Consider the following 72,089-nt stretch of genomic DNA (forward strand, 5'->3'; position numbering starts at 1 on the left):
TTATTTCTAAAAGTTTTGTGGTGGAGTCTTTAGGTTCTATGCATAGTACTGTGTCATCTGCAAATAGTGATAGTTTAACCTCTTCCTTACCCATTTGAATGCCTTTTCTTTTTCTTGTCTGGTTGCTGTGGCTAGGACTTCTAATACAATGTTGAATAAAAGTGGTGAGAGTGGACATCCTTATCCTATTCCTGTTCTTAGGAAAAAAGCTGTTTTTCACCAGAGTATGATCTTCACTGTTTTCCATATATGGCCTTAATTATGTTTAGGTATGTTCCCTCCATACCCACTTTGTTGAGATTTATCATGAATGGATGTTGAATTTTGTCAAATACTTTTTCTGTAACTATGGAGATTATATTTTTATCCTTCATTTTGATAATGTGGTGTATCCCATTGATTGATTTGTGAATACTGAATTTTCCTTACATCGGCCATAAACTCAATTGTGAATACTCTTAATGCATTTTAAATCAAGTTTGCTAATATTTTGTTGAGAATTTCTGCATCTATGTTCATCAGAGATGTTGGCGTGTAGCTTTCTTTTTGTAATGTCTTTGGTTTTGGTATCAGGATAATGATGACCTTGGAGAATTATTCTGGAATCTTTCCTTCCTCTTCTACTCTTTGGAATGGTTTGAGAATAGACGTTAACTGCTCTTTAAATGCTTGGTAGAATTCATTTTGGAACCCTGGACTTTTTTGGAAGCTTTCTGGTTACAAATTCAATTTGTAACTAGTAATTAGGTTTCAGGTTTTCTATTTCTTCCTGATTCAATTTTGGAAAATTGGTTCTAGGAATTCATTTTTTCTAGATTGTCTGATTTATTGGCATATAACTTTTCACAGTAGTCTCTTATAATCCTTTGTATTTTTGTGGTGTTGGTGGTTATGTCTTTTTTGTTTCTGATTTTGTGTCCTCTTTTTTTCTTGAGGAGTCTGGTTAAAGGTTTATCACTTTTATATTCTGAATCAGCTCTTGGTTTCATTGGTATTTTCTATTTTGTTGTATTTCATGTATTTCTGCTTTGATCATTATTTCCTGTTTTCTACTACACTTTGTTTTTCTACTTCCTTTAGGTATAAGGATAGATTGAGATTTTTTTTTTTGAGGTAGGTCTGTATTGCTGTAAATTTCCCTTCGAACTTTCACTGTGTCCCAAGGATTTTGGACAGTTGTTTTCATTTTCACTTGCCTCCCTTGTACTTCCTGATTTCCTCATTAATCCATTGGTTATTTAGAAACGTGTTTAGCTTCCATGTTTGTTTTTTATTTTTATTTTTTGGCAGGGGGAGGATTTTTAGTTTACCATTGTGGTTGGAAAAGGTGTGTTATAGGACTCCAATCTTAAATTGATTAAAGTGTTGTTTTGTGGCCTAACATGTGAACTATCCTGGAGAATGTTCTTTTTTTTTTTTTTTTTTTTTTTTTTTTTTTTAATGTTTGTTTATTTTTGAGACAGAGAGAGACAGAGCATGAACGGGGGAGGGGCAGAGAGAGAGGGAGACACAGAATCGGAAGCAGGCTCCAGGCTCCGAGCCGTCAGCCCAGAGCCCGACGCGGGGCTCGAACTCACGGACCGCGAGATCATGACCTGAGCTGAAGTCGGACGCTTAACCGACTGAGCCACCCAGGCGCCCCTGGAGAATGTTCTAAGTGCACTTGAAAATAATATGTTCTGGGGTGCCTGGGTGGCTCAGTCAGTTAAGCGTCCAACTTCCACTCAGGTCACGATCTCGCAGTCTGTGAGTTCAAGCCCCGTGTCAGGCTCTGTGCTGACTGCTCAGAGCCTGGAGCTTGTTTCAGAGTCTGTGTCTCCCTCTCTCTCTGACCCTCCCCCATTCATGTTCTGTCTCTGTCTCAAAACTAAACGTTAAAAAAAAAAAATAAAAAATGTTCTGATGTTTTTGGATGGTATGTTCTGTATGTATCTGTTATATCCATTTGGTCTAACATGTTCAAAGACACCATTTCCTTACTTTCTGCCTGGATGAACTATCCATTGATGTAACTGGGGTGTTAATATTCCCTACTCTTTTATTGCTGTCAATTTCTCCATTTATGTCTGTTATTTGCTTTATGTATTTAGTTGCTCCAGCGTTGGGTGCATATTTACAAGTGTTGTATCTTTTGTTGGATTGATCCTTTTATCATCAGGTAATGTCCTTGTCTCTTGTCATAGTCTTTGTTTTAAAGTCTACTTTGTCCGATATAAATATTGCTACCCCAGTTTTATTTTTTTATTTCCATTTGCATGAAGTATTTTTCTACCTATTCACTTTTGGTCTGTGTATATCCTTAGGTTTGATAGAAGTCTCTTGCAGGTAACACTTAAATATGTCCCCCCACCCCAACCCTGTATTTGGATTGACAAATTTAGACCATTGAAAGTAATTAATAGGTATGTACTTATTGTCGTTGTTTTCTGGTTTTCTTAGTACTTCTTTGTTCCTTTCTTCTCCTGCTTGTTTCCTTGTGATTGATGATTTTTAGTGTTATAGTTGGCGTTCTACTTTTTTGTGTCTATTACAGGTTTTGGGTTTGTGGTTACTATGAGGTTCATCTATAACATCCTAAATATATATCAGTCTACATTAAGTTGATAATCACTTAAGTTCGAACACATTCTAGAAGAACATTTTTACTCCCTCCATGTTTTATGTATATTTTATATCTTTATTCCTGATTTTCCTATTTCTAATTATGTTCTTTTTCACTTAAAGGAGTCCCTTTAACATTTAAAAAAATACTCATTTTGAGAGAGTGCATGTGTGAGCAGGAGAGGGGCAGAGAGAATCCCAAGCAGACTCCATGCTCAGAGCAGAGCCTGACCTTATGACTGTGAGATCATGACCTGAACCAAAATCAAGAGTCACTTAACTGAGCTATGCAGGCACCCCTTAACATTTAAGGCCTGTTTAGTGGTGATGAATTCCTTGAACTTTTACTAGAATTTTGTTTTTCACACCTCTCCTATTTTGAATAGCCTCCCTAGGTAGAGTATACTTGGTTATAGGTTTTTTTTTCCCTTTCAGCACTTTAATTATGGCATGCCACTCCCTTCTGAGCTGCAGTTTCTGAAAAATCAGCTTTTATCCTTATGGGGTTTCCCTTGTACTTAACTATTTGCTTCTCTCTCACTGCTTTTAAAATTCTGTTTTAATCTTTCACATTTTAATTATGTGTCTTGGTATGGACCTCTTTGGATTCATTTTATTTGGAACTCTTTGTGCTTCCTGAACCAGACTTCTTCAGGTTTGGGAGTTTTCAGCTATTGTTTCTTCAAATAAGTTTTCTCTTTCTCTTTTCTTCTGGGGCCCCCAAGAATGTGAATGTTTTTGGTTTGATGTTGTCCAACATGTTCCTTAACCTATCCTCATTTTGTAATTTTTTTTTTCCTGTTTAGCTTGAGTGCTTTCCATTAGCCTGTCTTCCAGATGGCTGATCCGTTCTTCTGCATTTGCTAATCTGTTAATTCCATCTATTTTTCATTTTAGTCAATGCATTCAAATCGAACTGGTTTTCTGGATTTTCTCTTTGTTGAAGTTCTGAGTTCTTCCACTCTTCTCTCCAGTCTGGTGAGCATCTTTATGATCATTACTTCAAATTCTATCAGATTATTGCCTATCACTATTTCACTTCTCTGAGGTTTCATCTTGTTCTTTCATTTGGATCATATTCCACTGTCTCATTTTGCTTCATGTTGTGTTTGTTTCTATGAATTAAGTGGATCAGCTACTTCTAAACTTGAAGCAATGGTCCTGTGTATGGTCATCTTTTGTGTAAACTGTGAATGCCTGTTGACTTTGGCATGGGCTGGGGATGCCCTGGTGGGATGGCTGGGCCTGGAGTGTTCCAAGTACTTTGTACCTGTGTCACCTTGGCAAGATGCCTGCAGCTACAGGCGTACTGACCAGGGGTATTCAGTGTCACACTGGGGCCACCTTGGTGGGATAACTGGAGGTGATGGGGGCTATGGATCTGGGACTCATTAAAGTGCTAAGCTGGTTAGGGTGCTCTGACCTTGCTCCCATCCATGCTATCAATATGGAGGGAGAATATAAACCATGACACTCACCAAGCCCTCACTTGGAGTGAGGGCAGCAGCTCTCCTACTGGTTGACAGAGTTCTAGGGCTGAACACTTTCTATTCTAGTTGCTCTTTTAAACCATGGCTTTTTTCCTGTGCTCCAGGGCAGACAAAACTGTTTGCATGCAATTCCTCAGTACTATTCCTCTGCTGCAGTTTGCAGTGTGGGGAGTAGATGTTCTCTCCATTACTGTGTCTCTGTCTCTTTGGCTGTTGTGTATGTGGTTTATCTTTTGTTGTGCAGAAGCTGTTCAGTTAGTCCTCAGGAATTGCACCAGAAATATGTATAGATTTGGTGTGTCTGTGGAGAAGTGGAGTTCTGGGTCATCCTATGTCATGGTCTTGGACTGGAGAGCTGTGTATTTGACTGTTTTTGTGTTAATTTTTTAATGTCAATTTAATAGGGATAGACTGGGAAAACTCCAAATGCTAAATGGTTAGAAAGTAGCCACTTCAGTACTTTAATATAAAACAGAGACTTGCATTCTCCTCTATTAGCAGTGGGACTTTTGGTTAAAAAGTAGTTGTTCTTAGGGTACCTGGGTGGCTCAGTTGGCTAAGCGTCTGACTTCAGGTCATGATTTCACGGTTTGTGAATTTGAGCCCCATGTCGGGCTCTGTGCTGATAGCTCAGAGCCTGGGGCCTGCTTTGGATTCTGTGTTTTCCTCTCTCTCTGCCCCTCTCGCAAGAATAAACAAACACTAAAAAAAAAAAACAAAACAGAAAAAAGGTAGTTGTTCTTTGACTCAGTACACATAGCCAAAACACTGACAAAGTAATATCAGCTCTTCTTATTTTCCAAGGCTTTCCTAAAAATTGTGAGTAGATAAGCTTTTAGTCAAAAGGCTCAGAGCCAAATGATTTGAATTTAGAATTTTTCAGATTGTAGGCAGCCCATATTATTTAATACCCTTAGTGGGGTCTGTGGAACACCACATAATCAAATAATTGCTCCACATTTCTCTATGAGAAATAAATACACCAAAAGGTATGAAGCAGGACTACAGAAACATCACATCTGTTCAGGTCCTATTTGGTTATCAAATGAGTTTAGATGTTAAATTTAACAATAGTATCATCAACAAAATCTTTTGATTTTCGACTATTTATATCTCCAAATTGCAAATAAGGGGACATATGCTATAATCACCTGTGAGAAAACTAGCTTTTTTTAAGGCTGATGTTACTCAAAATAAAAAGGAGATGGTGTCTATGTGAATGCACCCAGGAACATTAAGAATGATGCAAAGACAGCTTTGAATTACCAGTTATTTAAAAAGTAAATCCTGTTCATATTTAATATTTTAAGAAGAGAAATAACATTAGATGTTTTTGGAGTATCAATGTACAATAAAAAAACACAAAGTGCAAGAACCTTCCCCCACCTCCAAGGCTCAAAGGACAGTTATCCAGCTGTAGTCTACTTTCCTGAATTTTCTTAGTTCTTTTTCTTCAGATTTTGACAACTGATGTAGAAGGTCTTCTCCCAAGTCTGTGTTATTTGTATCCTGGATCTTTTCAGTAAAATCATTTTCTTCATCTGAATCATCACTTTCTTTTCCTTCTTCCATATCTACGTCTTCAGGAATTTCTTCACCACTTTCATTACAACAGAATAAAACAAACAATTTAAACAAACATTTTTCTAACTAAACAATAAGTTTCTAATTTAAGACACCTATGTAGAAATATAACCATACAGGGAAAGTAAATGAAAAACCTTATTAAGTGCACTTTAAAAATGATGGGTTAGGGCGCCTGGGTGGCTCAGTTAGTTAAGCATCTGACTTTTGGGCTTAGGTCATGATCTCACGGTTCATGAGACTGAGCACCAAGTTGGGTTCTACACTGACAGCACATAGCCTGCTCGGGGTTCTCTCCCTCTATGCCTCCCCTGCTCTCTTTCAAACAAACATGAAATTTTTTTTTAATAAATTATGGGTTATTATAAAAAACAGGTGTGTAATTTTTAATCATAGATCAAATCCTTAAACGGTACACACATGAGGTCTTCCTGAAAGTTATTTTCAATGTATTTTATTTACTTGGCTTAATCGTCATATATCCTTTAACTACATGTTAAAGCTTAAATAAAGAGAAATACAGTTGACCCTTGGACAACATGGGTTTGGACTGCAGATCCATTTACACATGGATTTTTGTTTTTTATGCAGTACAATACTGCAAATGTATTCTCTCTTATGATTTTCCTAATTTCTTTTCTCTGGCTTATCTTACTGTAAGAATACAGTGTACAACACATAAAATGTGTGTTAATTGACTGTTATTGGTAAGACTTCCAAGCACCAGTAGGCATTAGTAGTTAAGTTTTATAGGAGTCAAAAGTTACACACAGATTTTTGACTGTGCAGGTCAGTGTCCTAACCCACACATGTTGAAGCCTCAAAGTGAAAGAACATTCTAATAAAGGCTAACATAACCATTTTGTTTCCCAAAACAATATCTAAACATATTTTAAAAACTGCTTTACCTCTTGGTCTCCTTAGACAGCAGCAATGAGCTTACAAACTTGGAGCACAGGAAGGAAGCAGATGGCAATACATGGGCTGGAGTATGAAGAAGCTAGAGTAAAAAAAAACAAGAAAAATAGAGTTTCATTTAAAATGATTTAATGCCACCAGCTGAATGTAACAGGTTTCTCCACAGAAAAACCAAACCAAAAAAAAAATTTATTCCCGCCTTCCTATACTTAAGCGAACAATAATCTCTCCCCTCCTGTCAGGTCAGACCACAATAATCTGGAATTGCAAATTTATGTTATTTGGTTTAGGTATTAAAACTGCACAGTATACAAATATTCAAAAATTATAAACTGTATAAAAACTATAAGGTGCTTTAATGTATTTAATCTGTTTCATGTTGTGAATCACTTACCTCACTAATCGCAGGTATATTTTCTGTTAAGGGTAGTTGTACCAGTTCACTCTCGAAAGCTTCATTTATTTTTTCATCCTGCTGTTCCCTGTGCTTTCCCAATATGAAATAAAATGGGGTTGTTGGAAGACTTTCTTCTGCTAGTAGCTATAAAGATTTAAGACAAAGGGAAATTTCTTCAATAAAAAGAATTGCCTTTGACTCCAGAAAAAAAGTACTACAGAGTCGTAAAATGTCAAGGATGGAAAGAACTTTAAAAACTATCTAGCATGATTCTTACACTTTATAGGTAAAGCAACTGAGGTCTGGCAGCCCACTTACTATGGGAAAAGCTAACAGTGGACACTTGACAGAACAAAATACATAACACTGCTTCTCCCCTAATGACAAATGACAGCAAATGGATTTTCAAAAGGACATAAACCCACAGGAGAAAGAAAATGGGTAAATAACATGTTGGAAGGTGGAAAGCAGGTTCAAGAGTGATAAGTAATTTAGTAGACCCGAGAAAGAATCCTAAGCTGGCTGGGAAGCATTCTGATTTATATTGTGGAATCCTGCAAAGGCCCAGGAATTGGTGCTAACAAATAACCAGGGAGCCAGGCTGAATGTCTGCTTAGAGAGGACTCAGATTCCTAGATCTTCTTTTGAGCCCCAGCAGAGGGCTGGAAGTACATTCTTGGGAGAGTGGAACAAAAGTGTGACTTTAAACTGAACTGCCTGGTGGGGGCTGGTGGCAGTGTCGTCACAGCTGCAGGCAGTTGTACTTCACAGAACGTGCTTCCAGGTTGATATCCTCTAGGCAAGAACTTAGAAGAATTTTATCTGGGCAATCATAAAAAGACCTAAAAATAATGACTTTGGAGACTTTCTCAAAAATAGCCAGATGGCGGAGGCCAGCAGAGAAGTTCTACTTAGGCAAAGACCTTCCAAATGACTTTTTTGATCACTTTTAAATAAAAACAGCCAAGAAATCATCAGACTCTGATGAAAACCTCTGAAATGAAAGACACCAAAACAGATGGAAAACACACATATGAAGGATGTGGGAGTATGCGAAAGAGAAAAAAGCAGATAAGATGATAAAGATGAAGCAATCTCCCTGAAAGTAGAAAGAAAACAGGTAAAAAAATAAGAATATTAAAGCACCATTTGAGAAGGTCCAGCACTAAGTAACAAATAGACAAATTGAAGGCAAAGAAGGAATTCTTTCTTAGTCATTTCTTGGATTAAAACTCTTGAAGGGGCGCGGAACCTGAGTGGCTCTGTTGGTTAAGAATCTGACTTTGCTCAGGTCATGATCTCAAGGTTCAGGAGTTTGAGTTCTGCATCAAACTGTGCAAACAGTGCAGATCCAGCTTTGGATCTCTTGTCCCCCTCTCTCTCCAAGGTTCTCTCTCTCTCAAAAATAAAAAAAAACATTAAAAAAAAAAGAACTCTCCACAGGGTTCCACATTTTACTTGGAGGAAAAGCCAAAGTCTCTTATTCATCAAGCCCTACTTTGCCCTACATAAAATGGCAAGCTGCACCCCACACCCATTTCCTCTTTTCCTCCATCCATAATTACCGCTTTTTTTTTTTTTTAATTTTTTTTTTTTTTTCAATGTTTATTTATTTTTGGGACAGAGAGAGACAGAGCATGAACAGGGGAGGGGCAGAGAGAGAGGGAGACACAGAATCGGAAACAGGCTCCAGGCTCTGAGCCATCAATCAGCCCAGAGCCTGACGCGGGGCTCGAACTCACGGACCGCGAGATCGTGACCTGGCTGAAGTCGGACGCTTAACCGACTGCGCCACCCAGGCGCCCCAATTACCGCTTTTTTTAATGGCGGGGGGGGAGAGGCAGAGAGAGAGAAAGAGACTCTTAAGTAGGCTCCATGTTCAGAGGAGAGCCTGATGTGGGGCTCGATCCCACGACCCTGGGACCATAAGCTGAGCTGGAATCAAGAGTTGGACACCAAACTGACTGAGCCACCCCGGCACCCTCTTACCACTTCTTAAAGTACTACATATTTTACTTATTTCATGCTTGTTGTATCTTGCTGCTAGAGTGTAAACACCATTAAGTTTAGATACTTGAGTGTTTTGCTAACTGGTGTACTCCAATCATCTAGAACAGTTCCTGGCCTATAGATATTCAACAATAAATTGTTGAACAAATTCAAGGAGTTTTCAGAGGAAAACAAAGCTAGTTTACAGACAAAGGAATAGGAATAAGAATGGTATTAGACTTCCAGTAACACCCAAAGCTATAAAATAGGACAATACCGCCAAAGCTCTAAGAGAAAATGATTTTCAACCTATTACTTTATAACTCAACCAACCACTCAGGTGGGAGAGAACAGAAACATTCCCAAACATCCAAGATCTTAAATTTGCCTCCCACGCACTAACAGAATGTGCTTCATCAAAGCAAAGGGGTGACCAAAGAAAGGGGAAAGCTATAAGATCTACTAGAGTAGAGGTAAAATGATTCCCCAAATGATGGTGAATGTAGATCCTATGACAACTACTGTGTAGCAAGTTTATAAGTTTATAGAGCAATCAGTCCAGACTGAAGCAAATCACAGGCTCCTGGGAAATACTCAAGATTTGAAAGAATACTTAATATATCTGAAAATTCTGAGAGAATATTTATACAACTTTAGCAAACAGAAAACTATACAAATAAGAAGATAATCATTAACCCTAGAGAAAACAAAGTTGCAAATAAAAGAAAAATAATCTGTTGGTTGCTACATGACTCAGCTGTGAATTGCTATTGGTTATAATGAATACTGACCTGATTTGTCTATACTGAGAAAACTGGGGAACAGGAAAGGTGTGTATGTTATGTACATGAGGGAAGTGGTGGTGTGAAAAAGAGTAACAACTTGATCAGTTAAGAGATAATAACTTAATCTGAAAAATAAAGAATTAGTAACATAGACATGTTTCTTAGAGATAGAGAGGCAAATAAAAACTCCAGCTAGAAGAGTTGAAAGTGATGATCTTTGTGGGTGATGGCAGTGATGTTAACAAGTTTTCCTGAGAGTCTTGTATAGCTATTTGACTCTTTAAATCACAAGCATATATTTTTGATATTTCTAAAACGTAGTTTTAATTTGTAAAGTAAATATAATCTCAAAAGAGGCCAAGTAGCTTACAAGTATATGTTTAATTCCACATTAGGGCAGGTGGAACATTCTTCTCATAGCTGAATTCAAACAGATAAGGTTATCTGTGTAGGGAGGCAATGTAGTCTGCACCATTAGTGGCTAAAACATACCTGTTTGCTTGTTGGTGTGAGTTTCTCTTCTGGAGACTTTGTGCTGAATGTCAATAAACTCTGAAAAGAGATTAATGATGCAAAAGCTAAATAAAAATCTGTTGTAGAGTTAAAAAAGGAGGTCAATATTTCACATTGATGTTTATCTGCACAAATAGAAAACTTCAAACATATTTAGTGACAAACTGCTGTGACAGTTAAGATTGTTCTGAGAAATCTTATTTAAGAACTGACTAGTAATGAAATAGAATTCAACTGATGGATCAACCAGAAGCCACACTTGTATTTAAAAAATATATATATATCAACCACACTAATAGCTACCATTCAAAGGATTTTAGTTGTCTTCTGCCTTTCCACAGTCATGGAGATAATACAGACACTACTTAGAAGAATCTCAAAGGTACGGGGTAAAGTGGTGCTAATATACTTACACTAATAAGACTGCTGTGTGAAGAAGCATAATGGATTCCTTCTTTTGGGAGGTAATCTTTTAATGAAACTGTTCCACCAGTTATGGGCTATTACTCTCAAATATCAAATCAGATGAAAATTATATATATAAAGTGGTTCCCTTTTTGAGGTGGGATGGTTACCTGTGATTTTGTTAGGAAGTAAAACTGGGATCTGTTCAGCCATTGGTAAGCTTCTGAGGTGAATGATTCAGGGACATCTCGTGGAACAAACACTCCCCACTGGACTTCCTCTCTGGAGATATTCTTTTGAATATACAATGGCCTTGGCTCACTAGGTTTAAATACAAACACTAGACGGAAAAAACAAACAGACAATAACATTTTGCCGGCAAAGGTCAGTTCCAGCCTCAGGTTGGCAGATCACACTAATCCTGGGACTTACCCCATTGAGTAAATGGCCCAGGTCATGATTATTTTAGGCTCTGATTCAACAAATATCTACTGGGTGCCTGCTACATGCCAAGAAGGTTAGGAATGAGGATATGAAGATAAAAAAAGAGGAAGAAGAATCCCCGTTCCAGAGACCAGGTCCTACTGCAGAAGGCAGACACCAAGATCTTATTGCACTATTTTGTTGTAGGTACTAGAATAGGGATCTGTAGAAGTGTTTCAAGAGGATAGAGGAAGAATGATTAAAGCTTCCTGAAATGCTTCAGAGGGGCAAAATCAAGAAACTTTAACTCAAGAAACTTTAACTCAAGAAAGGGCAATAGCACACCTCAGGCCAAATGGCCTAAAACAAACAATGGATTTAAAGGCAAGTCTAACTCAAATTATATTAAAGACGTTAAAAAGAAAATTTTGGTAAGAGATTTACTCGTGTTATCAAAGTATGGTGTGTACTTACAGTCTGAACCCACTGAAGACCGAGAGATTGCAGCAATATTCTCTGAATTAGGATCAGGTTCCATAACTCTAACATTTAATTTTGCACTCCATTCCACTGGGGAAGGGGTGGAGCAGAAAAAGAGCAATTTACTTCTGAGATTTACCAAAAGCTTTTTTAAGTCTGTTATTTAAAGTACATACTCAATTTTTACTGGGACAATCAATTCTATTATTCTTAAGAAGAGGGATTTTATATTTCCAAATAACACATGGAAACAAACTGAAAATGTCTGTGGAAGGCTGCACTAAAGCTAGGGGCAGGAAGTGGAAAAACAAAGTACTCCTTCCACATACTATGACATGGTTATTATTTCAGTGCTTTACCATAGCTGCTAAACGTGGGCAAAATGTTAACCAGAATCACTGTAGAGAATATAAAAAGAGACTATCACATATGCTCATTACTAAGCAACCACCATGCCTTCCAAACATACTCAACTGAGTAAAATACCAATGAATGAAATGAGTAAAAATAAGTAAGTCCACACTTACTAGGAGGCTTGTGAAAGGGTACAAATTAAAGCTGTCAGGGATACTGTCAGGGATAATGCACATTACAAATTAGCAGAAACATTCCTCAAATTGTTATGAGGACAGATATCATGGAAGGCAACAGAAAATTATACATAGTAGAGAAAGGCCAGGATAATGGAAATCAATTTATGGCCAACTAGGCAGTTTATAAATAATGTATGTCTATTATAGGCCTAGCCCTCCAAAATTTGGTGATATCACATGACATGTGACAAATTATATACTCTCTGGATAGAGACACGAAGATACGACCCAGAAGTCCTAAAACGCCGAAGTTTGATGGCCACTTATTATATGCTTTGCCAAATCACTTTATAGTAAAACAAGATCTTACATGCACAACTGAGCAGATTCCAACAGCAAAGAATGCCATTTTCAGTAGCACCAAGAAGATACTTTGAACAAGTCAATCTCCCAAAGCAAAGGTGCCTATATTAAAACCACAAGGAAGTTATCTGTCAGTTCCAGCACACCGAGTTTGGGATTGCAGACTTCTAGTATAATTTTACACAATGCAGATTTTTAGATAGACACATATTTTTGTTTACAACTATCCTGCAGAAAAAAAGGGGCTAAAGAGAGCAAAAGGAAAGGTTTACTTAGCTCTTTTGTTTCTTTACAAACAGGTTTATGATCAATTTTTTTCTCTAACATGCTGCACAGTATAATTGACACATACTATAGACAACATGTGAAATGTACAAAGGTATTTAACAAAACCCTTTTTTATGCTTGTTTAATGTAGAGGAAGAAACAATATGAATTCTGAAGGACGTTTTACAAAGCAAAATATGTTGGGAATTAAAAACTATTTTGTTAGCCATCTGCAAGTCTGTCCTCAAATGCCAGTTGCCTGAAGTAAAATCGCAGATAACTGATGCTTTTTCTTCTGCCCTTCTTAGATGCAACAAAGTTTCAGTACGACATTGTTTTTATGGGAAAACAGAAGATAAGCATTGTTTGGATCCACTGAGGGTTATCAGCTTCCATTATGTAGCACAACCATGAAAAGTATTTATTATAAAGAAAAAATTTCTGTAGGTCAAGAGTTAAATGTTAATCTGGATTTCAGAAAGGGGTAAAATCACAGCAAATGGTTCACATACCCAGAATTTTTAGCTTCCCACCACTCTGGTTTGCTGCTGACTCTCACTGACCCACAGACTACCTTTAGCAGAAGCATAAATTACCAATAATGTTTATGTGGAAAGACCCATTTAAGTTAAAGAAAAAAGAAATGATATACTCCCCAAATTATTTACCTTATTTTCCCAGCTCGTTGACAAAATGTACATTTAAGTTCCCATGTCTCTGAATCCCATATTGTAACTATTTCCTCAAAACTGACTGCTAGTAAAGAGCCATCTTCAGAGAAACAACAGTTAGTTGCTTGGTATTTGTGATAACTACCCACAAAGTCACAAGTCCAGCCAACGGCTTTTTCTGTGAAAACATAGATCATATAATTCAGAAATGGTATAAATGCTAGATAATACTTTAAGGTAGTTATAAGCAATAAGGATTACAAAAGAAGCACAACAAAAAAACCACCTCCCTGAAACTTTAGAAATGCTACAAAGCATTGATTGGTTTGAAATTTATGCCCATTCCTGGAGATCCTGACCTCCCTCTAGTGGAACAGTGAAGGAACTGCCTTTTTTTTTTTTTTTAAACTGTACCCTAACAAAAACAATCAGCACTTAATTAATCAAGACCCACAGCATTAAATAAGGTAGAAAATGTTCTTCCAGAATGGATACAATTCATGAAAGAGAAATATTTTAAAACATTTTTTAAATTATGCATTGATATACCTTATTTAATTAACTTACTGTATATATCAGAATCATCTGTTAATATCCATACTTTGAAGTGACCATCTTTACTAGATGTAACCAAGGTGGGGTTTTCAAATTTTTCTGCATTACAGAAACAGAGAGCTGTGATGTGGTCTTCATGTGGCATGTTAACCTTTGTATTAAGAACAAACCTAACAGAAAGGAAATCAATTTATTTTTACATAAGAACAATATGATATATACTGTCATGTAAGAATTTCTTATGGTACATCTTATAAGAGCATCTTTAGGAACGGGCAACTGACAATTATCATCTAGACAGACAACTGAGTGTTCTATCTCTAATGGCCACAAGATATAAAGATTTCTAACACATTATCTTTGTCTTCATGTAACTTACACAATATAGAGATGATTATGTATACAGTCAACTTATGGTGAAAGCCTACTGTATTAACTCTGCAAGAAAACTGTACAGAACTCAGATGCCTTACTATCTACCTTTGAGAGAATAAGCAAAAAATGGAATGGCTATGAAAGCCCCTACTTGTGGCAAGAAAATACAGAAAGAGAACTACCTATTCAAACTTCCCTGGTCAGTATTCAATATTTACAGTCATAGAAAATACTTTTTCAAAGCCTGTTTCCAGCTTGCCAGGGTGCTGCTATGAATGAAAGATAATCTGTGCTAGCACAGTGTACTTAAAAGAACATCAGGAGAAAACTGTCTTGTGATTTTTTAAAAGTCCATGTTATAAGAAGCATGACTAGTGACAATCTATTAATCCCTCCGGGCCTGTTTCCTCACCTGTAAAATGTAGAAAATAAGTTTATTTTAGAGTATTTCTGTGAAGATCGGTAGGACAAAAGCACTAAGCCTAATTCTTGGCACACACCAAGGACTTGATAAATGGCTACTATAATCAACGTATGAAACTAGTGAACCCATCTAATCAAAACACGCACGTTATACTACAATACACTTCTGCTGCCTACCACTGCCATTATTTCCGAAGAAGGTAGCATAATGTTAATGAAAGAGCAAAGGAACTAAGAAATTTGGGTTCTAATTTTGGATCTGCTTGAAATTAGGTACTATGTCCTTGCAGTGTCACCTTTTCATGTTTCTTCATTTATGCATTGAGATGACATTAAAACTTGGAGGACACCAATACTTTCTCAAAGCAGAAAGCTTAAAGGCTTTATTTGGAGAATAACATCTCTCTCATTTCTCTAAATCTAAAATTTATCAAAATGAAACATTTTAAAGACAAATGAAACCATAAAATAAAAAGTCAAATATCTTCCATTCTGAAATAGCCACATAGGTAGTATTACCCTTGTGTTTTCTTATTATACATCCACAGTTTCATTTGCAATTCAAGTTCTGTTTCCTTTTCCTGACGTTGTTCCACTGTTGCAAGCCAGTTACCATAGCAGCCAAATGCAGCCTTTGTTAGCTCGATTTGGATCAGACCATAATCATTGATATATTCTTGCTGTATAATATCTAACTGAAGGGTTAAAAAAAGAATCCAAAATGTTTATTAATGTAAACACATACATGTTCAAGTTTTCAAGGAATTACAGATAATTTCCAGAATCCTTATTAGTTATGGATACCAAAACTGCCATTATTAAGGACATTATATAGCACCAGTTCAATAGCATTATTATTATTCTCCAATGACCTTAAACTTTAGTGATGACTGACCCATTCACATGGTACAACAGAACCTTTAGTTGATAATGCTTGTCTCTTGTTTCTATAAACAAAGAGCTTTACATAAAATCCCAAGGTTAAATTCTGTATCATTAAAAATGAGAAGAGCAAAAATAAAACCTACAATTTTTAGGAAGTGAAGAAAGACAGCGACGTTATAAGTAGACAGAATTTTATGTATGGTTGTTTCTTTTATCCCATTCCCTTGTCTATTTACTAAATATGGATCAAGTAACTATTACTTCCAGGCACTGTACTGGAAATGTACAAAGAAATAAATTTCCTTTCTTTCTTTTTTTTTTTTTTATTTATTTTTTTTTTTAATTTTTTTTTTCAACGTTTTTAATTTATTTTTGGGACAGAGAGAGACAGAGCATGAACGGGGGAGGGGCAGAGAGAGAGGGAGACACAGAATCGGAAACAGGCTCCAGTCTCCGAGCCATCAGCCCAGAGCCTGACGCGGGGCTCGAACTCACGGACCGCGAGATCGTGACCTGGCTGAAGTCGGACGCTTAACCGACTGCGCCACCCAGGCGCCCCTAAATTTCCTTTCTTTAAAGGGTTTAAAGGCAGGGGAGTGATACAGATCAAGTGTATAGCCATTATGTTAAATCTATAAAGGGTACCGTGGGGCACAAAGAAGTAGGGAGTCTGGACTGTGTTTATCAGGATTAATAAGCATCCCTTTTTACACCAAAAATTTTATGACACTTTACCACAGAGACATATTTATATTTACAACCCTCATATTCTTATTTCTGTATTCTTGTGACTCAAAGGCACAGATGTGTGTGACAGTTAGAATGCAGTCTGAAACAAAAATACAGAGCCAGCATAAGAGCTGACTTACATGTAGATTTAATTTGCAACCATGGCCTCATTAGAATCATGCTGTAAACAATTCAACTAAGTAACCACAGATAGTACTGATAATGTTCAAGTAAACAAAGGCACAGAGTCTTTTTTTAGAAGCTACTAAATAAATTACTTGACCCTAGTGATGCTGTTGGAAACTTTCATTAGATTTAAGGCTAATTAATGGATCAAAATCTTACATTGTACAACTGCTTATCATGCTGGAGAGAATAAAACTGCAAATGGCCAGGTTTTCCATTTAAAACCAAAGCTTTAGTTCTGGGATCAACCATCAAACCGGTGAAGATATTACTGTCTGCAAAAGAAGTGACAAATAACAGTTAAACTCATACAAATATTCACACTTCTAAAATGTGCAGACCCATTGGGTTTTGCAATACCTTTCACTAGGCCTTGAATTACTGCGGAAGCCTCAAGGTTTCTGTGAATGACTATTATTTCTGTGGATAAATAAAATAAATAAATAAATAAAAAATCATAGATTGGTCAGAACTTCAAGGAAAAAAAAAATCAATTGAATTTATGTCATTCTAAAATACACCAGAATACAAAACAACTGGTAAGTTCAATTTACTCAGAGTATTATTAGAAAGTCAAGAATTTATTTTGTGATTTAGCTAAAATACTAGAGTTGGGGAGAAGGAGTTTTTCTGGAGGCTTTAAGTTTTATCAGTTGTGCATATGAATATATCAAGTGTTAATTCAGAAACTTACCCTAAAAGACACAATTTACCTTGAAACGAGTCACGGCACTAATAGATTGTTCACAGTTATGTTTTTTGAAGGGAAAGGAGGCAGTGAGCTCTGAGATCTACATTTAGGCTCCGTAGTAAGAGAATGCGCAAAAAGTTTTGGAGGCGTATGAGACTGCGCCACCCCCGTCAGAACGCACAGGACTCTTAACGCAGAGTGGCCACATGAGCATTTTTTGAAAATGTCATTACATCTGTGAAAGCACAGATGCTCACTTTCTACGCCCACATCATCTCACATGTAAAGATTTCGAAATAGAAGCGGTACAACAAGAACCAAATACACCTAGCTCTACATTTTCATAAAAATGATCCTGAAAATGTTGGATTCTGGTGGCAGAGTCAAAAAGGGGATAGAGAAAACAGGAAGAATGGAAGAAAAAATCCTCGTTAAATCCTATGCTACTCTTAATTAGATCTCTTATTTTCCATCCCTAGAGTTATAATTTAGGCATTATACAACCCCATCTCCTCACAACAAATTCAGACTTACTATTATCAGAGTGAGAAGTACAGAACAAATCCCCTGCTGGTGAGACTGAAATGTGTTCAATAGTAGCTCCTAAACGGGGGAGGAACTCCTTATTCTTCTCTGTTGCATCGCGCCACTCTACAAGGACAGATTCACGACCACCACTCAGCAGACTGGTGCCTTCTCATCCACCCACAGAAATGAAAAGCAAAGTGTTTGGGGGGAAAAAATCGAAAGAAAAATATAATCAACGTTTAAAATTTCCTTACCATGTTAGAGAAATACACTATTTTTAAAGATATGCAAACAAGTGTCTTCCTAGCTTTTAATAAACTTAAGATAACACACTTAATAATCACTGATCCTAGGATTTTCCTTTCCAACAATATCTGACTCGTTTGTTGCTGACCAGTTCTTCTGCCAATGAGAAAAAATAAATGAAACATCATCTAGGGCCAGATAGCTTCAATGACAAAATTTTCCAAACATTTAGGAAATAAACCAATTTTATGTTCTTCCAGGTAATAAAAAAGAGAACATTTCTCAACTTGTTTACAAGAACAGCATAACCCTTTACTAAAACTAATAAATTTTAAGAAAATTATAAGCCAATTTCATGACCGATGAAAATTCCCCAACAAAAATATCAGCAAGCTGAATCCAAGGATATGTTAAGAGGATAATATATTGCAAAGTTGAGTTTGTTGTAAAAATGTGAGATTATTTTAACACTTGAGAAATAAATGTAATCAATTCCTACTATGGGATAAAGAGAATAATCATGAGTATCTTAATAGATGTAGAAAAAGTAAATAAACTTCTACACCCATGATAAAATTTCTCAGCAACTTCAGTGCTCACACACAGCGTGACTGGGTGCAAAGCACCAGCCCAGTTTATACTGTTCATATTTGCCTGAACTTATAACCTGTTCTCAAAGCAACTAGAAGTTGTAGCTCATTTACACAGGCAACTAATTTTCTTTTTCTATTAATTCTTTTATACATATACAGGATCAATGCTGATATTTTACTGACAACCATATACCATTTTAACTATTCTTAGAAATAGTCACATGGCTTATAATATAAAAACAAGAATTCAACTCTCTAATAAGCCTAGGTTAGCTGCCTACATCAAAGCCTTGGTGCAGGGTAGGGTGCCCTGTATTTTCTTCCCTTTGAGTGCCAACTAGCCGAACTACTCCTTCTTCCCCAAGACCCGTCTGAAAAGGCTAATCCTAAATGTTCTAAGGCTTAAGTAAAGCCACCACAGATAGCTGTGACTGCTAACTGCTGTGAGAGGTGGCAGACAAGATGGACAAGGTAACAAAATAAAAGTCGGTGACAATAAGTATCAACCGGTCTTGGCCCAGATTAGGGTAGAGGCCACAGCAAAGAAAATAGAAGTGAGGATGAAGGGCAGAAGAAATGACACTGCCTGGAACATGACATACATATGCACACACACATTCCACCCTAGTAGATCACCTCATTCACATTCACAATTTTAAATAATTCAGACCTTGTGTTCCATTTTAGCTACATGAGAGTTTGTGTAAATGAGCTACAACTCATCCAATATTTGAAAACATAAATTTTTGAATGAGACATAGGTCCAAATCCCACTTACCAGCCGTGTGACCTTAGGCAAGTTAGTTCTCAACTACAAATCTCACTTCCTTTCCGTGCAAAAGGAGAAAGATGATGCCTATGTCATGGCTTTAAGAATTAAATGAGGTAGTGCATGTAAAGCACTAGCATAATCATTAGCTCTGATAAACTACAGCTATTCTTATGAACAAGCACTTAACCTTGCAGACATGCATTTTAAACAACTATTATGATTTAAATAGGTTCTTTAGTTAACAACAAGGACTTTATCATAGGTATACACTTTGATACTCTGATGGGCTCTGAAACCTCAAATAAATGGTATTGTGCTGAAAAAAGCTCAAACCACAGGGGTGAGAGAAAAGTGTTTACGATTCCTCTGGTGCAGGCAATTCTACACCTTTCAAACTATAAATGCAGTGAATACTGATCCACATACTTCAAAAGATTATTTTAATTATTAAATTTGCACTTACCTGTCACTGAAAAAGCCAAATCCATAACCATATCATGGTGCCAATGTAAACATGTGTATGTGTATTTCTTATCATCATCAAAATTCCTCCTATTGGAGAAAACCAAAATTGTTATTTTCACCAAAGGCATTAAGTCAGGAAAATAATGGCATGCCAAATATAATTCACATAATATATGCCAAAAATAATAAATTATATTATTAAGCTTGTAGGTCTCAATGTGTAAAAATTATATTTTCTCTAACCAGAGTCACTTCTACAAACAATAGATCATCATGGTGTCCTATTAGGTATATGCTCTTGTTAGTCTTTCCTTTTCACTCAAAGCTTGATAAAAAAGTTCTCCTCAATAAAGCAATCAGAGACAAAATGGAATTAACTCCTCCTACAAGCTCAAGGTTACAAATTTTAAAATAGTAAGTCTATGCAATGAAGAGCACAGTAATACAAGAAACAGGGTACCAGCAAAGCCTAATCTCTGTCACCAGTAATGGCTTTTCGGTACTATCCTTTTTCCTGAACCCAGGGATAGCTCTGTTGTGCAGGACTAATATAATATATACATTCACCATACTCTTCACGAGTCAACTGACCAAAGACGAATTTTGCCATCCTTGTGACCAGTTGCTATGCAATCTTCCTTTGGGTGACATGCTACACATGTGAAATTGTTCTTAGCATGTTTCTTATTTCTTGATGATGATAAAGTAAACCTAGAAGAAAAAAAAGTGTCCCTTATTAAAGTTTCTTGGTAAGTGGTGATGTAGTTAAAAAAAAAAGGGGGGGGGGGTGGGGGGAGTTTGTCCCTTATCAACCAAACTGGAGAATTCTCAAAACTCACTGAATACAAATACAGGATTAAAAAAAATATATACTGTGTCTAAGAACCACGAATTTGCAAACACTTACGCAGTATAAACTTCACATGACTAATATTCTACCATGATAACTTGGCTACAGAGGCCACTGACTTTGAAATAAAGCCAAGACAGTCTTCTCAGTGGTTTTTGCTCGAGCCAAGTTTGTTCAAATTTCTTGTCAATTGAAGCTAAGTTTTAACATTAGGTATGAACAAGCCTAATAAATTGTATCTGTGACAACTGGTTAATGTATCCAAAGGTATCAGGATCCTTATTATACTGCAAAGAAAAACAAATGTTAATCCTGACAGGGTAAAAGAGGGGAGTGTCACTTGAGGAGTCACCATGCGTGCTTTGCACTAGTCTCCTTAAATATGTTATTTTATTCATCTTTACAACTCTGTTAGATAGGTATTATGCCTATTTTAAATATATGCTAATTTGAGGTACAGTGAGATTGTAGAAACTAAATTTGACTCATTTTAAACCCAGGTATCTCAAAGCCTATATTTACTCCAAAGCCCCAAAACTGGCCAATAAGCATCACCACCTGGGGTAGCCTTTTCCAACTACATCCAATTTTGACATCGTGTATGAACACCAGAATCTAAGGGGACAAGGAGTTTTGGCTGGACAAAGCTCCCTAGGTGTTTGTGACTAATGATTGATTCTCTCAACCACATGCATTGTTGTGTTAAAAACTCTACCTCTAAATCTAGTGGTTTCACAATCACTTGCAACAGGAAACTAGACACAACTCTGGATCACAGGTATGAAGATGAAATAAAATTGCAACAAATTTGAGTAAATAAAATGATCAAAAAGGAATTCTTACCTTGATGTTGTTTTCTTTTTGAAAAAATAAACAGACAAGTAAAAGTCCCGTACTGCAGCAACATATTCCCCCTGGTATTTCAAAGAGAAGATAACATTCACAAAAATAGGCAACACTCTTTAAGAAGAAACGTTCTCATCACAAAAGTTAACACAATTAACAAATTTTTTTTTTTTCAGATTGAGTATATCAATATAAAATGATATAGGTAGCTATGGAAAGGATACTCCTGTTAGAATAATCATAGAAAATTAAAAGACAAACTTAGGTACTATATCTGAAAACTAAACTCTCTAGCTTTAAGAATAATAACTTGAAATTTTCCCATTAAGGCATAATTTACACACAATACAATGTAATGTCTGACATGTATATATCCATGTAACCACCACCACCACAATCAAGAAATCAAGATTTAGAACGTTTTCTTCACCTCAAAAATGCTTCCTTGCTCCTCTTTTTAGTCATTTTGCAATGGTCCTGCCCCTGCCAGCAACCAGTGATTTCTATCACCACAGTTTACCTCTCTGTCTGTTCCAGAACATCATATAAACAGAATGGTGCAGTATATACTTTTGTGTCTGAACTCTAGTTCAAAATCACCCTTTTGAGATTCATTCATGCTCTTTTCTGTGTCATTTGTTTCTATTATTATGAAGCAGAATTCCAATAAATTAATACATATCACAAATTATTTATTCTCTTGATGAACATTAGGGTTTCCACTTTGGAGCTACTATGAATACTAATCATTCCTGTACAGGTCATTTTATGGTCATGTTCTCATTTCTCTACCAAGGAGTGTAACTTCTGGCTCATGGTAAGGACAGATGTTTATCTTTGTTCCATATATTCCCAATGCTCAGTACCGTCAGTCTTTAACGTTACGGCGTCTTCTCTACCATAAGAAATTAAACCTTTTCAGAACAATGCCAAAATAATGCTATAAACTTAGATTATAGAAACATGCCACCACAATGTCATCTAGGGGCTTTTGGTGGTACTTGATTTTAAAATAAAAAAGTGGTTAGTAATAGGGAAAGGCGAAATAAATCATGGTATAAACATAACAGAGTTATTATTTCTGATTAACATTTAAGTATACATTCATGCTGCAATGTCAGGTGAAAAAAAGGTAAAGAGTCTTCAGATCCTAACTCAGTTTGAGAAAAATTATTTTATGAATGTTTAGGAAAAAGTCTAGAAAGACATTCCCCAAATATCACTGGTAAGATTTAATTTCTCCACTTTATTTTTAACTTGCAAATTTTCTATACTGGGCACACTGATTATGGACAGGAAGACATAATTTTCTAAAGACACAGTCCAAAATGAAAGGATTTGAGTAGCTTTTACATGAGGCAGGCTAAGAAAGAATACAAATGCCAAAATATTGGTATTTTTTGAACAATTAGAGGATTTACAAGAGCAACAGGTATACACATTAAGGATCCTAAAAACTCTATAACAAAAATACATGCTAAAGCAACGGAACAAACTTCTTCGCTAACAAAAATACTATAACTCAAGGCAACATTCAATCACTGGAATATAAAATGCTCAGAGCAAACATTGCTGAAAAGAGATTTTATGTACAAAATAGGAAACTAAAATTTTACCTCATTTCCAAAGGCAATGCACTTGGGTGACTGGTTTATATAATCCAAAACAAAGGAGAGCTCCTTTGCTTCTATCTCCTGGCTTGATGATTTTGGCAGTTTCACTGAAACCAGCTGAAATACATCTAGCCAAAGGAAGCTATATTAATATAAAGCTTCTCTAGAGAAAATTAACATGTGCACTTATTCACAGGAAACTGTTAATTAGTATTCTACATACATTTGATGCCAAGATAATAATTCTAGGCCATCTTGAACAAAATGTACCTTCACCCTGGACTGTTCATTTGAATATACAAGTTCTGAATGGCAGTCTAATTTCACAACTCGTATACATACATGCTCTCTCTAAACAGAAATACAAAACAATTTAGCTTACTGGTGCATTCTGTCTTCCAAAGTATTAGGCTGACCTTTACAATGGATACAGTAGATCACTGAACCGAGCAGCCAAAGGCAACAAACCAGCCGAGAGCTTTCAGAAATGCGATGTGCTTGCCACATATTTATAGGATAAATCTCTTCTAGATTTTAAAAAACTCACAAGGGAAAATAGCTATGTTTTACTATGTATGCTATTTCCTTATCCTCTCAGACATTATAATGAATATGAAATTCTGTAACACATCGATTTACCATTTTCCCATTTTCCAGCCTGTTTAGTATTTGCTTTGAACTCTTGATTCTTCTAGCCTTCTCAGTCATCGCAAACTTCACATCCCCAGACCCTGTACATTTGATTTTTTTTTTTTTTTAACTTAGTTTTCCCCTCTGCCGACTGCAGGAAGTGGCACCACCATTTACCAAGTTGCTTAGACTAAATCCTTGAGTTATCTTTGAATTCTCTCTCTATCCCCTATTCAAACCATTAGTAAATCTTGTTGGCTGTCTCTTCCAAAGATACCCAGAACTCAATCATTTCTTATCATCTAAATGGTAAGACGTACCTCTTAACTGTACCCTGTACTTCTATCCTTGCCCCCCTTTAGTCTATTCTCAATAAGCCAGTGAATCTACTACAATTAACATTTCACTTTTCTGCTCAAAACTCTTCAATGGCTTTTTATCTACTCAGAATAAAAACCAAAGTCCTTTCAATGGCATACAAGGATGTATATTATCTATTCTTCCTTGGATTACTCCAATCCAACCTCCCTCCTAGTCCTCAAACATGTCAGAAATGCTGTAGAATATGCTTCTCCAATATGACCATGCGTCTTATTCTTCTCAGAACCTTCCCTGACCACTTATTTAACTAGGTATTTCTCCAATGTTGCCTATTCCCCTCCCCTGCTATATTTTTCTCTAAAACATCTTTCACCTTCTTATATCTTATGACTGATTTGTCTGCTAGATCAGACTAGCAGATGCCTTTTGGAGTAAACCAAATGCTATAATCTAATTGGAATTCTGTTTATGGTGGGATTAATGTTACTCTCCAGTACTTGGCCCATATCATGAGGACTCAGAATATGAAAATCTAGTTAGCTGTTAGATAAAATTGTGAACCGGGCTTGAACTAGCATTTCATAGAATAGATTTAAATTAATATTCTTCATTTGTTTCATCTTTGTTCCACAATGCAAAACCAGTCTCTGTTAGGAAATTGTATAAATCATATTGAAGTGTGCTTCTGGTTTAAAAATAAATTATTTACATGTCATCTTTTACAGTATCATTTTTTAACTATATGTAATTTATTCATTTAATGTCTAACTGAAAACCTACTATGTGCCACATTCTATTCTGTTGGAGAGAATAAAACGGACCATCTCAACAGAATGCCAAGGTCTTTACTTTAGATCAGTATTCTACCCTGGTTTGCACACTGGACTTAAACTAGGGAATTTTCAAGTAAATAAGCCCCACCACAGAGAATCTTAAAATTTTAAATTCTTTGCAGTGATTCTAATGTACAGCCAGTGTTAAGAACTGCTGACTTCACTGATACGGATAACAAGTTTTGCTACAACTATTAGCAACTACTCTTGCAATTGAGAATCACAGTGTTAACATACAGAGTGGTTACCAACTGTGAGTGATGAGTATAAACACCCGGGGAAATATAAAAATGTAGATTCCTAGACTAAATCTCACAACTAGTGAATCAATGGTCAGTTAGGGAGATTAGGAACCTACATTTTTAGTAAGGATGTGAATACACCTTAAGAATCCACACACTTTTCTATAAAACAGAGCTTAAATACTGAAGAGTTTTATCTAAAATAGTCAACTAGGAGACTTAATTATTTTAAGAAATGTTGCCATTTCCAGAACATTTTTTGGAATACTTTAGAGGTTGTTTATGGGCTAACATAACTAAACTTACTGCTTTTATTCTTTCCCATTTTTGACAGATAAATATTAATCATTAACAGACTTCATTCACTAAATGATTTTTAGCTTAAAAACAGATTTAACTTTCACAGTTTTAATAAAAGTCCATGATAGAAAACAATCTGCCAATTTCTCCCAGCCAAAACAACACACAAAACCAATTCTCCCCTCAAAAAACCCTCCAAAAACAACAAAAATACACCGTGGAAAGGATTCACTTAGCTAATGAGCCATGAGCCTGTGTAGCAGACTGCTCAGTAATTACCTAAAAGCTGCTTTCATCTTTGAATTCTGTATACAGCTATACTTTAGAGAGAACACCAGAGGTGCAGCAACCTTCTTGAATTCTGATATTAGAAAAATTCTTTGGATATATCCCTCATGTCAATGTTCTGATGTATCAAATTCTCTGCTATAGGGTAATTATTTGTGACCACTAAAGATATTCCAGAAATTCATAAAATGCTCTGAAACATGGCAATTTCAATGAAATAATGTTCCAATGATAATAAAAATGTAATTAATAATTTAATCACACTATTAGCTCTTAATATCAAACTGTTTTCTATACCATTTCTGAACAGATTCAGGGTCAAAGGGGTGTTCAATAATGGGTAAAATTATAGAGATACTTAAGAATGACAGATTAAGTTCAGTAGAAAGATAAACTCTAGTCCACCTCTGCAACACAGCTTTGAACTCTGAGCTCTGCAGTCTATTATTACAACTATATATTCAGTAATCATTCCCTCACTATGTATTTCAGAACTGGTATGAGGCTTCCCCAAAATAAATGCAATAACAACAGAAGGAACTGAAATGCCAGCTCCAAAAACTGTTAACTTCAGACTAAAACCAAGATGTTAACTTTTGAAAAACTATGGAAACAGTAAACCCATGCTATATAAAACAAAATAAGTTAATTATACTATACCTGGTTTTTCTTTATTTATTATAACAAAGACAGAATCCTCAGCACTGGGTAGAGTAAAGAGGGCATGAAGTTTAAGCCCTACTATGAAAGTCTGAAAGATAAAAAGCACCATATTATTTATCACCTGTCCTCCCCACCCCCCAAACTTAGGTTCCATAAAAGGGCAGGGATTTTTTTTTTTTTAACCCATTTTGCTCACTGCTGTATCCCAACGTCAGAAGAGTATGTGGTGTATAGAATATACTCAATATGTATTTGTTGAATACATTTTCAGTTAATACATATAGATCCACATGTGTCTTTTAAATGGTACTATGGTATTCTAATGAATGAATATAAAATTTTAACTGACCTTAAGATCATATTCAATTTCTTTCTTCTGTAAACAATGCTGTAATAACTACACATACATGTCGTTATTTCAACAAGAAATTCCTAACAAGTGAGATTGCTGGAGTAAAGTTATTTTTTCATTATCAGTTGTACTCTGATTATGTACAAAAGTATCTGTTTCTCTGCACTTTACCTATTACTAGTGTGTTTTTTTTTTTTTTTTTTTTTTGCAGTCTCCAATTTGGAACTGATAGGGAAAAATGCTGTGTCGTTTTTTTATGAGATTAAACACCTCTTCACATTTACTGGCTATTTGTTATTTTTTTTCCTGGGAGTTACATAGTCTTACCCTATGCCAATTTTTTTCCCACTGAGTTATTAGTTTTTCCTTATTGATTTTGGGAATTTTCTGTATTTTAGGGATAATATCTCTTGTAAATATTTTCTTCCAATTTTATTACTCATCTTTTCATTGAAAGTTTAAAATTTTCAAACAGTCAAATTTCTTTTATGGTGTGACTTTTACAACTTGTTTAAAAGGCTCTTAGGCCTTCTAAAAAAAACAATGTGTCTGTCATTACATTATGTTGCCATTCCTTTCCAAAGGATAAAAATGGAAGATCAATCCACGTACCTTTATTAAAATGCCATCTACATAGTCCCACAGTTTAACTGTGCCATCAAAGGAACAAGAATACAACTAAAAGGGTAAAAATAAAAATAGTACAGAATTTATTACAAAATACAACTTCATTAAGATATTAAACAAATAATTAAGCAATACAGATGGCATTTTCTGTTCATTAAATCCTTAGCTTTAAAGAGGTAGAGTCACTTACTATTTTTTTTTTTAAATAGAAAACCTAATCAGAGCTCTGTGAGGGAATTTCAAGTTTTAATTAAAATGAGGGGGAAAAAGTCAATCCTCTATCTTCAAGAAGATGGTAAGTTCTTGAGCTACGAAAATACTTAAGAGCTTATCTAGAGCCCAGTCCTCTCTTATTGGCAAAACCACTTTCATCTTACATACATTAAAGGAGTGCTTCTCAAATGATCTGAGAATGTCCTCTTTAAAAAAAAAAAAAAAAAATCCAACACACTAAAGACCAATACTTTTGTAAAATACAATTAAGTTATCATGCACTCGAATGCTGTGGCAATGTCACAGTGCTCTACCGTTCTGGGTCATTCAATTTCCACACTTATCTCATTGCAGAATGTTAACCAACCATTTGTGGCACTGGTTTGTACACCACACTTTGGTAGCACCAGAAGGCCTTAATAGCATGTATTTGTCCCAGTGGACTTAATTTTACTAAGGCCACACTGGATTACTTGTTGCCATTACGGTGAAAATACATCACTTAGAACATTTATAAAGAATTTTAAGTTTTCTGAAAGCGGCAATTTTAAGATTTCTGCCAATGAGGACATGGAATCAGAGAACAGAAAATGGTATCATCTATTCAAGTAAAAGAATTATGTCATGTAGAAAATATACATCAAAATTACTACATATAAAGAAAGGATCATGAAAAAGGATTAGTAAAACATAACCAACCATACAATCACTGTCAAAACACAATGGTTAACACACAAATTCTATGACTCTGAAGTCCAGAGAATCTGCACTCCCCATCACCTCAACCAAACCTTTCAATAAAAGCATTCTCTAACTTTATTAACTTTCACTCACGTGAATATATTTTTATGCAATGATACATGGTTTTTGTTTGCCTACAAAAGGTAGTCATACTGACTTCACAAATTCCAGTTTTAATGAAAGGATACTGCTATGAAAAACATTCAAGTGCTACACATAACAATGAACTGTTCTGTTAAACCCCCAGAGGACAGCAAGTAAACTGTGCTTGCACTCTGCAGAAAAGCTACTTAACTTTGACTTTCATGTAGTAGCTCATTTAATTTTGGAAAAAAAAGATCCCTGTTACATTAGGCCCGACTTCTTTGTGATAACAACACAGTGAATGGCGATACAAATAAACCCATTCTTGTATTAAGCAATAACTTCCATGTTGGCAGTAAGTAATCTAGAAAAATGGAACTTGATCAAAAACTAGAGCAAGAGAGAGGGGTGCCTGGGTAGCTCAGTCAGTTAAGCATCCAACTCTTGATTTCAGCTCAGGTCATGATCTCATCATTTGAGAGATTGAGCCCTGCATCGAGCTCTACACTGACAGTGTGGACCCTGCTTGGGATTTTCTCTCTCCCTCTCCCTCTCACTGCCCCTTCCCCATTGATGCTCTTTCTCTCTCTCTCTAAAATAAATAATTAAAAAAACAAAACAAAGTAGAGCACGAGTCAACCATTTTTGAGCTGTCTTTAGTGGTTGCTGAAATTTAAGAACAGAATTAAAATGACATTATTTCTGAATTCTGAGCTGCTTTGTGGGGTGAGTGGGAAGGTCTGGACTAAATTAGATTCCCAAGTTTGCCCTGAAATTAACTGGTCCATCCACTGACTAATCCTTCTTGTCCAGCACTGGCCTTACGATAACATCTGCACCAACACTAAAGAGCCTCATCTGTAAAGGAAAAGATCTAAAACATCAATACCTCTTAGCCAGCATTTTGAAAAATGGGTTCCAGAAACCAAAGGGGTTAAGGACATTTAAGCTTGAGAAACACCAAACAGTATGCACCCTTTTTGGATATTTGTAATGCATATAAAAGGATTTGAAAAGATCTACAACCAAGAAATTATCTAACTGTGCCTAACCTTCAATTTCAGTAACTCACACAGCCAAGAATGTTTTCTTTCAAGCAACATCTATTACCATTCTCTGGAATAAATGGTTTTACAGAATACAGCATGGGCAATGTAGATCTAGGCTGTGACCCTATTTTAATAACTAAAAATGTTAAAAAGTACCCTGAATCAAAAAAATCAACATATAGGTTTCTGCTGCTACCTGAAAGTAGAGTATTTCTATGAAACCTTTCATAGAAAGGTGGAAATGGTGTAAAACAAAGAAGCAATTACCATTAATTTATACAAACAATTTTGAGCATTCCCACATCCAAAGAATAACCTCTCTTAGGCTCTTCTGATACCTTGGGATTCATCTTGCTAATGGATGTACAACATATATTGAGATAAAGCACAGATGATCATAGCTTAAAGCTGTGGTAGCTTGATGCTGAGCAGTTCCTGGGGAAGGAGCCTGGTGGGGCCACTCTCACTGCCAGGGGTGCGTGCTGCCTCTACATCACCCTGCTGCAAAATAAACACGGAATGCTATTTTTGATTTTCATCTTTTTTTTTTTTATAAAAACGAAGTAGCACAATATGAACTTTTGAAAAGCAAGGGATGCATGTATTTTTCTAATTGTAACTTGGTAAGTTTCCCAGCTAAAATCAAATCATAATTTTCTGGTAACAAAGCCAATATTACATTTAATTATAAATCATTTGACACCTGTAGATGATTGTTGGGGTTGAGCTGGATTCCAGTCACTAGATTTCTGTGCCCTTGCAATATGTGTACACATTCTTCTGTAGCTGTGCTATGAACTTTAACAAAGTCACCAGAGACACAGAAGATATACCTGGAAATAAGAAAAAAATAAATTTCGTGTATTCTGTATACAGCATAATCTTTTTTTTATAGTTCATGAAAAATCTTTTTCACTTGCAACAGAGTTTTCTTTTAAAACCAACAGTTTCAAAAAAAAAATAAAACCAACAGTTTCAAGAACTACATACTAAAAATTGTGTGCTATGTTCTCACTTACCACGCACCATTACTCTAACAGCATCTTCCCATGTCCCCCCTGCTCTCCATTGTTCACTGGGGACACCACCTTACAAACGCTAAGTCAAAGCTCTCTCTAGTTGGCAAGGCCTCTTTTATAGCAAAGTACAAAGACTTTGTGACAGTTCTTTCACTTGTTGCCGAAATGTTAGTTTTGTTTTTGTCTTTCTGGATTTGTGGCTTTCTTCAAAATAGGAGAGGCTACTAAATTACTAAAAGTAGTTAAGTGGGGGCAATATTTGACAATTTTCATTACCGATATAACCACAGAACAGAGCTCGTAGTATAGTAGTACAAACCTTCTAGTCTCTACAAAATAAAAAATGTTCTGTGCCTATTACATAGAACATTATACATGTTTAATAGGGTGTTTTTCCATGCAGTACAGAAGGTACAAACCACAGAATCTCCAGGCCAGATCTCTTCTCTGTGTTCCCAAAGCAACCTTACATGACTTGATCCTACTACTTTTCACACTGTGTTGCCATTACTTGTTTACAAATGTATCCCCCTTCCTTATTAGGCCATAAGCTCCCATCGGGCAAATGCCTTAATTTATCTTTGATTCCCAATGTGCAATCCAGTTTGTTGAACAGAACCCACTCAATTCTCAGAGATTTTGTAAACTATCTGGATAAAATGAACCAATAAAAAAAATTACAAGATAACAAAAGAGTAAATCTTCTAATGCTGACCAGGATCACGACTACCCTATTTTATCAATTCTAAGACACCTGCTTTTTCACATGTTCACCTCTCTGAAATCAGGACGCATTATTCTAAGTGCCAGGAGGCAATCATGAAATGACTTGTTTCACTGTCTAAAAGATTAAGCAAGTTCAAGCAACAAAACATCTGAGACATATGGTTACCCCTCTGGCTGGATCCTCCTCTTCATTCCCATGAGTACCTTAATTCAGAGTCTTAACATCTCCAGTCTGGACCTAAGGGCTTCTTACAGTCTCCAGGTGTGGCCCTTCAATTCATCTTTCCCACTCACACCAGATTAACTTTGCAAATTTGACATTACTTCTTTAAAGATAAAATTAAATTACAGTTTGTCAATGTTTTCCCACTGCCTTTGGGATATGATCTAAACTCCTAAGGCCTTTGGTGATTTGACCTGATCTAAGTGGAGCTACTTTGTCATTTTAAAACTGTCCTCTAGTCAAGAGGTTTACAACTCCACTACCCTCCCACTCCCCACAGACACACCCCATTATACCAAAAGGTTGGCTAGGCATTCCCTGAGATGGTGGTGGGTGAAGGGTACTATGTGCCAGGAAAACTCCCTGATTCTGATATGCTTTCCCAGAGAAAAGGAATTTCCTCTCTCCTTGCTCCTCCACAGAGAATGGCTTTAAATTTGAAAGCAAGCCCCCAAAAGAAACACTCTCTCCCTGCTTTTGTATACATCGCTGTCTACACAGAATATTCTTTCTTTCTGACTACTTCCTTAAGACAGATTCAGCACACGTGAAGCCTTCCTGCATTTTCTCATTCTAGAGCAGCACCACTCTTAATGTGCTTACACAAGATGGTAGGCTTAGCGCTGTAAGAGCACTGACCACACAGCATATTGAAGCCTTCCCTACTAGACTGTAAGCTCTTTGAGGGGAGGAAAGGTGTGTTTACTTATTATAAATAACAATAGAAATATAGTAGGTAGAAAAAGGACAGTTTTAAGAAGTCAAACAAATGGGTTTGAATGCCAGCTTTACCACATATGGGCTGAATGCTGGGAGAATTCTCTAAAACATCACTGTTCTCTGCTGTAAAAGGCAGGTAATGGTTTCTCACAGGGTTATTATGAGGACTAAAGGAAACAACACACGCAAATGCACCCTTAGCACACACAGTATGCTTAGCACACTCAAATGCTTTCATAAAATCAGAATACCTAAAACCCTGCAGACAGAAATGCATGTAAAGCATAGACCCCAATGCCTGCCACATATGATTCAATCAACTTTACTGAAATGAAGAAGTTAGGGATGCTTTCAAACAGGAACCAGAATTTAAATGAGGCTCCAAAGGATGCATAATTTAAGAGCTGGGAACGAAAAAGAATACCAACATAAACATAAGCTGGGAAATAATTAACACAGTACCTACAAGAGATAGGAAATGACCTAACAAGCAAAGTGTATATGATGGGTTATGTCAGGAAATAATTGGGTAAGGAGAGTCAAGCTAGATCAGGGAAAGTCATGAAAGCCAGAGAAAAGAGCTGTAGATAAGGAAGGCAACAGAAGATTAATAGGGTTCTGAGCAAGACTAGGAATAAGGGTGAGAGTTATGATAGTGACACTTAAGGAAAATTATTACAGCAATATACAGAATGGTCTGCAAAAGAGTAGAGTTGGACACTAGCTTTGTGGGAATTTAGGAATGTAAAAGACAAGAATGACCTACTTTTTAAATTTTCTATACCTTAGCAACCTAATGCTTAGCACCATGTAACAGTAGGAGCTAAAAGGATGTAATATAAACAGTGCTGGACTGGGAGTCAGTAATAACTGATACAGGAATACAAGCTACTCTCACGTATACCCACCTCTCGACTTGCCTCTTATAACAACCCCCTCAAGTAGGCAGAACAGAGTTTTTGTCTTAGTTCCAAGAGGACCCAATGAACAAGAGGAAACAGATAAAACTCCACGATTCTAGTCTTATTTACTATCTCAGCTTTCTTGATGACCTCCTTGAAGCAAAATACAAAATTACCTTATTCCTTTTTGTATAAATTAGCCAACACCTGTAGTACCTTTTAGATAACATCCAAAACCTTGATGAGTTCATTATGACCCTGTTCATTTGCTAGAGAGCTGATTTTAATTACTTTTTATATAGACACAAACAAAACCCAAACACTCCACATCTAAATCTTCACCAAATTCCCCAAACTTCAGTACTGATTTTCTACCTACTTATTAGGTCCACCTGGTCATTTCATAGGTACTTTAAACTCAACAGGTCCCAAAGTGAACTCGCTATCTCGTTAATCCTAAGTGCTGATTCACTCCAAAATTGTCTATTTTCTTCATCTTCAATATTATCTTGGTTTAGGCCAAAGTAATTTCTTGTCTGAATGCCTGCATTAGCCTTTTAAGCCATGGTCTGTACTCTTCCAGATTCTTCTCCCACCACTTCCCTATACTTTATGCTACAAACTATACTGACTTTACACACATCACACTACCTACCCCTCCCACCCTACCCCAGCAACTTCAAGCTGCGCACTTCGCCTGGATGCCTTCCCCCAATATCAGTGGTGGAACAAACTCCTGTTAGTCTTGCAAGGTCCCACTACTGAAGGGAAACTTTCACTATATAACTCCCTGCTCTATGCCATCTGTGTACCTCAAGTATGCTAAGTCAATCTACCTCTGATCTTGCCACTCTCCACCACTTATTACTTAGTTTTATGCATAGTCTTCGGATTAACATTCTTGAAGAAACACAATCATGTTACCTTCCACCGCCCTCCATCTAGGGAATAAAAAAAATAGTCTCTTTGGACCAAACAGCCAAGAACTGGCTTCACGTTCCTTTTTCAACCTCACTAGCTCTCTTCATATACTAGTCATATGAGCTAACTGTACCACAGTCTGTTCAATATATTTAGGTTTCTACTCTTCTTGCTTATACTGTGCCCACTATCTGGAATGCCTTCCATCCATATCCTCTAGTCAAAATACCATTCACCTATTTAGGCCTAGCCTAAATGTCATTTCCTCAGCAACCTGTCCATCCTCACCAGTCTGAAGTACTCTCTCTTTAGTAACTCCCAAGGAACCATAGTATGCAACATCTGTTACTAATTATTTTTTTCCTCACCAGACTGTAAAATCTTGAAAATAGGATCAATATTAAAATTATCTTAATTTTTATCATGTCAGCTTGTTATAAATAATACGTAGCTGACAAATACTTAAAAACGAATTGTAGGACTTGGTAAATGAAACACTGCATCTCATCCTAAGTTGTAGAAGCACTACACTGGAAAAAGAAACTGGATTCCTAGCTGTAAGCAGAACTTTGACACCTTGAAATCTCAGTTTCTTCCTGATTTATAAGATGAATATCAACAAAGCTCTCTTTCATGTAAAGACCAAGGATTCTTCTTTTTTTTTCTTGCCTCTACTGCTATTTATGAAAACTCCTTCAGTCATGCATGCATTCAACAACTCTCATATACCCATAAGCAAGACACTGTGGGGGATACAAACTTTCATAAGATATTACCGTTACTCTTCTAAGATAGAAAGGGGTAATTAACTAAGGGTCACTCTGTCCTTAAATGATTTGAAAACCTCTTTCTACGAGATGTCATTTGTAAATTATACTGACAATAGAGCAATGACAGCTGACACACACTGAGCCATTAAGTACCAGGCTTGTTTTACCTGATTTATATGTATTAAAGCACTTAACCCTCTCAACAACCCTAGGAATTGGATTACAAAAATATTATTCCTGTTTTAGGATGAGACTACTGAGGCAAAGATAAAGAACTTGCAAAGGTCACACAATGTAAGAACCGGGTTTTGAACCCAGGGAGTAGTTTGGTTTCCAGCTATACTGAACTCGCGAAAATAGACACCAGGGCTTTCATACGTAATCATTCCGCACAGACTCTAACATCAGTATCACGCATAGTTGCAATAAGGTTGCCAAAATACATCTTTAGGGGAAAGAAGAGTGTGGAGAAAATGGAAATCTTTGATCTTTCAGTAATTCAAAGTCACGACTCTTCCCGAAAAAACACTCATCGCAGTACTGCAAGGGCAGTGATGTACAGATCTTTGCCCGGACTTTCTCGCCGCCCCACGGCGGAGCTGATTCCAGGCACGTGGGCCCGCCCCCGGTCCCTCAACCACCTGCAGGTAAACTGTCCTGTAAAGAAGCCTCAGCCTGCAGTGCCACGGGACTAAGTGGTTTCTCACTCCTCTAAACAGCACTCAGGCAACGGTTCCCTTACGCGTGGCCTGGGGACTCCCGCACGCGCCCCCTTCCCAGAGCCCAGAACCGCCGGCTGGCGAGTCCGGACTGGCCTGACAGTTCTTTCCTCCCCCTCCCCGGGGACTCACGTCCCTCAGCCCGGCTGACAGTGCGCGGTGGCCCCATACTTAGAATCCGCAGAGAACACAGCTCTCCTAAAGTTCAACTCGCTGCCGCCGCAACGAACCACGCGGACACTCTCCTCCTCCACCATCTTCGCGCAGACGCAGGAACTCACGACCGCCTCAAGCCCCGAACTTCCTTGATGGAGGCCGGGCGCTAGGGCACGAGTCTCAGCCCACAAAAGGCGTGCACGGGCTTCTCTAGGCCTCAGTCTCTATGGTAGGACCCAGCGCCTGTGCCGCCATCTTTTTTGGGGGCAACTTTAAATTACAACACAGGTAGGAAAGGTGAGACAATGAATTTATATTAGACATCTTTGAACTCTTAGTACAAATAAGTTTCTCTCTGGCCTGTTAATTTGATTCTACCTACAACTTCGTTCGCCAGAAGGGAAGGGTGGCCTATTGTGTATCACGTGACCTCCAGACGGCCTCCCTTTCCCACTCACCAAGGCCTTTCCTTTCTCGGTAGTGTTTCGGGCGCTGCGAGATGACGCCAACATATTCGTGCCACCTGGTTTCACCGCTCAGCTTAGTTCTTGGGTGGAAAGGTAGCTTTCTACTATTTGCATAGCTGTTTGTCCCTTTCATTAGCCGTCATTTTCTCCTTTTCCGCCGAGCGTAGCATAGGTCTCTACAAAATCTCCGCAACTCCGAAGGCCTTGCCTTTTCCTTTGGACACCTGGCTCCTGCTCCGGAATTCTGGTGCATCCGTTTTTCTGTTCGGTGGAGCTGCTCGCACCGATCTGACCTTCCCTCCCACTCCGGCCCAAGTTCCGACGCCGCTGCCCCCTGTTTGGCTACGGGTTTTTTTGTTTTGTTTTGTTTTTGTTTTTTTGTTTTTTTGTTTTTTTTTTGTGCCTGTTGCTTTGGTTTTAGTTTTTCCATTAGTCCACCTTGCCTGTAGGTTAGGAGGCCCCGAACTCGGAGCATGGTTAGGCCTCTATCACCATTCCTTTTTATAACGCTATGTACATCCTCTTCGTGGTCCAGGTCTATTAGGTGTACACTTACCTTTATTCACTCATTAAGTACACATTTATCAATCCCCTTGCCGGCACTGTACCACTACTAAGTGAAGAGCCACTGACAGCTTAATTTTATTTATTTTTTTAAATGTCTTTTTAAAAAAAAATGTCTTATTTTTGAGAGAGAGAGAGATTGTGAGCGGGGGAGGGACAGAGAGAGAGAGAGACACAGAATTTGAAGCAGGTTCCAGGCTCTGCACTGTCAGCGCAGTGAGGCATGGGGCTCAAACCCAGAGATCATGACCTGAGCCAAAGTCATTCAACCGACTGAGCCACCCAGGTACCCCCTGACAGCTTAATTTTAGCAGGAACAGGTCTGTCCTGTACGTGTTACCTCTTGATAGGTTACAATTTATCAGTTTTCTGGAGACAAATAATAATTATTGTGAGGGACGGTGCAAAACAGATGGGACCCCAGTCCTGTTAACCTTCCACGGGAGGGACAATAAAATTGTTTTACAAATTAATGACAGATTGTGTGCTAAAGAAAATAAGACTTTAATATGAGAAAATGGTTTTCTCTGAGGAGGTTTAGGTTTAACCTGATGAATATGTTTGTTAAAGTTATGCAGGTTAAAAAATACTTTAAAAATTCATTGTTAATACAGATTTGCTGTAAAATAATTCAGTACAGAAATATGATTAGGATCACTCCCGCCCACGAATATCTCTCCACTGCTAAAAGTTTGGTGTGTATGCTTCTTGATATTTTTCTAGGTATCCATATACTTTCACATTATTCTTCAGTACAAGGCACTACATAATTCTTTTTTCCCTCTCTCTAGGCTTTTCACTACATACAGATTTTATCTCCTTTTTAGTGACTGCATAGTATTCCACAGAGTAAACGTGCCATCATTGATTAAGGCATTTTCCCAAAGGTGGATATTTAGTCATTTCCATTTTGTAAAGTGGCAAATAGTGCTATAGAGAACATGAATTTGTGACAGCATTGCTATAGGAGAGATTCCTAGAATAAGTATTGTAGGATTGAGGGATATCTACATTTTTATTTTGAAGGAATATTTTGTGGAACTGAGATATGTGTTATTGGGGAAGCTAGGGGGAATGACTAATGGCAGCCAAAAAAGGGGAGACATTTAACTTTGCTTTGTAGTCTCAAGTTGGGGGGGGTACATAAGGAGAGAGTTATAAGATAGTATGTTTTCTTAAGAACTCATGAGGGAAAAGGACTGATGAAATGGTGTTAGGCAATTTTATTTGGTGTTAGGCAATTAGCAACAATTGAAAGGTAGCCAGGGCTAGGTAATCCATTATTTGAAATTTAGATTGTAATGTGGGGTTTTATCTTTTACTCGTTGCTTTATTGGGTGGTTGTTTTCTTACTGTTGAGTTTTGAGATTATTTATTTTGGATACACTTTCCTTGTCAAATATGTGAATTGTGAATATTTTCTTCTGAACTACGGCTTGTCTTTTCATTCTGTTAATAGTGTCTCTCGTGGTACTAAAGTTTTAAATTTGCATGAAGTGCAGTTTATCAGTTTTTTTTCTTTTCTGGATCATACTTTTATTGTTGGACCTAAGACCTTCTTACCTATTCCACACTCATGACGATTTTCTCTTATGTTTTATACAAGGAATTTTATGTTATATAGTTAATATTTAGGTCTGTGATCCATTCTGAATTAATTTACATTTGATTCTTTTTTACAGCCTCTATTTTTTCCATGAAAATTTCTATCTTTCCATTTCTTTTAAGATCATTTTGCCTACTTTTTGGAGTATTGTTATAATTACTGAATTAAAGTCTTTTCTAATAATTTCAACATTTGGGTCATCTTGGTGTTGGTGCCTGTTAATTGCCTTTCCTTTAAGAGTTATTGAGATTTTTCTGGTTTTGGTTTTGTGTGTTGAATAATTTCATATTTTATCTCAGACGTAATGTTAAGAGATCCTGGATCCTATTAAAATCCTTCAAGCCTTGGCCATGTTAATTCTGCGTAGTCTCATGCATGCACAGCTCAGAAGTGAGCCCAGTATTAATGATTTAAAAGTTACCTCTCTCCAACTCTTGCTTCTGTGATATTCTATATTTTTGGACTTCCTTGATTTTCCTTCTTGGTGTTCTGATTAGAAAGCGCAGTCTTTTTCCTCCCACCTTATTGCATACTTTTCCACAGTGAGGCCTTGTAATGAGGCTAGGTAGTGAGGGCAAAGGATATGTGGGGCCATATGGCCATCTCCCTCTCTCCACCATTGTCATTGCTGCTGAGTAACTGTACCTTTATTATTGGATCTCATCTGGGGTGGATCCAGGAGAATTAAAAGAGCTCCATCTCATAGGGGACATTACTCCCAAATGGGGGTAGGAGAAAGAGCTGCTTCATTTCTTGTCACTTGCTACTAGGTCTTCCTTGGAGTCCTCATCTTCCTACCCTACCACTTGTGTTTACCTTGCAGAGGCAGCTGTTAGTTTATTTTGTATTTTGTTTAGAATTTTTAGCTGTAGTTAGTGGGAGAGATAGAGTAGAGTACTCTAATTCCAGTTTGACAGGAGCTGAAATTCTCTAGGTTAACTTCTTAATAGAATTACTCTGATTCTTGTACATAGAGACTGGTGAGATGTTGCAGGAAGTATGGCCGGAGTCGCAAAAGATGAGTCTGCAAACAAAGTGCAATTAAGTGAAGGTCCTCATACTCGAGTCGGAATGAGGCTGGCCCGACTCTAGAATGAAGCTTCTTTTTATTAGGATAATTGCTAAAGACTACATGCATAAAGTCAGTTAAGCAAGTGTGTTGATCAATCTAATGGTTTAGCTTTTCAAGGTTGAATTTTGAGTTAATTGGTTTCTATAACACTAGGAAGGGTCAGGTGTGAAGGAGGATCTGGCCTTGGACACTGTTAATGGCTCTAGGCGTTCCTTGTAAGCCAGCTGCAGTGCTATGTAAACATGTCCTAAGGCCTTGCACCTTCTCCAGCCCTTCCCATTTGAAGTCTTTTCCTTTGATGCTTCTCTCCTGCATCTCCCACAGTATGGAAAAAAGGTTTGAAGCTTGAAGCCCTACTAGGAGTGTCTTGAAATAGTGCAGTTGAGAGATAATGGTGGTTTAGACTCGGGCAGTAAGAGTGGTGAGAAATGTTTGCGTTCTGGGTATATTTTGAAGGTAAAACAAATAGTGTTTTCTGATGGATGAAATGTTGTATGTAAGACTATGGGAGAACAGATGACTCCAGAGGTTAGAACTGAGAATTTTGAATATTGAGATCACCATGTTCTGTGAAGGAAAGACTGTGGGAGAACAGATTTTTTTTTTTTTTTTTTTTTGCCGGGGTGGGGGGTGGGGGGGGTGGAACTAGGTATGAGTTTTTTTTTTTTTTTTTTAAATTTTTTTTTTTTTCAACGGTTTTTATTTATTTTTTTGGGACAGAGAGAGACAGAGCATGAACGGGGGAGGGGCAGAGAGAGAGGGAGACACAGAATCGGAAACAGGCTCCAGGCTCCGAGCCATCAGCCCAGAGCCCGACGCGGGGCTCGAACTCACGGACCGTGAGATCGTGACCTGGCTGAAGTCGGACGCTTAACCGACTACGCCACCCAGGCGCCCCGGTATGAGTTTTTTATAAGACATTGAAATGGAGATGTTGAGTAGGCAGCTGAATATCCCGTTGGAATTTAGTGCAGAGATATAAATTTGGGAGTCATTTGGATATAGGTTATATGGAGGGGCAGTGAGGATGGCTGAGGTCACCATTGGAGTGTGTGTAGGTAGAAAATGGAAGAGGTCCAAGGACTGAGTCTGAGGTACTTTAATATTTAGGGATCCGGAAGATGAAGAGGAAATGAAAAAGATTGGCTAGTTTAAGAACAAAACCAGGAAGGTATGATGCCATGAAAGCCAAATGAAGAAAGAGGTAGAACTGATCTTTTTGTCAACTGTGACTGATAGGTTAAATAGCTAGAAGACAAAGAATTGACTGTTGCACTTAGCAATATGGAAATCACTGGGGCTGTTGATAAGAGTAGTCTTGATGGGAGTGCTGGGAATGAAAATCTGATTTGAGTGGGTTCAGGAGAGAATAGAGAAGTGAAATTAAAGACAGTAGGACTTCTAGGAGTTTTGGTGTACAGAGAAAGGAAGAAACATGACAATAGCTAGAGGGAAAGTGAGGTCAAAAGACACTTTTTTTTTCTTTCTGTTTCTAAGGTAAAGATATAGCAGATAGTAGGCTGATAGAAAAGACATAGGAGAAAGAGAAACTGACAATCAAAGAAAGTAAGCAAATAATTGCAGGAACACTTCTTAAATAGGTGAGAAAGGATGGAATCTAGTGTTTAAGTAGAGGGATTGGCCTTTGCCAGGAGCACTGACACTTCAACCATAGAAATGAAAAGAAATAAAGGTGAAGGTAGATGGGAAGATGTATTTAGGGGAGAATTTGAAATTTTTCTTTTGTTTGCTTTCTATTTTTTCAGTGAAACAGCAAATAAGACAATCAATTGAGATAAGGATTGGGAAGGAGTTGTTGGAGGTTTGAGGAGAGAGAAGATATGGAATAACCATTTAGGATGGCATTCAACCAACTGTGGCCTGTAGGCCAAATGTGGCTTGTCATCTCTCTTGAAAATAAAGTTCTGGGAACACAGGCGTGCCTCCTTGTTAATATATTGTCTATGGCTGCTCTTGCACTACAGTTTCAAAGGTGAGTAGTTGTGACAGAAATTGTATGTCATGAAAAACCTAAAGTATTTACTGTTTGGTCCTTTCCAGAAGAGTGATGCTGACTCTTGGTTTAGGAGGAAGGAAGGGAGAATGGGGGTGTCTATGAAGACTAGAAACATAGATAATATTCTATTTTTTTTTACAGAATTAAGATATAATTCAACTGGGGAGTTTCACTGTAAAAGACAACTTTTGTTGTTATACTGATAATTTTTTTTTCTCAGATTATCAAAATGACATCTCAAAATTTGAATATTCTAATTTAACTCTCAGATCTCAATTTAAGAGACAAAGCAATAGGGAAAAACTTCATAAAGCTAAAATAATTGCACATTTTAATGACAGCTATGAAAAATAAGCTCTTCAGTAGACTCTGAAGCCCTATCCCCATAAAAATGAACTTACACAAAACTCTATACTTAAGTACCTGGCGTTAATACTTTATGCCTGTTATATCCCCAAGGGATAGTCTAGTTATTTATACTAATCTCTTACTAAATTCTCATTACTATATATAAGCTATATATAAGAAGTACCTGGAGTGCTTTAGAAAATAATGAAACCTCCATAGATTCTGATGAAATTGGTCTGCAGTGTCACCTGGACATCAGAGTTGGTTTTTTTTTTTTTTTTTTTTTTTAAGTGTGGTGAAATACACACAGTATAAAGTTTTTATTAGTGACATTTAGTATATTCACAATGTTACGGAACTATCACTGTATCAAGAATGTTTTTGTCACTCCAAAAGGAAACTTTTTACCTTTAAGTCACTTCTTATTCCCCCTCAATTGCTAGTGTATAGAAATAAAATGGATTTTTGTGTGTTGATATTGTATCCTGCAACTTTGCTGAATTCATTTATAGATCTAATAGTTTTTTGTTGTGTATTCTTTAGGATTTTTTTAAATGTATTATATCATGTCATCTTTTCTAGTTTGCATGCTTTTTGTTTCTTTTTCTCACCTGATTGATCTGACTAGAACTTCTACTACAATGCTGAATAGCAGTGGTGAAAGTGGACATGCTTGTCCTATTCCTGATCTGAGGGGGAAGGTTTTCAGTCTTTCACTATTGAGCATCTTGTTAGCTGTGGGTTTTTCATAAATTCCTTTTATCATATTGAGGAAATTCCCTTCTATTTCTAGTTTGCTGAGTGTTTATGACTACATTAATGAGGAATATTGGCCTATAGTTTTCTTTTCTGTGGTGTTTTTGGCTCTGGAATTAGAGTAATGTTGGCCTAATAGAATGAGTTAGGAATTGTTTCCTTGTCTTCTATTTTTTTCTGGGCAGCTATGAAGGGTTTGTTTTAATTTTTTTAAATATTTGGTAGAATTCACCAGTAAAATAATTTGACCCTGGACTTTTCTTTGTTGGGAAGTTTGTGATTGCTGATTCAGTCTCTACTTGTTATAGGTCTATTGAAATATTCTATTTATTTTTATGTTTTGGTAATTCATAACTTTGCAGGAATTTCCTCATTTCATCTAGGTTACCTAGTTTATTTGCTTATAATTGTTCATACCATTCTAATTATTTTTTTTATTTCTGTAAGACTGGTGGTAATGCCCCCACTTTTATTTCTGATCTTAGTTATTTGCATCATTCTCTCTCTCTCTCTCTCTCTCTAGTCTGCCTAAACATTTGTCAATGAAACATTTTGTTGATCTTTCTAAAGAACCTAATTTTGGTTTCATTGATTTTTCTCTCTATTCTATCTTTATTATAACTTTTATTACTTTTCCCAACTGTCTTTGAATTTAGCTTTCTTTTCTTTTCTTTCTTTCCTTTTTTTTTTCTTTTTAGTTCCTTAAGGTGTAAAGTTAGGTTATTGATTTGAGATCTTTCTTTTTGGGCATTAGGGTTATAGAAGCTTCCCAGTTGATCCTAATGCTAAAAGACAAAAGTACTGCCGTGTTTGGAGACAGTCTAGACCTTGCTTACTGGTTATTTACCTTGAGTGTCTATTAGAAACATCTGAAGATAGATCTAAATTTGAATTGGAAGCATCATTATGGGCTTACAACTTATTTTGTTTTTAAAAACATATTTTGTTGGGGTGGGCACCTGATTTCGTCTCAGGACATGATCTCATGGGTTCATGAGGTCAAACCCTGCATTGGGCTCTGTGCTGACAGAGCAGAGCCTGCTTGGGATTCTGTCTTTGCCCCTCCCCTCCCCTCTCTCTCAAAAATAAATAAACTTTAAAAAATGCATTTTGTTACTAAGCCTGGATGTGGCTTATAACTTCCATTTTCTACTAAAAGGAAACAAAGCTCCTTGAAGAAATGGCTGACAGAGATGTACAAGATTTCTTATCATACCAGAAAGCAAGAGAGCTATCAAAGACTATTGAGGTTGAGTTAAACGGACTCAGGAACAACTTGAAGAGGGTCTCACTGAGTTGGGACAATTTGAGTATCAAAAATAATAATTGCAATGGATTGAAACATGTTATGGTTGAAGTCATGATTTCGTAATAATACAAACAAAACAAAGTCATTGGTCATCTTTGGAGGGTATTAGGAAATAAAGTTATTACTTCAAAGAACTTACTGAAAAAAAGAAAGTAAGAGTCAAGCGTTTATAATCAGGGATAAAATGGTGCAGTTAGAGTTTCTCTAGTAGAGGAGCTTTTATCCAATAATAATAGTTTTATAAAACTAATGCTACAATGATCAGTAGATATTTCACAGTGGACAATAAACTTCAGAGCATTTTTAAATTTGGTTAAACTCTTACTTGAGAATCAGACTATGTATTTACCAAGGCAATAATAATACTAAGTCAAGCGGTAGGAGAGTATTGCCTGTATTTTGCAGCCTTAAGGTTCTTAAGAAAAAGATTAACGCAGATAAAATTTAGGTCAACTGAATGCTGAGAGGGAAAGACATGGAAAAGCTGGATTCATTACTCTAAGTGGTTAATGAGAGAAGACCGCAGAAAGGCAGAAAATTAATATTTATCAGAGTTAGATTGGGCCAAACGACGAGGATAGTACTACAGGTCTTTCTCCAACCCCTCCCTTTGAGACTGTGAGAGAAACCAGTTGCTTAAATTAGATTATGGGTAGTAACTCTGTATCTGAAACCATTGAAATATTTCATGAAGTTTGAGAAACATTTTCAGATCTCTGATTGAGATATGTCTTATAGTCCATGGAATCTTATAATTGATGACATCTTAATTCACTTTCAGGAACAAGTCATAATGTAATTGTCATTGTCTCTCTAGGCTGGGTCTTGTTATTTCTGGTCACATGACTGAATACCTACAAACTCTTGATATTTCAGTCAACAGACCCTTTAGGTACATTTCTTATTCAGTGACAAGTTTCTAGAATCAGTCAAGTCTTTCAAAAGGTATAGCTATAACAATTTTTTTGTTTTGTTTTATTAAGAACTCTTAAGTAACCTTGAGGTTTATCTGACACACACATCCTAGGCACTGCGTTTCTCAGAACGCCCCCATACTTGTAAACTTCTCCCTTATTCCTATATGCTTGGTTTATACTTGATTCAAGTTTCTTGACCTGAGTGAGGTTCGAACTAATTCTTATAGTCTCTGGTTCTGCGTATGGTAAGATCTACCTTGTTCGTTGTTCTCCATTGCTACATCTGAGGTGGGCATTTAGCAGACTGCTCTTTAGAGGGGCTATATATTTTCTGTGGCTTATTTCATGTTGGTATACATTCATTCAGAGACCCAGGGATTAATTAGGGATTGGGTTGTTGTAAGTAGTTTTAGACCAAACTCAGAGTTTCTTTGAACAAACTCCATAAAAATTGAAGTCATTTAGTTAATTTGCTCTTCATCAATTCCATGGTAAAAGAGTATGACACACTGAAGATAAATTGTCACATGTATAATAGTATTTCAGAAGTCTGTTCTCATATTACTACTATGTAACAAATTACCCCAAAACATAGTGGCATTAAATAAACGGTTTAATTTTGCTCACAGATTTGGTGGGTGGCGAATTCAGGAAAGGCTTGACTAGGCACTTTTCACTTGGTGTCTGTTATGCAGCTGTAATCTTACATTGCTGGGCTGCAGTCTTTGAAGGGTTGATTTGACTGGACATCCAGAATGACTTACTCATAGTTGGCAAGTTGATGCTGGCTGTCAGCTGCAAACTTAGCTGGGGTTATCAATCTAGATAACCTGGCCTCTCCAATGTGCAGTGTCAGGGTAGTTGAAATTTTTACATGATGGCTGACATCCTGCAGAGAGAATCTCAAGGAAATCATCAATAGCTTCATGACTTTTTATGACCTAGTATCAGAAGTCCTAAGGATCCCCACTGCTGTGTCAAAGTAGTCATAATTCAACATGTAAGGAGCTTAGAAGTCATTACTCTCATCCTCACAGTAAGAAAATCTGAACAAACCAAAAATCAGCAACTCTTCTTAGATCCTTCAAAGAATTGAGGTTACAGGAAAAGGTACTGCCCCTGCTCTCAAAACTGAATATAGGTAGATAGACAGAATCATGACATATTAGAACAGATGCCCAAGAGCAGTAATCACTGCTGGAGCCAGTACTAGAAAAAAAATTTGAACGGTAATTGACAAATTATTGGAGGATCAGTGTGGACAAGTTTAAGAGTTAAAAAAAAAAACACATGGAAGTGTAGTGTTAGAAATACCTCACACTTTCATGTGTTTTGCCTTCAGGAACTCTACCAGATTCTTACAGTGAAGAAGGGAGACGAAAAGTCCCTCATGTGTCCAGGACACTTTTTTCAAATAGGCCCAGAGCATTCTCTCCTTCTTGACAAGTCCTGCCCTTGATAGCTCTCTTACCAGAGCCTAACTGATTGGGATTTTACTGGATTCCCACTGACCAGGGGGAAGGCAACTACTCAACTCTATTCTCTCTAGCCTTCTTGTCTCACTTAAGATGGAAAAATCTGAGAAGCACTCCTGAAGGTTACAATGTAGGGGAATAGATTCACTAAAAGACTGGGATCTGATCATATCACTGTAGAAACTTCCCCTCCCTCACACTTTACCACCACATCAATAGCTCTCCTGTATAATAAAATGGGTATATAACTGAAGTAACTGCATGATTCAGATCCTGTATAAGGATAAATCTCTAGGGAAGTCTGAAGACAAAGGGAAACCCAAATACAGGAAGGGAGACAAAAATAAGAATACCATAGGATATGTTAGCCTCTGACACCTAAAGCTAAATAACAGCTAAAGCTACCAAAGCCATAAATATGGCTTAACTAAAGCTACTATAAACAATAACTACAGCCAAACTCCTAGCTAGATAAACACAAAACCTTTTTAAGCCTATTTACCTCAGTTTCTTTTACCCAGTGCATCATGTCTTTCAACAAAATTATGAGGCATATTAAAAGACAAAAACTAGTTTGAAGGAATGGTGGAAGCATTAAAAACAGACACAGAGATGGCAGAGATGTTGGAATTATCAGACTGGAAATTAAAACAACTATATGCTACGGGCTGTAACGGAAAAAGTGGATAACATGCAAGGACACATATGTAGTGTAAACAGAGAGCTAGAAACTCTGAGAAAGAATCAGAAGGAAATTCTAGCAATAAAAAAAATACTGTAATAGAAGTGAAGAATGTCTGATATGATCATTAATAGATTGGACACTGCTGAAGAAAGAATCAGTGAGCTTGAAGAAATGTCAGTAGAAATTTCCAATGATAAAATGTAAAGAGAAAAAATAATGCAAAGATAGAATAGAATATCTAAGAACTGTGATGCAGTTATGAAAGGTATAACTGTGTGTATAATGGTAATACCAGAAGGAGAAGAAAGAGCCATAGAAAAAGAAGAACTATTTGGAGTAATAATGATTGAGAAGTTTTCAGAATTAATGATCGACACCAAATAAGAGATCCAGGGAGCTGGAAGGATACCAGACTGGATAAGTACCAAAAATTTATGCCTAAACATATCATTTCAAACTGTGGAAAATTAAGGACAGAGAGAAGATATTGAAAGAAGCCAAAGGGGAAAAAAACGCACACCACATTAGCTATAGAACAAAGGATAAGAATTACATTGGACTTCTCTTGAGAAATGATGAAAGCAAGAAGAGAGTGGAGTGGAATATATAAAATGTTGAAAGCAAAAATCACTAGCTTAGAGTTCCTATTCAGTAAAATTATCTTCCTCTTTTTTTTTTTTTTAATTTTTTTTTTCAACGTTTATTTATTTTTGGGACAGAGAGAGACAGAGCATGAACGGGGGAGGGGCAGAGAGAGAGGGAGACACAGAATCGGAAACAGGCTCCAGGCTCTGAGCCATCAGCCCAGAGCCCGACGCGGGACTCGAACTCACGGACCGCGAGATCGTGACCTGGCTGAAGTCGGACGCTTAACCGACTGCGCCACCCAGGCGCCCCCAGTAAAATTATCTTTCAAAAGTGAAGAAGAAAGACTTTCTCAGACAAAAACTGAGGAAATTTATCTCCAATAGACCTGTCCTGCAAGAAATGTTAAAAGAAGTTCTTTAGAAAGTAGGACAATGAGATAGACTCAGCTCTAAATAAAGAAAAGGAGTGTTAGAGGAGGAATAAATTAAGGAAATAGAAAATCTTTCATTTTTCTTATTAACAGACAACAGTTCAACATAGTAATAGCAACAATTATTGGATGATTATAACATATGAATAAATGAAATAAATGACAACAATGTCACGAGGGTGGAAAGGGCAGGAGGTATTAGGGATATTCTGTTTTAAATTTTTTTTTCAATGTTTATTTTATTTTTGGGACAGAGAGAGACAGAGCATGAACGGGGGAGGGGCAGAGAGAGAGGGAGACACAGAATCGGAAACAGGCTCCAGGCTCTGAGCCATCAGCCCAGAGCCTGATGCGGGGCTCGAACTCCCGGACCGCGAGATCGTGACCTGGCTGAAGTCGGACGCTTAACCGACTGCGCCACCCAGGCGCCCCGGGATATTCTGTTTTAAAGTATTTGCACTACCTGTGAACTGGTATTGTGTTATTTGAAGGTGGACATATATTAGTCATAAATGTATATTGCAAACTCAAGGACAGCCACTAAAATAGTAATATATATATATATGTATATACATACGCATATATAGAATTGATACGCTAAGACAGTTAAAATGTTTAATTGAAACGAGAAGGCAGAAAATGGAAGAAAAAGAAACAGAACAAGGGAAACATAGAAAACTGAAAAATTTATGGTAGCTATTAATTCAGCTATAACAATAATCACTTTAAACACCAATGGTCTAAATACACCAATTAAAAACAGAGTATCAGAGTGGATTAAAAAAAAGAAGACCCACCTATATGTTTTCTATAAGATATTTATTTTAAATGTAAAGACACAGATTAAAAGTAAAGAAAGATATGCTATGCTAACACCTTTTTGAAGAAAGCTGGAGGAACTATATTAATTTCAGACAAAGCAGACTTCAGAGCAAGGAAAATTACAAGCAAGAAAGGGGCATTACATCATGATAAATGGGTCAATTCTCCCAGAAGACAACAGTCTTTAATGTGTATATGCCTAACACCAGAGCATCAAAATATGTGAGGCAAAAACTGTTAGAACTTCAAGGAAATAGATTGAATCCATTATTAGAGTTGGAGACTTGAAAGCAGTCACAAGGCTGCCTAATTTCAACTAAAGGGGAAGTTGACTGACTTTTCAAAGGAAGAAGCGGTACCATCATATTGTAGAAAAGACAGGAGACATAATAGTCATCTCTATAAAATACAGTCCTCAAGCATATATATTCACACAAAGGACGTGTCCTCTTTTCCAGGTTTTCCTTCCCTTTATGGAATGTTTTGCTCTCACTAGTTTGATCTTGGTGAGGTTACTTTTTGTCAAGGTATATACAGGTGTTGGGATTCCTATGATTGGAGCCTCTGCCAGCAATATAACTGCTCTATTGATGTTTGCCTGTGTCTCCAACCAGTAGGGAACAGTCTTCTCCTATGCTTTCAGTCATCCCTAAGAGCATTATATGAACCTGCAGCAATGTATCCTTTCGTTTTACTACACAAGCACTTTTGGAGGATGAATAGGCATGCAGTTAAGAACAGCTTGAAACAGTACTGGAAACCAATGATCTCCTGACTCTCAGGTCCTAAAATATTTATTAGTCCTGGGGATCTTTTCTCTCAGGGGTGCAATTGAATCTCCTTATAATGTGCCCTTTTTTTGTTCTATACCCCTTCTTTTTAGTCATTCCATCAGATGAGTATCTATATCTCAATCAATTTGTAGATAGGGATAAATTTCTTTCCTATGGGTCTTAAGAGTCCCATGCACATTGAGATATATCTGGGCAATCAATATGTCCCCTGAGCATTTTTGGACAGGAGATTTAGGAGGTGGGTGTGGTGCAGGAGAGAGGAGGGTGCCTAATTCCACTAACACTCTCTGGCCTGTGGTTTCCTTGTTTGAGAGGAGCTTCAGATCAAATCTGTCAATCCCAGTTAAGTACATTAAAGGACCCATTGTGAACAGTGTGGGCAAAGGATTAATAAAACCTTAACTTCTTGTACCGTAGTAATGTGACCTTTAGTTAACTTTCTATCTCTGTCCTACTGGAAACCATATAAAGATAGGATATCAATTATGTTACAGGCAATATTACTTATGGTAAAATGACCCCTGATTAATAAATTGCATCTGGTTAAGGAGGAACCATAAATGAACCATACATACCTGATGAGGACGCTTTATGCTCCTCTGAGTGTGTTCAATCTTGTAACTGAGCATGTCCCTCCTGTGAACTCTGAAGTAATGCGTATGGGTTTGGTGCAAGAAATATTGTCTCTTGTGGGACATTTGGCTTTTAAGCAGGGAAGCTTCTTGCCAGATGAGATGAGGATGAGATAAATAATAAAGGTAAATTGAAGTTATAATTTTTAAATCTCATACCCCCAGGCATCATCTTATAAGTGACCCTCTTTGGAAACTACTGCCTCAGAGATATCCCTTTAAGACACAGACAATTGGAGAGGGTATCTGAGCTAAGGAGCCAATCAGATTCTCCCACATAGGAATTTGGGATACAAAAGTTGAAATTGAAGGCCACATGGATTTGGATTCTGAAGCTGCAAGTTATAGTGAGGTCATTTGTGTGTAGAAGAGATATCAGAGAAGGATATCTTAATTTGGTCTATGGGCCTGCTATAAGGTTAGAGATGAGTTGTTTTTATATTTAAGTGAAGTATATTAGTACTTTCAAAACATGACAAGAAATAGAATACCTATTGCCAAACTTAGTATTCTTTTACATTTTTAATTTTAATTTTTAAGCTTTTTTTAAATGTTTATTTTTTTGGGGGAAGGGGCAGACAGAGGTGGGGACAGAGGATCTGAAGCAGTCTCTGTGCTGACAGCAGAGACCTTGATGTGGGGCTCAAACTCGCGAACCATGAAATCATGACCTGAGTGGAAGCTGGATGCTTAACCAGTTGAGCCACCCAGGTGCCCCTATTTTTAAGTTTTGATTTAAATTCCAGTTAGTTGGTATACAGTGTAATATTAGTTTCAGGTGTACAATATAGTGTTTTAATACTTCCACACATCACTCGGTGCTCATCAAAGTGCACTCCATAATCACCATCACTTATTTAACCCAATCCCCGACCCACCTTCCTTCTGGTAACCATCAGTTTGTTCTCTATAGCTAAGAGTCTGTTTCTTGGTTTGCTCTCTCTCCTCTCTCTCTCTCTCTCTCTCTCTTTTTGCTTCCAAATTTTTATTTAAATTCTAGTTATTCAACATATAGTATAATATTGACTCCAAGAGTAGAATGTAGTGATTCATCACCTACACATGATACCCAGTGTTCATCATAACAAGTACCCTCCTTAATGCCCATCACCCATTTAACCCACCCTCCTCCCCCCAGCCTCCTTCCACCAACCCTGTTTGTTCTCTGTCGTTAAGAGTCTGTTATGGTCTGCTTCTCTCTCTCTTTTTTTCCCCCTTCTCATATGTCCATCTGTTTTGTTGCCTAAATTCCACATGAGTGAAATCATATGGTATTTGATTGACTTATTTCGCTTAGCATAATACACTCTAGTTCCATTCTCGTCATTGCAAATGGCAAGATCTCATACTTTTTTATGGCTGGGTAATATTCATACATATATATATACATACATACACACACATGTATATGTGTATACATACGTATATATACACATACATATATATACGTTCATACACACCACATCTTCTTTATCCATTTATCTATTGGTGAATACTTAGGTTGCTTCCTTGTCTTGGCTATTATAAATAATGCTGCAATAAACATAAGGGTGCATATATCTTTTTGAATTAGCATTTTCATTTTCTTTGGGTAAATGCCCAATAGCGAAATTATTGGATCATATATATATTTTGGGGGAACCTCCATACTGATTTTCACAGTGGCTGTACTAATTTACATTCCCACCAACAGTGCTCAAGGGTTCCTTTTTCTCCACATTCTTGCCAATACTTGTTATTTCTTATCTTTTTGTTAATAGCCATTCTGAGAGGTGTTAGATGACATCTCATTGTGGTTTTGATTTGCCTGTGATGATTGGTGATGTTGAGTATCTTTTCATGTGTCTGTTGGCCATCTGTATGTCTTTGGAAAAATATTCATACCCTTTACTCATTTTTTAATCAGATTGCTTTTTTTTTTTTTTAAGTATTGAGTTGTATAACCTCTTTATATATTTTGGATATTAACCCCTGATTGGATATATCATTTGAATATATCTTCTGCAATTCAGTAGGTTGCCTTTTTGTTTTGCTGATGGTTTCATTTGCTATGCAAAACCTTTTTATTTTGGTGTAGTCCCAATAGTTAATTTTTGCTTTTGTTTCCCTTGACCTAGAAGATATATTTAGAAAAATGTTGCTACAGCCATTGTCAAAGAAATTACCGCCTGCATTCTCTTCCAGGATTTTTATGGTTTCAGGTCTCACATTTAGGTCTTTAATCCATTTTGAGTTTATTTTTTGTATGGTATTAGAAAATGGTCCACTTTCATTCTTTTGCATATATCTGTCCAGTTTTCCCAGCACCATTTATTGAAGAGACTGTCTTTTCTTCATTATATATTCTTGCCTCGTTTGTCAAATTGACTATATAAGTGTGGATTTATTTCTGGGGTCTCTGTTCTGTTTCATTTGTCTGTATGTTTATTTTTGTGCCAGTACCATACTGCTTTGATTACTCCAGCTTTATAGTATATTTTGAAATCTGGGATTGTGATACAGTTTTATTCTTCTTTCTCAAGATTGCTTTGGCTATTTGGGTCTTTTGTGGTTCCATACAAATTTTAGTATTGTTTGTTGTAGTACTGTGAAATATGTGGTTGGTATTTTGATAAGGGATGGAATAAATCTGTGGATTACTTTGGATAGTATGGACAGTTTAACTATACTCTTCTAATCCATGAGTATGAAATGTTTCCCCATTTGTTTATGTTGTCTTCAGTTTCTTTCACCAATGATTGATAGTTTTCAGAGGTTTGTCAGTGTTTTTTGATGTTAACAGATGTGTGCTTTTTTGTGATCAAGACAATATACTGTTCTGCCAGATATCATAATTCAGTGCTTCCTACATTGTGAGAAAATAGTTCCTACTTATTGGTGATGATAAATTAGTATGTAAATTATCTGTGAACCGACCCTATGTTCCTAAAACTTTGATAATATTTGCATACCAGCGGTTTGAGCTGATGATGAAGACTTCAGAACTAGGTATAAAAGTTATTATTTACAAACTTCAAACTATGACTGCAAAGATACAGATATACCACATGGTGGCAGCAAAGGAACATCATTAATTTTACAGGTTTTGTATTCTACTTCAGTCTATGAGAAATTATAATTGTCCTATTAGCACAGGAAAAAGATTTTTAATGCCTAATAAGACTAGGGAAATGTTATTGAATAAGCATTTCTTAATTTTAAAAAATTCAAAAAGCTTTTTGTATCTTTTTCTTTATTTACAAAAACATCTCTTTAAAATCTAACATGCCATGTTGTTTTAGAATCAAATTCCTTTACTTTCTTATCCCTCTCTACTATAAAATTTTCATGAGCATTAGGGACTGTTCTTTGACCTTTAGGTTTTGAGACTGGAGTCATTGGTGACTCCCAGGATATTAGACTGTGTAGAATGTGGACCTATACAAATTCCAGCTGTTGATGGTACATGTAGTTCTTTTGCAGACAGGCTTCTTAGGCATGTTGCCTAAGTTTAATTCCATGTATAAAGTCATTCTCAAAGTATGTAAACTGAAACAGATGTTAGTACTCTGAGAATGCATTTGGTGCACGAAGGAATAGTTTCCTTGCCTCTTATTCTACCCCTTCTTTATTTTGAAAGCTCTTTTGAATAGAAAAGGGCCTCTAGGGAATCATGTAGTGTCTTTGACCCCATTAGTGTGTAGAAATTCATTCCTGGGAAACAATTGCCCCAAATAAATGTTAGAATCTGCTTTAAAGTCCTTCTTTAATAACTGTATGATTCTATTTCCTTCTCTGTAAGCTTTAACTATTCTTTAATTAGGAAGCTATTCACTCTAACAGTACAAACCAAACTAGATCTTACTGATACTGTGATTTAAATAATAACTCTAAACTGTGATTTTCCTAAAGATTAGCAGTAATAAAGGCAGATGTTTTGCAACACCTATGTACCTTATTACTATGTTTTGAGATATTAATGTACCATATTTGAAAGTCTTCCCAAACTGAATTATGTTGATAATAGTTCATAGAGTTCAAGTCACACACTTGGTGATTCCAAAAATTTCCAGAAAAAAAAAAAAACAAAACAAAAACAAAAACAAAAAAAACCCAAAAGTAGAGTTACTGGAAGTAGTATCTGACTTTTCTTTACTTTCTTTGTATCTTATTTCCTTCCTCTTCCCCTTTCTCCTTTTCTTTTTTCAAAGATATTTGTTAAGGGCCTACCCCAGGTACGATGCTAGCCTTAAAGACAGATCCTGGTGTTAAGGAAAGATGCACAATTAAAAGTCTCTGGCAGCACAGAAGAGCCAACCCACAATTCTGGGGAAGTAAAGAAGACTTTACAGAGGAGATAATATTGGAGCTGGGCATTGAATGATGGAGGAGAATTTCTCTTAGCAGTGAAAGGGAAGGCAGATATTCTAGGCAGCAGAATGATATGAGCATTATAGGGTGGGTTTGTGGAACCTGGACTCTGTTACGGTTTTCTTCAGATACTGGGGTGGGGGATGTGGTAATTAGGTGATGAGAATGGAAAGACAGGGTGAGGCCAGAATTAGGTCGAACGGTTTGGAAATATAAATGTAAAATCTTTTTTTAAATTAAAAACTAGTGATTATAGTTTAAAATTTTTGATACATAATTTATAATATGTTCTTGATTCATAATAATGTTTTGATTTATGTTACTTCAGGGTGGTAGTATGTGACCTTTTTCTGTATAGTAAAAGTTTAGATAGATATCATAATGAGCCGATGTTCTTAAAGTTAGTTACCTTCTACACGCATCAGTAAAATACATCAATTGAGTAAAATTTATGCAATTCCATGTAATTCACATAATTTTGTTACATAAACCCAAAAGTCTCCTTGAATTTGTCTTTATATTTAATCATTCAAGCTCATGATATTTAGCTACTAGATTAAGAAGCAAAGTTTAAGTGAAAAGTTATGCAGATGTATAATTATAATGCTGTATTGGTAATTAATATTGGTAATTTGGCCTTTATTAATGGGCAACTTAGCTAAAAGATAGCTCTTGTATATGTTACATATAACAGGAATAATTTAATTTATGTATTAAATGTAACAAACAGAGTTTTCCTCACAAAGAATGGACAATATTTTCCTTAGAAAGTAAAACCCAAGTTCAAAGTATATGTGGAGAAATTCATGTTCAAAAAATAAATTCCATGTTGTTTACTCTAGTTTTTAGGATCACTGATGAAAGGGTTTCATTAGCTGTAGGTTTTTTTGATAATCCTATTTTATAAAAATAAGTTAAATTTTTCTACTTTTGATTTTAGTATTTGTTTTATTCTCAAATCATACATCTTTTGGTCCTGCTACCATGGTCTTATTTACATGGAAATGACTGATGCTATTTGTTGGGGCAAATGTGGATGTTTAAAAAAATGTTGTTGGATGTTTCAGAGTATTTTATATATCCCATCTTTCTATTGGATCAGAATAAAACATACTTCTAAATGAAGAAAAAAGCATTCATATTGCTTTCTTCCATTTAATGCTGACATTTAACTCCTTTATTTTTTCAGCCTGAATTATAATTCTAAAACAAACAAATTCTTAGTACTTAGCTTTCCATTTTAAAGTTCTCAGCAAAGTGCAGTTAGGGAGTGGATAGAAAACTAACATGATATTCTTCAGGTTTTCTGGTCTGCTTGAGTGATTTCATAAATAAATTGTAAAGCTTCAGTAATTTCATTTATGAAAGCCACTTGAAAAAAATAATTCACTAATAATTTTGTCACAAATAAATTCAGTCTTATAAAAGGGGTGTTATAAAGATTGTGCTTTTTATTTTTTGCATTAAGATAATTCTCTTTTTATTTTTGAATTTTGTTTAAATTTAAGTTAGTTAACATACGATGTAGTATTGGTTTCAGGAGTAGAACCCAGTGATTCATCACTTACATATAATACCCAGTGCTCATCCCAAGTTCAGTCCTTAATGCCCATCCCCCATTCAACCCATCTCCCCATCCACCTCCCCTCCAGCAACCTTCAGTGTGTTCTCTGTATTTATGGTTTGCCTCCCTCTCTGTTTTTATTTTATTTTTCCTTCCCTTCCCCTATGTTCATCTGTTTTCTTTCTTAAATTCCACATATGAGTGAACTCATACAGTATCTGTCTTTCTCTGTCTGACTTACTTCTCTTAGCATAACACACTCTAGTTCCATCCACGTTCTGTTTTTCAGATGAAGTAAATCTGAAAAGTAAGGATTTAAGTGGTAATTTCAATCTGAATTTTCATAATTTCTTAAGGTTTCTCACCTCACCTCCCAGTTAGAAGTAGAATCTAACTCTTATTTCTAGGACTTGTCAGAGAACATATTGAGGAGAAGTAAAAAAAAAATTCCTCGTTTCTTTGAATTCCTTACACAATGTTGTAGGACAATGCTAATTGAGCAATTAGACTTGCATTTCTGATTGACTAGGGCATATGTCCCAGCATTGAGTGGATTATGGAAATCAATAAAATGTAAGGGTATTTAAAGTAAGGCTAGTGATAAAAAGATAAACTAGTATGTATGAATCATGGTATTTAAATTTTTATTATATTCCAATTTATTTTTTAAATTTTTTTGAGATTTAATTGACATAACATTGTGTAAGTTTAAGCTGTAAAATGTATTTATTTGATACATTTATATTATATTCCAATTAAAGAATGACCATCAAAGGTCACCATATTCACTGAGTTTTATTCTCTGTGTTGCTTTCCTTTTTATAATTTATATGCTGTGGTCTTCATTTTTTTTTTTTTTATTTTTTTTTAATTTTTTTTCAACGTTTATTTATTTTTTTTTGGGACAGAGAGAGAGACAGAGCATGAACGGGGGAGGGGCAGAGAGAGAGGGAGACACAGAATCGGAAACAGGCTCCAGGCTCTGAGCCATCAGCCCAGAGCCCGACGCGGGGCTCGAACTCACGGACCGCGAGATCGTGACCTGGCTGAAGTCGGACGCTTAACCGACTGCACCACCCAGGCGCCCCTATGCTGTGGTCTTCAAACCAGAATTAAGAATTAGGAGTCACAGAAATTTTTTTTTAAAACACCTTATTGGGATATAATTAACAAAAATTATATATATTTAAGGTGTATAACTTGATGTTTTGATAGACACAGATGTTTTTAAAAGTCTGAATGTAGTATTCCAAGTCTGTTTACATAGCAATGCTATTGACACATTTTCAACAAACATCACACCATCGCAGAGGCAAAAAGCAAAACTGCATATATCCAAGTTCTGTGGTGTGTAATGAGCAGGGTATTAATGTCAATGAGATTTAATTACCTTTAGCTTCAGCTTCAGGTATAGCCTCTTACTTCAGATAACTTAGTATTATTTCTCTTTAGATTTGCATTTGCTTCCCATTGTCTTTCACTCAGAAAGAATAATGGCTTTCTGACTTGGAGTGGGCCTCTTGTGCTAAATAACTGGCTGTTGAACACAGCACAGTTTTTTACAACACAGACGTCAGAGTGGATTTCATCTTGAACTGTAAATCAAGCACATGAATCAGGGTCAAGATTAACAGGTTAACAGCCCAGGTTAATAGAACCAGTCAACTGAATCTTGGCTTGATCAGCCTTAAGTAATGCACTCTAGTTTCACCATCAAAAATACTGTACCCATCCTCAGTGAAAGATCTTTCATCTGCCATGACAAGATCTGAAGTTTAAGTGTGGCTGGAGATACAACCTTAATATTTTTCTTTTCTAGAAAATGAAAAACAGAGAATCTCTCATTTTCTGACATGCCAACTGTTACAAATGTCTTAAAGCAAGGAAAATGGAGTCTGATTTTGTTCAGTACAACAGTACTAGTTAAAGAAGTGTCTTGCTGCAGTGTTTCCAAAAGTGAATTTATTTGTTGCTTTAGAAAGAAATTCTGTTGCCATTAAAATTATGTCTCTGGGTAGGTGATTCATAAACAGAGAACCTGGAAATGGAATCAGTCTCTTGAGCCTATTTACATTCTTAATCATCCACAGCTGCTGAGCTCTTGGAGGCTTTTGGATTTTTCAAAAACAGTCTTATCTTTTGCGATTAAAATGTTAGATCATGATCACATAAATACAATGCCAAGTAACAATAGTTTACAAAACTAAATTTTGAGGAAGGTGGACATCCCTTTCAATGTGTAGTGAATCTCTTTTTAGGTACTTTGAGCTAGCTTTTAGCACATTTTAAAAACATTCCTTTGATGCAAAACAGCTGTAGCTATGTTTTGAGAGATGTAAACATTTCCTTCCACCTCCTCCTTACTCTTACACTTTCCAGACTCAAGGCAAAGGATTTAAAAACTTTGCAGTTTCTTCTTACCATGTACTTCCTACGACTGTTTACCTTCTAACATTTTTTAAGAAAACTTTTACAGAACGGAGTTTGAACACTTACTTGAAGCAAAAATGGTTGAAAAACATTATTTTCTTGAAAATTTGGTATAATCTTAAAACACCTTCTTAAGGTATAGCCATTGACACATTTTCAAATGCATTTCCTGCTTGGGAAGATCTTGGCCAGCACAAACAGTACAAATTAATACATGTCCACAGATATTTGGGTTGTAACAGGCAAGCCAATTACAATACTTTCCCTTTAGAGTTTATAGGAAATGATCCTTCCAGTTTCTTCAACCCATATAAATTATAGCTCTATCTTTCTTGCTTTTGTGATGATTTATCTCGGGCTCTTGTGTGAACATTGTTAAGGTCTTGCCTGCACCATTTCTGAATTTCCCACACTTTAGATGTATTAACAAATTAATAACTGTTTCTTGTATCTGAAGAATACCATGCCCAAGGTGCTTTTAAGATATAAGTAGTCCAGTCTAAGCCAGTTTTCATTTTTCCTAGACACATGGCTGTAGGTGAGAGCTGGGTCAATCATGTTTAGTTACAAACCTTTTTCCATATAGATGTTATCTCCCAAGACCCTCAAGGAGTACATTTCCTGGTGGGGTTTGGCAGGGGAAAGAACTTGATTTTAGACTGAAGTGAAGTGCTGGGGCACCTAGCTCAGTCAGTTGAGTGTCTGACTTCGGCTTGGGTCATGATCTTGTGGTTCGTGAGTTCGAGCCCCACGTGGACTCACTGCTGTCAGTGCACAGCCTGCTTCAGATCCTCTGTTTCCCTCTCTCTGCCCCTCTGCTGCTTTCACATGTTCTCTCTCTCTCTCAAAAAAAAAAAAAAAATAAATAAACATTTAGACTGAAGTGAAGTGCAAGGATAAGACTATAATCGGTGGCAGGAAATATGCACTAAAACTGATTTTTCAGATTTTAGCAATATATGCTTTTGGATGGCCTTGGATATTTCTCTTGGATATTAGTCAACTTTTAGTAGTGTCTGAGATGTTACTATCTCAGAGATGGAGTCTACCATTTCTTCATTTTATTTGTGAAATGTGTTTCCACAAAATATACATTGGAATGTATCTTAAAAAACATTAATTCTGTGCTTTTATGTTAAGCAAAGCTGGGCAAAATAAATCAAACTGTATGTTTCCATTTATATGAAGTTCAAAAGCAGTTCCAAATGTGAGAACTTTCTGGGAAGGTGGAAATAAATATTCTATCTGGTGGTAGGGATGTGAATTATATGGTTGTACTCATTTATCAAAATTGTACTTCTAAGATTTTTGTACTTTAATGTATGTTAAATTGTACCTTAAAACTGTTAAGAATAATGATAATTAAATGGGGATGGAGTGTGGAGTGGCTGAAGATACGGACAAAATAAGAATGGCCAGATATTGATAATTATTGAAGTCTGGTAATGGATACATGAGCGTTCATGTACTCTTCTAATTACTTATATATGTTTGACCTAGTTTGTAATAAAAGTGAAAATTGACATCTTAGTGATTCTGATGTGCAGCTAAGGCTGAGAACCCACTGATCTAAGTAGATTAGAGTAAGAGTAAATTGTGTTATGCAAAGCTTGAGCCTGGCCACACTTTGTGAGGAATTAGAAAACAGTGTCCTAATACCATAGCTGGAATTAAATTTATCAAGTCTCTATTATTATCTCTAGTGCACTGAAGAGGAGATGGAGACCCATGGGAGCCAAGTGTCTGAACAATAATGGTAGGACTAGGGCTAAAACTGAGAAAAGATACATCTTGCCTCGGTTTGTTCTGGAAATTACCCTGGTGGCTCTCTCTTCTCCCTTTTGGTGGCTTTGCAAAAACTTGGTTCAGCAGGAGCATGCTTGTTCAGTGAGCATAACAAGATCTTTCACTGACACCTGCTATGTTTCTAATAATTAATACTTTATTTGAGCTGCATATGCCCCCTTTTCTTTAAACATTCTTTCACCCAGGAAGCTCCCATTGATGAATAATCCACCTGAAGTTTATCTTGCACCCATACCACTTGACAGTGATACATGGGCAGGGTTCTTTGCAGGATGAACGTAGCTCTGCCCAGTCCAGTTGCTCTGTTCTGTAGGATTATAAACACTCTTGGTATCTTGTGCAATCTGATGTTTTCTCCAGTTGTAAGTTTACTTTCTAATAAACCTTACTTTATGCTTATACCATCTATTTATAGGGCTGTTTTTCTGTTTCCCTTAAACAATGGTTGTTGAGCATGGAGGTAAACATAGTACTCATTCCAGTGTTAATTATTTTGTTTTAATTAATTGTGGAATAGTTCAAGTGGAAATATCTGCTTTCCAGTTATGTCAAACTAGTAAGTGGTAGCTTTGGCTTTTCCTAGCCACCATAACCCAAGAACACTAGAGTCTAGTAACAGGTGGATCACCCAGAATTCCCACAACAATGGATATGCTAAGAAAGTAAAAACTAGGGGTGGGGGGATAACTTGAGGATATGTCAACATTTACAATATCCTGGATGCTGGAGCATTTTTGCTGGATTATGGTTTTTTTTTTTTTTCTTTATCCTTTTTTTCCCTCCAGATTGCATTCCTGATATAGACTTTCAGAGCTACCTGAGACTAGTGTGAATGCACCAATAGTCTGGCTGGAAATATTTTTTTAAGATTGCAAATTTAAGTGATATAATGTAGAAGAAAGAGAGTAGCCAAAAGCCAATAGACAAAAAAATGAAGTTAAAAAGAGCATGGGCCAGAGAGTTTCATTATTGTCAGTTGTAGACTGGGTTGCTTAAAACCAGTTCTGTTGAGGATGATTATAAAGTCTGGATAAAATATGAAAAAGAAAAGAATATCTCTATGAAGGCATTAGATAGCTACTAGTATTTCTAAGCCAAGATCTGAAAGAAGATGGAAACTAATAAAAATGAGCCCAGGATTTGATACTTTCACCTTCAAGGAAATTGTAGATCTCAAAAGCGAAACCAGTGTTTGAAATGCTGAGAAGCTGAGGGAAGCTTCTTTGAGTATTATGGAGGTAGAGGAATAAAAATTGGAGTTGAGGATTTGTCAAGGGGGTAGACTCCATTAAATAGGCTACTTTTTCAGGTGGGACCTTCAAAGTCTGCTTCCTAGAATAAGGGTAAATCAGAAATTTACTAGCCTTGAAGGCCAGGAACTGAAGGCCAGTTTCAAATCATATTGATCTCTAATTTGGATTAAAGCAAACTTGTCTTGGCCTTGATGCCTAACAAAAGCAAAAGTAGATTATCTGGAGGAAGATAACATCACTCAGATCTTCAGATTATATTTACAATCTTAAAATCTGCAGTGTTTTTCATCCAATAAAAACCTAATCCACTCATACAGAAGTAAAATAAATGACCCAAACAAAGGATGATAGAAATATGCTCTCAGGAGGTCCAGGTGCTGATGTTCCCAGATTTTAAAATAACTATGATTAATAGTCAAGGCGGAAGAATTTTGGCAGAAAACTGCCAACTGTAAAAAAGTCAAATAGAAATTCTAGAACTCTAAATATCTGAATTAAGAACTTACTGGGCACCTTACTAGTATATTTGGTACAACTAAAGAGAGAATTAGTAATTTGGTATATGGAAAATAAGAAAATGTTCTGACAGAATCACAGAAACAAAAGAATAGAAAATGTAGAAAAGAATGTAAGAGGCATGAGATAATGTGCAGAGGTCTGACATATGTGTAATTGGAGTTCTGTAAAAAGAAAGAGAAGGGGCAGAAACAATATTTGAGGAGATAATAACTGAGAAATTTCCAAAACTTATTAAAGTAGTCAAGTCATATATTCAAGAAGTACTGTGTATTCTGAGCAGGATAAATATGGAAGGGAAAAAAACATATCTAAACAAATCATAGTAAAACTGCTGAAAATCATAGCAAAAAATTAAATCAGACTAGGAGAGGTTTCTTTGTCAAATGAGCACAATGTCTTACAGTTGACTTTTCAATAGAAGAGAAACAATGGAAGACAGAAGATAGTATGATTATGATTAATGCAAAGAAATGTGTAATATATATCAGCCACAAAAATTCTATCCTATAAAATAATAACCTTCAAAGAGGAGGATGAAGTAAATATTTTTAGGTAAACAAAAACTGAAAGAACTTATCTTCAGAAGATCTGTACTAAAAGAAATAGTAATGAAGTACTTCACATAGAAGGAAAATAATTCTACCTGGAAGTGTGAAAATGCAAAAAGGAATGAAAACCTATGGAAAGAGTAAATACATGGATGCATCGAAATGGTATTGATTGCATTAATCAATGCTGCTATCCTGCTGGTTTTAAAATACGTAACAAAAAGAGCACAAAATGGTATATATACTGTTAGACTTAAAAGAATCAAGGATGCATGTTCTAGTTGTAGAGTAAACTTAAAAAAATTTTTAAAAATGTTTGTTTATTTTTGTGAGAGGGAGAGAACGCAAGTGGAAGAGGAGCAGAGAGGAAGACACAGAATCAGAAGCAGGCCCCAGGCTCTGTGCTGTAGAGCCCAGCGTGGGGCTTGAACTCAAGAGTTGTGAGATCGTGACCTGAGCTGAAGTTGGACACTTAACCAACTGAGCCACCCTGTACAGTAAATTTTAATAGTAAAAAGAATGTTTACCTAATAGAGAGGAGGAAATGAAATAATAAAAACTACATAATTAATTGAAAATAGTGCAGGAATGAAAACAATACTAATTTGGAAGATTGAACCCCAAAAGATCAGTTATTTAACATGAAATGTAAAGAGATGAAATATAACAATTTCAAGGCAAATATTATAAGACTTGATACAAAAACAAATCCCAACTACACTCTGTTCTGATACTCACGGGTTGAATATAAGCACACAGAAAGTTTGAATGAAAAAGGATTATGGAAGATACCTCATGGGAACAGCAACCAAAAGAAAGTTGGTATAGACTCCAAAGCAAGAAACGTTGTAAAATGTTGTAAACATAACATTGTAAACACATTGTAAATGTAAAAGGAGATATAGATAATAGGTGTCAATCTTTTAGAAAGATACAATTTAAAATTGTATGTGTCTAATGAAACACCTTCAAAATATAGAAAGCAAACATTGCTTTTACTAAATGTAAATATGGAAAAAACCATACCAAAGTGGGAGACTTATAACCTCTTTAAATAAATGCTAGTTTGAGCAGATGTAGAATACAGAAAATTTGAATAATAACAAACATTATGTAATATATAAATATTTAGCACACATATAAACTTGCACCCTGCAACTGCAGAATACTTAATATAAAATATTTCCCATGTGCTTGCCTACAAAGCGAGTCTCAATACATTTAATGAGATTTAACATCAGAATATGTTCAGTGAGCACAATTTAATTATTCTAGAAATCAATGACTAAGTTTCAACTAGAAAATTTCCAAGTGTTTGGAAATTAATAAATACCATAGTGAATAAATCCCTGGGTTTAGAGAAGAATTGCCATAGAGATTAGAAAATATTTCAAACTGAATGCTAATGAAAATATAACATATTAAAATTTGTGGAATGCAGCTTAAGTCCTGCTTAGAGGAGAATTCATGGTCTTCAATAAATTTATTATAGGATAAAGGCTAAAAATCAATAATTCATCTTAAAATCATTAAGTAGCAAATTAAACTCAAACTAAAAATAAAAGACATAATGAGGGTAAGAGTAGAAATTAAGGAAATAGAAAAAATATGTAACAGAGCAAATTAAGAAGCCTAAATTTGATTTTTATAAAAGACCAATAAAATGGATAAAACTTCAATGTGATTAATCAAGGAAAAAAGAAAGAAGGCACAAATGTCCAATATTGAAATGAAAATGGGGGACATCACCACTGATCTTACAGACATTAAAATGGTGGGAAGGAAATATTATAAGCCAAATTAGGCTAATACATTAAAAAGCTTAGATAAACAAGTTACTTAAAAACTCAACCTAACAAAACTGACATGAATGAAAGAGAAAATATGAATCCTTCTAGATATTAAATAGAATCAATGATTGAAAGCCTTCCAAATGGGATTAAGTTTTGCCTTTAAATTTCTAATACCAAGTAGAATGTCTGATATATATAGCTCACATAATAACTAGTTGACTGAATAAATAAGTCTGAAGTATTGAAATATTCCTACCATATTGCCAATATGTGTCTCCCCTGTTAAACTATGATCTTGAATGAAACATGGTGTCTTAGCTGTCTTTGTATCCCCAGCATCCGGCACCAGTATTTATAACTGATCAACAAAGTTTTGTTGAATAATTGAATTAAAAAGGAAGAGAACTAATGTTTAGTGACTGTCTTCTAGGCACCAGGATCTATGCTAGGAACATTTACATAATTATCTTATATATATATTTTTTTACATTTTTATTTAAATTCCTTCCTGGGAATTTAAAGCAGGGGAAACAAAAGCAAAAATAAATTATTGAGACTTTGTCAAAATAAAAATCTTCTGCACAGCAAAGGAAATAATCAACAAAACTAAAAGCCTATGGAATGGGAGAAGATATTTGCAAATGATATATCTGATAAAGGGTTAGTGTCCAAAATATATAAAGAATTTGTACAACTCAGCACCCAAAAAAATTAATAATCCAACTAAAAAATGAGCAGAAGACATGAATGACATTCTTCCAAAGAAGACCTACAGATGGCCAACAGACACATGAAAAGATGCTCAACATCACTCACCATCAGGGAAATACAAATAAAAACTACAATGAGATATTACCTCACATCTGTCAGAATGGCTAAAATAAAAAACGCAAGAAACAACAGGTGTTGGTGAGGGTGTGGGGAAATGGGAACTCTCTTTCACTGGTGCAACCACTCTAGAAAAACAGTGTGGAAGTTCCTCAAAAAGTTGTCCTATTCTTAACAATACTTTTATGACAGGAATTTTTAGTCCTATGAGGGGAAATTGGGTAATTGACTTGCTCATGCTCACAAGTGACAGAGCCAGGACCTGAAGTATCTTTAAAGCCCATTTCTTTCCTCTATATCAGTGGTTTCCAAATTGACTGCATGTACCCTGGGGGTACTCAAGGAAAAAATTTTAAGAAGGAACAAACTGGGAATGAAAGTTAGAGACAATAATTTGTCTGAGATCATACACTTCAGCTTTTCATCTAGCTCATTTATCATTAAGAAAATATCTCAAATATTTTGATTCTGATCTAGTACTTTATATTCTGATTTTGATTCTGATCTAGTACTTTATATATATTCTCTGTAAATGGTGTATTCTAAATATCAACAAAACAAAAAACAAAGTAGATACCACTTCTCATGCAAAATTGTGAAATCAGCCAGTAGCTTCTTAAGTTTGGCTTTCTATGCTGTCTTTGCTCCAAATTTCATTTAGAAATGTGAACTATCAGCTATGTTTTCCTAAGGTTGTTACCTAAAATAATGTAGTAGTGACAAAAAATTCCAAGTTGTATCTGGAATTTCTAAGGTGAAAAATAAAAGGAGAGCTTGTGGAGTTTATTGAAGTTCATTATTTTTTGTTTTGTTTTGGATTCCAAGTGTATGCATAGAGGTGGTTTTATAAAATGGAAAAGGAGAGATTAAAATTTGGCCTGTAAATTGTGATGTGATCTTGGTAGATGTTGCTTTCCAGCATATATCTACCCTGTGGTTTTCTTTATAAATTTTGTTTCATTTATTTCATTAATTCATAATGTAAAAAATTATCCTTGTTCCAAGGATCATGATAAGTATGAAACCATTTTAAATGTTTAAAATGTTTAAACCATTTAAAAAGTGTGCAATAAAGTATGACACAGAACTTTTCAAAATTGTAGGCACTTTTTGACAGTTTCTCAGCTTTTAGTTAAATTATTCTTGGGGCGCTTGGGTGGCTAAGTCAGTTAAACATCCAACTTTGGCTCAGGTCATGACCTCACGGTTCATGAGTTCGAGCCCTGCCTTGTGCTCTGTGCAGACAGCTCAGAGCCTGGAGCCTGCTTCGGATTCTGCGTCTCCCTCTCTCTCTGCCCCTCCCCCACTCTCACTCTGTCTCTCTGTCTCTCTCTCAAAAATAAATAAATACTAAAAAAAAAAATATTTTTAATTAAATTATTCTTGTAGCATCATCTGGGAGTAATTTTATTGACTTTGAAATTCTTTTTAGAAGATTATGCTTATAGTGACTCAGACATTTCTCTGGTATCTTTTTTTATCCAAAGAGCTTTGTGGAAGTTTTAATAATGACCATTGTACTCTTAAGAAAATGACACAAATTCTGGAACTGCTGAAAACCATCTCATGGAAAGACAGACCTAAAATGAACAATTAAAATGTGTAAATCAAGACTAGTTATTATTCAAACTAGTTTAGAATATTTATTTTGCTTTGAGCAAAATGTGAATCTCTGGGACAGGGACAGTTTTTAATTAGGTAGAATTAGCCTTCAGTGAGCTTCACTTCATTTTATTGCACACCTTTTCCCTACTCCGTCTTGCCTCCTATTCTTTGTGTCTTTATAAGCCTACAGAGATGAAAATATTTTATAAATCTCTGACTCTTGTCATGTGAATAGTTTGCTGAATTAACCCATCTAGGTTATTTTCGGCTGTTCTAACAGAATACCATAAACTGTGTGGCTTAGACAACATTTATTTCTCAAAGTTCAAGAGGCTAAAGTCCTAGATCAGAGTGCCAACAAGGTCAAATTCTTGGGGGAAGTCCCTCTTCCTGTTTGCAGATGGTCGTTCTCTCATTGTATCTTCACATGGCAGAGACCAGAGAGAGGAACCAAGCTGTCTTGTGTCTCTTCTTATTAGGGAACTAATCCCTTTATGAGGGCTCCACCCTTTGACCTAATTACTTCCCAGTGGCTCCATCTCCGAATACCATCACAAAGGCAAATAGGATTTTCAACATATGAAGTTTGGAAGGGACACAGATATTCAGTCCATAGCATAACTCTTCCAAGAATATTCATATTTTAAAAGGGAACCTTTGCATGAAGAATTGTAAAGGGATACTGTTTTTTTTCCAGAATCTTCCTGATATTCCTTAGTCATATCATGTCTTACTCTTGCACAGCACATTACCTACTCTAACTAGGTTAAGGTCAGTCTTATCCAGGTACAACTTAACTTTTCTGCTGGAGGGGTAGATCTTTGAAAAGAAACCACAATAATAACTAGTACGTAATTGTAGAGGGTTGGTTGCCATGGTAACTTGTAATTAGGAGGTGTGCCAGAGGAAGGCCTGATTTAGGCTGATTAATACAGTTGAGCAGAGGAAAATGCCTATGAAGGATGATAAAGCATAAAAATGGTTGAGAAGGTGTGAAAATTAAATGGACAGTATGGGGGAGCCTGGGTGGCTCAGTTGGTTAAGCGTCTGACTTCAGCTCAGGTCAGGATCTCACTGTCCGTGAGTTCGAGCCCCGCGTCGGGCTCTGTGCTGACAGCTCAGAGCCTGGAGCCTGTTTCAGTTTCTGTGTCTCCCTCTCTCTCTGACCCTCCCCTGCTCGCACTCTGTCTCTCTCTGTCTCAAAATAAATAAACCTTAAAAAAAAAAATTAAATGGACAGTATGTCTTTAAGGCGTTAACAGCAGAGAGGCATCTGGGAGCTAGTGTTGTGTGAAGGCCCTGCATGCCTTGAAAAGCCAGATGTTAATATGTCTTGCCACTGTAACTGAGAAACACTGAGAGGATTTTGGCATAAAGGAAAGGCTCTTTAAAGTTCACTTCTTTTGGCATTCTAGGAATAGCAGAGCAAAGAGAAACTGCAAGAATGGAGGGATAAAAAGTAGTTGTTGAAAAATCTAGTTCTCACTTTATAACTATGTTTTTTGTTGATTAGGAAAGAGTTTGTATCACTGTTGTCTAGGAGAATCCAACTTTAAATCTCTCTGTTACAAACAGCATTCCTCACATCATGAACCCATCCCATCAACCATCATACATTATACAGACAGTGCTTTGACAATGACTCACATTCTCTCTAAGAGAAGAAATTAAAGTCTTGTAAAATATAAGTAGAGATGTTAGTTAGATTGTAGAAGGATAGGTTTCTCTAGTTTTAACAAGCATTTGGGCTGATGGTAATATTAAAAAATGAATTAACAGGAATGTGTCAAAACTCTTAAAATATGAAAATTTCCAGCTACTATGAAATGAGACATGGTCTAGTCCCATTAGTTATTAGTTTTATTTTATAGTTAATTTCTTTTTAAAGTGTTGAACTGAAGAATAAATATAGAAGTTACCAGGCCTAAGCCTGGACACGTGTAGTATCTTTAGACATATGGAATGAAGTCACAGCTGGAACCAAGCTTCTTTTTGCGTTTTTTCTGTAAAAAGGATTTGGCGATTTTAAAAAAGTCAGAAAGAGGGAAGACTATGAGTTCCAGGGGCACACATAGAATGTTAAATTGGCTCTGCTAATTTAAGAAGCAAATTGGCAATGAGTTTATTTTAATCTACTCTTACAGTAAAGTTTTTCATTTGTCAGAATTCTGTGCAGTAATCAGGAGTAATAAGATATGACTCAGGGGGCAAACTGGAGGTAACTAGTATACAGATTTTTCCTTTTACAGATAGATGTGGCATCTCTTTAATTCTCCTTGTCTGGTGACAGTACTGTCAGAGTAGCTACTTAAGCTGCTCAGGTGATTGGATAATTCATCACTAAACTAAATCCAAAGAGAAGACGCTGAACAACGCTTCTGAGCAGGGTTAGAAAATAGGTGGTCCTTCAAAGGATCGCCTACATCTTGGGACATGTGGTGAGCGTGATTGCTGAGCCCATGACTCCTAGGACAACTGCAGTGAATTCTTATTCTGTCTTACCCCTTCTTCCTTCCACTCTGCTGCAAGGCTGAGTCCAAGCTGTTTATAATATGGGAGTGATTGATGGAGGGAAGCCATTTCTACTGGTAATAGGTAGAATGATTTGCTTCTTTAAGTCAGGGGATGTGGAAGCACATTTTTCCTATAAAGTCAGATGAAGATGGAAGGCATATTCTTTACTGCTAGAGGTAGGGAAATGTAAAAGTCTGATTTTGTTTTAAGAATGAGGGAAAAGTGACAGATAATAATTTGATATGAATGTGAAAGTTTGGGACAATTAAGAGCACAGGAGACATAACTGCTCTTGTAGAGGATAAGGTCAAAGTCAGTATGACATTTTTGAGGAAGTATTTCTTGATGTTGAACACATACTCCCAGTTATTCTGGTTGAATCCAAGTCCTATCAACAAAGTGTAAAGATATCTGTTCTTAGGTTCTTAGCCGCTTTGGCGGCTTTTGATATCCCATAGTTTTCCTTTCCAGATTTATGTGGAATTTTGAGTTGTTGAATTAAGTTCAGTGTCTAAAATTTCAAGATACTTTATAACTGGATGCATACAAGTAAAAATAGTTCTATACATTTCAATATTAAATTTGCTCAAATTCCACATATGAGTGAAATCATATGGCACTTGTCTTTCTCTGACTGACTTATTTCACTTAGCACATTATTTTATTTTTTAAATAGTGAGAATAAAGGAGTGTTATCATGTATTAACATGGTAAAGAGATATTTTAATAAAGGATAAACTAATATCTCAGCTAAACATTAATAACTTACATAGACTAGTTCCTACTGGGAACACTATTTCAATATGATGTCATACTGAGATGCATAATTGATATAAGGAAAACATATCCATTTAAATCAAAAGAACTAGTGGCTAATTAGCAACAACATCAATGGCAACAAATTAAACAATTTAGCATGTAGAATGAACTATTGTGATCCAAATCTTTTTTCAAGCAAGTTTTAATATTCTTCCGTTTATATTCCAGAAATAAGAAGACACTTAATGAGTATACCTAAAAAGGCTTTATAAATTCATCTTTTCAGAACTAACAACTCTGTTCTTTATACTAATGGAGGAAAATCAGGTGGATGCTCTCTGAGAAGAGTATATGTAATATAGCAGATAATTGGTTCCTATTCCTAAAAGGGAATGGAGAGTAAATTATACTTTGTACATCACCTGCTCTGAGTCACTATCTTGCTATTTTGTTCATATTATCATGTTGTTCACCCTGGTTCTGTTTTTTTGTTTCTACAATCAGCCTCTGCCTAAGGAACTAGCAAATTAATTTATTTTATTTACTAGGAGCAGTAGGTTCTCATTTTAAGTTTGCCAGCAGTAGGTGGAACCATAGCCATAAGTCAGAGATGTTCTCCACAATTCTTGCTTCCATATAGCCCAGGAGCCTATGCAGCTCCAATACTAAACTGAATTCCCTATGTCTATTAGATGTTGTTCATAGAACAAAGGGTTAGGGGGTATCCTATCCTGTTGAGGTAACAGGATTGATTTCTAATCTAAATCTCAATGCCATCTCAGAAGATCTAGCCAAATTTGAGTTTCAGAGCATTTGTTACTTTCAAAGGAGTGTTATTGCTTTGGATACCTTTCAAAAATAAGTAATTTTTAAAAGTCTTTGAAAACAACAACCACTAATTTCCCTAATGGCTTTCCTTTTAAGCCAACTTTAATAACCTTGCATTTAAACTAAACAAAACTGATGACTTAAAGGAAAACTTTATTTTAAGAAACTAGCTCCAATTATTATAGCAGGAATCTTATCCCAAGGTGACAATTTCAGAGAATGAAAATAGTTCAATTTTAATGAATTCCAAAAATAAATTACTCATGCCTTGCTAATTTGGTATAAGTGGCTCAATTTGCTAAGTAAATCAGGGAAATGGCTTCTAAGTACTGACTACCTATTCTTACCTTTGATGTTTAATTTTCTTGTATTTGGTTACATTGTAAAGTGAAGGCTGCAGTTGGGAACTCATTACTAAGATCATTAAACAACCTGGAACATAGGTGAGCATTGCCCATACTATGTGTTCTTTATGATATTTGAGAGCAGGGCAGCCACTGTGTTTATATAGCTTCTTATCCCAACATTTTATTCCTGGCTTATCTCTGTGTGTAGCCCTTACTCTATAACCATTTTCCTCCCTCCCTCCCAACCCCACTGGCCATGCCTTGTTAGGGGGGCATCAGCAGCCAGATTTGATTTCATTCACATTAATTCTAACTTGTCTGTTCCATTCGTTTGGGGCCTTTTTCTCCATAGGATGTGTGAGCAGTCAAGTTTACCTTTACTCTTTGATCCTGAAGAAATTTTACTAACCTTTGGTAGTTTCATTCGTTATGGCTTTATTTCTTAAAAATAAATATTTTATTTATTAGGGCTGTTTTTGTCCTTGCAAACATTTTTGGTGACTCTTGAGTCATGCCACATAGATATGTTCTAGTGTGACCATGCCTATCTTGTTTCAAAGGTCTGAATCATCTGGGTATATGCGGTTCTGATGTGTGCTGGTGAGCTCCTGGGCTTGGGGTGAGTCTAGAGTTACACAGAATCATCCTTTGGGGACCTATTTTATAATCTGCTTTATTTAGGCAATGTTATAGCCTGGACTTACCAGATTTGGGGCAGGCCCTACAGATCCAGGAGGTTTATTAGAATTTGTGTCTGTTCCAGGGCTCAGTCATCTTTTTTTTTTTTT

The 72,089-nt window shown here is 36.2% G+C and overlaps 1 protein-coding gene across 2 annotated transcripts; it reads right to left on the minus strand.

Annotated features, from left to right (window-relative positions):
• Positions 1-5,353: 5,353 nt before the first annotated feature.
• On the minus strand, positions 5,354-35,776 carry WDR75 (WD repeat domain 75). 2 transcript variants are annotated; one of them, XM_047084122.1, is made up of 21 exons: positions 35,691-35,776; positions 30,223-30,352; positions 27,418-27,483; positions 26,451-26,541; positions 23,180-23,304; positions 21,561-21,631; positions 20,459-20,578; positions 19,866-19,954; positions 17,798-17,956; positions 16,933-16,992; positions 16,732-16,847; positions 15,292-15,467; positions 13,987-14,144; positions 13,417-13,597; positions 12,489-12,583; positions 11,580-11,675; positions 10,853-11,022; positions 10,257-10,316; positions 6,988-7,134; positions 6,584-6,675; positions 5,354-5,691 (listed from the first exon to the last, which is right to left on the minus strand). In XM_047084122.1, the coding sequence occupies exons 1-21, from the start codon at positions 35,774-35,776 to the stop codon at positions 5,487-5,489; spliced, it is 2,493 nt and encodes an 830-aa protein (XP_046940078.1). In that variant the 3' UTR covers positions 5,354-5,486. The 2 variants fall into 2 exon arrangements, with proteins under 2 accessions (XP_046940078.1, XP_046940079.1); XM_047084123.1 differs by lacking the exon at positions 35,691-35,776 and adding an exon at positions 29,858-30,020 and having other exon boundaries at positions 30,223-30,307.
• Between the last annotated feature and the right edge of the window lie 36,313 nt (positions 35,777-72,089).

The sequence above is a fragment of the Lynx rufus genome, unplaced genomic scaffold (genome assembly GCF_022079265.1).
Source record: "Lynx rufus isolate CCGP_SWC_20201006 ecotype Redwood Valley unplaced genomic scaffold, mLynRuf1.p SCAF_2, whole genome shotgun sequence".
NCBI classification, from domain to species: Eukaryota; Metazoa; Chordata; class Mammalia; order Carnivora; family Felidae; genus Lynx; species Lynx rufus.

Coding starts and splice junctions, on each gene's coding strand:
- WDR75 (XM_047084122.1), bottom strand. CDS start 35,776: ATGGTGGAGGAGGAGAGTGTCCGCGTGGTTCGTTGCGGCGGCAGCGAG. Junction 26,542..27,417: donor TAGATGGCATTTTAATAAAG/GTACGTGGATTG, acceptor TTTATCTTTCAG/ACTTTCATAGTAGGGCTTAA. Junction 12,584..13,416: donor CAACGAGCTGGGAAAATAAG/GTAAATAATTTG, acceptor GTTTTAATATAG/GCACCTTTGCTTTGGGAGAT.